The sequence below is a fragment of the Camelus ferus genome, chromosome 21, assembly GCF_009834535.1.
Source record: "Camelus ferus isolate YT-003-E chromosome 21, BCGSAC_Cfer_1.0, whole genome shotgun sequence".
NCBI lineage: Eukaryota > Metazoa > Chordata > Mammalia > Artiodactyla > Camelidae > Camelus > Camelus ferus.
In genome coordinates, this window is record NC_045716.1 from 23729921 (window position 1) to 23802009 (window position 72089).

At 45.3% G+C, this 72089-nt stretch overlaps 1 protein-coding gene and 2 long non-coding RNA genes across 3 annotated transcripts; 2 read left to right on the top strand and 1 right to left on the bottom strand.

The window, feature by feature from the left end:
- Window positions 1-5674: 5674 nt before the first annotated feature.
- On the top strand, window positions 5675-10235 carry LOC116658739. The gene is made up of 2 exons (XR_004314026.1): window positions 5675-5860; window positions 8853-10235. It is a non-coding gene; the product is annotated as an uncharacterized LOC116658739 (long non-coding RNA).
- Window positions 10236-10679: 444 nt separating this feature from the next.
- Window positions 10680-56135, bottom strand: LOC116658741. Its single transcript, XR_004314028.1, has 3 exons — window positions 55942-56135; window positions 50344-50422; window positions 10680-11580 (listed from the first exon to the last, which is right to left on the bottom strand). It is a non-coding gene; the product is annotated as an uncharacterized LOC116658741 (long non-coding RNA).
- On the top strand, window positions 24911-39868 carry FLG (filaggrin). Its single transcript, XM_032464240.1, has 3 exons — window positions 24911-25090; window positions 27666-27825; window positions 28416-39868. Exons 2-3 carry the CDS (start codon window positions 27688-27690, stop codon window positions 39177-39179), a joined length of 10902 nt encoding a protein of 3633 aa, XP_032320131.1. The 5' UTR covers window positions 24911-25090; window positions 27666-27687; the 3' UTR covers window positions 39180-39868.
- Window positions 56136-72089: the final 15954 nt, after the last annotated feature.

Consider the following 72089-nt stretch of genomic DNA (forward strand, 5'->3'; position numbering starts at 1 on the left):
CACAACATGGGGTTGCAGGGAGTTTTCCAAGGAAGAGTGAAGGATACAGGGACATTTCTTGGCAACAGAACTAAGGAAAATGAGAAGCATAATGTAGAGGAATTAGCAGTGAGAGAAAAGCAAGTAACAGGAAACAAGTAGCTGTAACTATTGTACCAGATTGCGGGTTGAAGGAGTGTACGCATGGGGGACATGACGGGGAGGACAGGGTGAAGAAGGAAATGAGAGGGAGAAACAGGCTCAGCCCACTCACAGTTATTATCTGTGATGACTCTCAGTGGAGGTGGAGGCCCTGTCACCATGAGGAGTCATCGGGCCCAGCAGGAGGAGCTCATCTGATTGCACCCTCAATTAATCCTTTTCTTCTGCCCACTTTGGGGAGCCATCTGGGTGACCTGGTTTGCTCCTCTTTGAGATGCTTACCAACTTCTAACAACGATCATGAGGCATTATAACATGATTGGGGCCCAACTTCCAAAGGGTGATGATGGAATTCAGGATAGATATGAAAGAAGGCAAAAGGGAACCCGACAGGCTGAATTACCAGAGACAGGATAAAGAACAAGCTCACTCTAGAAATGCACACCCTTCCAACCAGCAGTCCCACTCCTAGTCGAATACCTCAAAGGAAGATGTACACGTATGATAATAAGATCTAACATTTATGTAAAACGTACTATATGGCAAACACTTCCACACATTGCCCCCTCAGTTACTCCATGAGAGAGAGAATGCCACACTCCCACTTTACTGATAAGGAGAGAGGCACAGCCATGCAGTAAGTTCCAATCATCACAAGAGCTAACATTTGAACCCCAGCGGTGTGACTCTGTAAAGTTTTTCTTCTTAACACAAGACACCACTTATAGTTGTGAAGTCTGTCCACTGTCCAGAGGTGCCCACAGGGAGCAAGTCCAAGAAATACAATCCACATCCACTTAAGAACCCACCCACCCCCAGCACAAAGCTACGTCCACCTGAGTACTTGTTTCTTCCCCCAGGCGCCCTTCACTTGCCAAGCTCTGTGTCCAGAGGACAGGCCCACGCAAAGAGGAAGCCTCCCTACCTCACACAGAGGCGCCAGAGCTAGCTGTGCCCCTGCCTGTTCCACAGCACAGCACGGACTACTCTGTGTGGGAGGACACTTGGAAGGGTATTTGATTAAGCAGTTTGTAATGATGAATGTGGAAACGGATAAATAAACTGCACTACACACTTCTACTGGAATGTTATGGAGCATTTAAAAGGAATGGACTATTTATTATGTGTATATTGATTTTTTAAACATAGCAATGAGTGAATCAAGCTGTAAATCAAGTGCAGTACACTACGTAGATTTTAAAGCCCAAAAATCATTACATTTTATACACAGACACACTCACCAAATTTGTGTCAGTGGTTGCTTTCGCGGAGAGGACGAGATCAGAACTTGAGGGAAGACCACAGCAGACTTAAATGTACCTGTAAGGTTTTATTCCTTTTATTAAGACTTGAAGCAAAAATGACAAAATACTTATTACTATCAATTCTGGATGACAGGCATGCAATTACTCAAAGTAAAAACAGTGTTTATTTTTTAAGATTAAGTTTAGTAGGAACCTGGGAATAGAAGACTTAGAAGGCTATGCTGTGTGATCAGAAAGCGGAACTTCAGGAGTTCTGGATTCAGAGGTGGAGCAGTTCCAGACGATGACAAGGCTCAGGGTGCAGCCACTGAATGGCTGACTAAAGGGGAGGTGGAGGTGGAAATCAATGGACTATAAGAATGAAGGATCCAGATGCATCACCAAGATGCTGGTTGAGTTTTCCAGAATGATGGCAAAAGCCAGGGTGGAAAGAGACAGGAGCCAAGGTCCTCATTAAATATGGTTATAGGGTAAGGAGATCGGTTGAGGGAACAATGAGGTTGGAAAGAGGGTGGAGTGTGCATGCATCAGTGGAAGAATGGTCGTTGAAAGGAGCCAGGGTGGTGAGCAAAGGCAAGCTGAGCCCATCTCCAGCCACAACCCCACGAGGGAGAATGAGTTCCCTGCACTGGAACTGCTGAAAAGTCGTGTCACTCAGGAAAAGTCTGCTTTCAGTTAAGGTGAGGAGATAGTCACCTCAAAAATCCTACCAAACTCTAACTTTCTAATCCAATAACCCAGAACTATGGGTTCAATCAGAGAGGAGTGGTAGATGTTGCCAACAAACAAAAGAAGGAGAACTGAGGACTCCTTACACTGGAAGTCAAGCTGCCAGACACACCAAGGGGAAGGAAATGATGAAAGAGATTATCGCAAAGCAAAGCCAGCCAGGCAGCAAAATAAGCAGTCTTGGGAAATCAAGTTGGCACCGAATGTGTGAAATGACCTGAGGGAGCACATAGAGGCATCTGAGATCATTGTCAAGAGAGAATTCCAGTTCAGGATTTGGTGTTGGCTCTGGAAACAGCTCTGGGAATGTGTTGAGGGATGAATGGAGAGAGGGGCCCACATATGAAGAGATTTGAGGTTGACAGTCCAGATGGACCCACACGGACAAGGTAAAACCATATCCTAAGACTCAAATCTTTAGAGATAGAATAGAGAAGTGACGAGATCAGAATGGTAAAGAGAAAGAGAGGCCAGTATCCAGGAAGGGAACAGGAGCAACTGGAACTTTCAGACGTTTTGGGCTAAGAGACACTCAGCCCCCTCACTCATGCCAAGACATGCCAAACCCCATCTTCTCCTCCACGGCACTGAAGGGCCTCCCTACAAGGCCTGCAGTCACGTTGCCGACACCAAGAGAGGCACGTGTACCCTCAGTTCTAGGATGTCCACACTTAGAGAGGAATTATGTGTACATTCTACCCAAAATAATCTCATCTGGACCTGGTATCTCCCTCTAGGTAGACTAGATGCGGGGTGAAAACAGGGTGGGGGTGAACATGAGATTAGCCTAAATGGAATGGAGAGGGTGTGTTTGGAAGAGGTGGTGGGAAGAGGTAGATCAAGACCAGGATTACTCATTTTTGTCCACTACAGGCTTTCCAAGCTCCCCTCTCCTCTAAACTACTAGTTCTCAGACATTAACTACCTGAAAATGCAGCCTTCTGTCCTTCACTGCTATTTCACAAGTGCCATCATCAAGGAATTTTTACACAGGGTACCACAATCTCCTCACGCAAGGTGTGGGCAGAAAGGGAAGGGGATTCAGCACATGTCCAGCGTTCTCAGGGCCAGAGGCTGAGAGAACTGACGCAGGCTCAGGAAGGCAACTCGAGGGACCAAGAACAGTGAGCAAAGGGCACAATTTCTAACAGGAAGACACAGAGCCTCCAAGCAAGTGGACAGATCTCTACAGCTGTAAACAAACGTGGCAAGGAGACAGTTCTGGAGGGTAACTAAGGATCCAGGTGAGACATGTAATCAAAGCCTAGGAGTGGAGAACAAGCGTAAGCCTGGTCTCACACTGGTCCAACACAGGTAGCGGGAGTGCAGACCCGTGACTGAGGGATAACCGGGCACCACATATCAACTGGCAACAAAAGGAATCTGGGGGAGAGTTCAGGAACCTAGACACCAAGATTGGGTGACTAAGTTTGAGAATCTGACTCAGTTCGAAGGGTAAGCTGTAGACGGAGATCATCAGTGGACTTGTTTGGGAGAAGTAGGGAAAGGAGACGAAACAGAGGAAATGAAAGCCTAAAACGCTTATGGACAGATTATTAGTCCCTTAGGTGTAGGGGCCATGCCTCAATTCTCTCCTCCGCAGCACTCAGCAGATACATATTTAGTGATTACATAACAAAGAAAGATCAAACAGAGTTTGGTATTGCCCAATGAAAGTAAATATGCCAAGACAACTTGAGTCATCACTTAAGCAAGCAAAGTATTGTGGCATCTTTACAAGAAGCCTCCATCACCCTGGCAAACACAGAGGGTAATGTGATCTGGTGAAGGGAGATGCGGCTAGAAATGAGGAGGGGAAAGTACACCAACTTTGCAGCAAACTCCCGTCGACCTTAGACAAGTCATTTCACCTCTCGGAGCCTCAATTATCTCATCTATAAAAGGGTAACTGCAACTGCTCCAAATTTTTCATAGTATCTAAAACACTCTTCACCCAGATCTCTGCTTGGCTAACTGCATTTCTTTTGAATCTTTGCTCAAATCCTGCCTCCCTGATGAGCCCTATCCTAGCCACCCTATTCAATACAGTAATCTGCTCGATCCAACAACCCCACCCACCCCTACACTCTCTGGCTTATATTTTTCTTTTTCATAACACTTCTAACACCCTATAAAATTCACCTATTATCTTTATTGCTGCCTGCTAGAATGTAGGCTCCATGACAGCACGAGTCTTTGTTCTAGTTCACTGATGTATACCAAGTCTCTGATAGCATCTGGAGCAGAGTAGGCATCCAACAAATATTTGAAGGATAAATATATGAATGAATCAAATAACGGCCACAGTCTTGTGGAAGAAAAAAACTACAGTAACAAATCAATCGTATTCTCCCTGCAGCCAAGGACTCCTGCCTACACCCTCAAGAATTGCTAAAATGCAGTGATACCCTAAACTCTCATGAAATCTGGGGACCCAAATGGGCAAACACATCCCAGGTGTTCTGGGGCCACCTGCTGGCAACTCTACTTAGTAGCTATCTCAGCATTTAAAACGACAGGAATTTCCAGCGGAGAACCGAGTTACAAGGAACCTCTCCCCTCAGCCAGTGAGGGCACTCAGGCTACACACAAGAAACAGAAACCTAGACCACAAATCAGGAGCTTCCAAAAGTTCCCGGAAGGGAGAGTTAAAACCTCCTCTGAAGGACCACATGTCCCAGCGTTTCCCAGAACCTACTTCCACTACATTAAGAACAGTAAGTGGCACGTACCGAGCCCTCATCTCTCAGGCACAGTTCCAAGCACCTTCTCGTTTTATTTAATCCGGGCATCAATCCCTTGGTGAACCTACCACCATTACCATTTTAGAGATGAATAGTTGCCTTTTAAAGTGAATGTTTTAAGTGAAGCTGCGACCCCATTTAAATTAAAATACTGATAGGAAAACTCAAGCCAGGGTGTGCGCCCGGTGCCGGGGAGCCCCAGCGCACCTGCGGGGCAGGTGTGAGGGCCCAGCAGCCCTCCCCTCAACTCAGTCGGGCGCCACCTCAGTCCTGGGCTCTGGATCCCACAGGCCGCCCCGCTTCACTCTGGTCACCTCAGAAGGAGGATGCGCCCCAGCAGCCCGCGTGAGCTGTGCGCCAGGGACTCTTTCCAGGCCTCCGACGCCCCCAACAGCCTTTCTCGGCTGAGCCGGCTGCGCCCCGCCCCTCTTCCCGGAAGTGCAGCGTCTCTTCCCGGAAGTGGCTCTCTCCACTTCCCTGGGCGCCAGGGGACGCTGTGCGCACCGGCGCCTCAAGGGCACATGCCCGAGGCAGCGCCGGTCGCTGTTTCCAAACGCACCACCCCCAACCCGCACTTCTCCGGGGGGGTGAGGGGCCACGCAGGAGGCCGAAGGGCTGCCCGCCCCGCACGCCCCCACCTCCGGCGCGGCGGCCACTGCTCCGAGGGGCCTCCGCGTTCCGGGAGGACGCGGCGCGTAGTCCGGGCCTTACCTCCCCGACGGGCCTCGGGGCCCCTGATGGAGGGGCCTTGGCGCCGCAGGGCTCAGGCCTGGGCCTCTCACGGCGCCGGGGTCTGGGAGCTCTCGAGGCCGCCCCTCGGGGAGGCGGAGGCACGGTGCTTGGGGGGCGAGGGCCCCGGATGGGATCAAAGCCCGGGCCTCCAGGACGCCGGACAAGTTCGCCCCCTACTGGTCAGGCGGAGGCTCGGGCTTCTTTGTCCTCAGCTACAGCCCTGGTGACTGTTTCCCAGGAGGATGCGAGGTGGGTTGAGGTGCTATAAGCGCTTTTTTGAAATGCTTATTTATTCTTTGGTGTTTTAGAGAAAAAGTTACAGTACAATCCCTTTTCTCGATTATTATTTTCTATAAGGCTCTTTATAAGTGAGTAGTTAGCATTGGTTTAAATAAATAATATACAGATGTTGCAAAAAAATCTCGGTAGTGCTACTCTAATGATTAAAGTCAGGGAAAACTATCACCCTCTCAAGGGTAAGCAAAGGAATTCGTATGTATGATGGCAAATATTATTTGTTAACTTGAGGGTGTTTGGGGATGAGATTAATATTTAAATCAGTGATCTTTCCCTCCATAATGTGAGTAGGTCTCATCCAATCTGCTGAAGGTCTGAATAGAGAAAAAGACCACGACCCTGAGCAAGAGGGATTTCCCCAGTGAAATGCCTTCAGGCTTTGTCTGTACCATGGGATCTCCTTGGTCTCCAAGTGCAGACTTTGGACTTGATGGCCTCCATAATCACTGTGGTGTTCCTTATAATTAAAGGATTAATTAACTTGCTAGTTGGTTCTGTTTCTCTGAAAAACCCTGACTACTAGAGTGGGTCATCTCAAATGGTCCTCCCAGCTTCCACACTGGCTAAGGATGTGAGAGGACAGCAGGGGAGATAAAGCTTGACTCTTGATACCTGATGCTCCAAGATTCTAAGGGGTGGGGGTGGGGGTGGGGTCACTCCATGCCCTATTCACTAGCACATTCACCCCAGCTTCACTGCTTCTGTCCTTCCTCCTGCGCCTCGCACCAGGGCCCTGGTGGACCAGGTCTTGGAGCACTCCCACTGCTCACTCTTCCTGGAGGAGAACTCTGTAGTGCAGTGTAGATGGAGTCTGCACCCAGGTCAGGATATCTAGTGTCCTGGCACCTTTCCCTCATGACTTTGCAACTTGCTTATCAGAGTCCTTCCCCCTTCCTGGAATTCTACAGTATCTATAGGATAAGAGGGCCTGACTTGGATGGAGTCTAAGGCCTCTGCAGAATGTGAGTGGCTTCTCCTATCCCCCTGTGCCTCTTTCCTGTGTTTGCCCCTGAAATGGTTGGTACATATCATAAGAATTGGCTCAGGTCTGCCCAGCTTCTACTGGGAACTGCAGAGGTCCCCCACGCCATGACAGGGACCTACATCTGGGCAGGAAGGCCTGCTCTAGCCCAGAGCTGCCATTGGGTGGGTAGAGCATTTTACCTCTAGAATTTTATTTACCATAGAATACAATGTATGGGACCAAAAAAGGAAACTGATTGTAGAAATGTGAAGAATAGGAAAATTAGACCAAATGTGAATATTTGGCCCAGGGACAAGGATAAATTTCTAGACAAACCTGACTTAGAAAGTAGGACTGTCTTCCCAGGATGAACCCCTCAGACTGATACCAGATTGACTAACTTCGCTTCCAAACCCAGGCAGTGCTTTTACACACATGAGACACATGTGAGCAATGTATGCAAGGCTTTGCTCTCTGATAGCACTGGCTTTAACTCCTCCAAAATGCCACCAGTGCCAGATGTCTAAACACACTAACATTTCCCCTATTTAGCTCCTGAGTCAACAAAAGTGGAAGCTGGAAGAGAGGGGAGTAACTAGCCCAAGGGCACATGGTTTATCCTTGGAGGACTCTGCACTAGAACCCAGGTTTGAGTGGCTGGCTAGTGCTCAGCCCCAGCTCCAAGGTGCTCCAGGGCTAGGAAGACAAATGGATTTCAAAGCAAGAATCCAAAGCCCAGGAGGAGCTGAAGATAAGACTCCATCATATCACCCATCCCTCTACCTCCTCACCGGGTAACACATAAGCCACCCCAACAAAAGAGAATCCTCTGTCCACCAGAAAAGGGCTTAAATCACCCCTCCATCCCCCTGAGCCTCCACCCCAGGGTCTGACACTTTTCACAGATGAAACGTTATTCTCTGCTCTGCCTTCAGATGTCAGCACTGAAGTGTCCAGCTTGCACCAGCAGGCCCAGGTGTATTTCCCTCCCTGTGCCTTTAATGTCTGTCTCCCTGTGAGCACAGGACCACATAGCAGAGCAAGGGGTCCCCAGCTGCAAACTTCCACCTCTCCTCACCCTCCTAGTTCTAGCCATTGACAAACCTAGATATACAGGGTTGGGGTGGGGGGAGCAGGGGGCGAGAGAGAGAGATGGATGATACATGAGCAAAAGAGTAATAATAATACTGTTATCAGTTGTTATTTATCAGCCCAGTGGAAGGGACCAGGTTTCCACAGAGCAGGGCCTATATCACTATGGTGTTCCATGCAGTCTGTGCCAGGGCTGTCGCTACACTGAGGCTGGCAGGAGGAGCCACTGACCTCCCCCATCTCCTGGCCACAGTGGACAGCCAGAGCTCTGAGACTCAGTCAGCCAGCCAGCCTGTGACAACCAAGCCAGCCTTGGCTCAAACTGGGGCTCCAGGCCCAAGGAAAACATCCCTTCAGTTCCATCTCTACTGAGGGGCAGACCTTGGCATCTGTGAAACACAGCCACCCAGACATAACATACCCCAGAAGGGGCCGAGCCTAGGAGCTGTGTCTCAAAACTCCTCCAGAGCCTTCCCCGAGACTCCTTTTGTGCTTCTCTGGCCCGTCTCTCCCTATGTCTTCCTCAGAAGAGAAGGGGCTGGGGGGAGACAGAGACCAGAAGTGAGAGAATGAGTCTGAATACAGATGACCAGATCTGAAGGTACCTGAGATGCCTCACTTTTTGGAAGTGAGTAGTCCAAAGTGTGCTATAGGTCCTCTGTGAGCTCTCAGGACTTGCCATCCTGAATCTCCCCTGGGGCCGATCCAGCTCTGCGTTCTGTGCCCACAGGCCAGAGACACCAGCAGCTAAGACCCTCCCGCAGGCGTCCTGTGCTGTAATTCACAGCGTGCATCACAGCTTGTTGTTTTTGTATGTGATTATTTGATTATTAAATTACTCAAAAACCACAAAAGTCAGGAACTAAATTGAATCTTGTTATTCCCTAGACACATGCCCAGGATTCAGCACAGAGCAAGCTCATGTAATATCTATTGAATAAACACACAGGAAGGAATGAGAACCCATTAGTTCTGAGTGCCACATTTTATGAGAGGAGCTGACAAACTATAGCATAACCAGAGATGGCAGCCAGGACCTTGAGTGTTCTGGAGACCTCGTCACCAGACAAAAGGTTAAAAGAACAGAAGAGATAGACACAGAGAAGAGGAGATGGAAGAGGCAGCTTGGACAATTGTTTTGTGAAATCACACGGAGGAATAATATGATGAGCTTTGATTTACATTGTTCCAGAAGGCAGAATGGGAGCCAGGGAGCAGAGCTCCCAGGTGGATCGTAGCTCCAAGCAGATGGCCATTCCCCACGGCTGGAACCACCCAGGTAGGGGGCAGGCTGCCTCCTGGGGAGGGCCTCCCCCACCAGAGGGGATGGCCACTCAGAGGACGGACACCACCAGGGGGAGGGGCACAGGATGGGCCTGCACCAACTGCTCAGACTACCTGGAAGATTCCAGATTCATCTCTCCCATGATGCAGGAGGAGAACAAGTTTTCATGTGACATGAGTCCTGTGAGGACCTGAGCAAAACTATGAAAAGGGAAAATCCGACTTCAGCGTCCCTCACTTACCTTTTCAGAACCTTATCATCTCTGCTTGTAAAACTCCTAACACTAGCATTCTTGTCTTGGATGTGAGTAAAGGAAGAAAAGAACTTACTTAAGAGGTTACTGCCTTAATATATGCCAATCCACACCATGAAAGATGGGGCCTCATGAGACCAACGAGCAGACCTAATGGTGGGCCTGCAGCTCAGTAGCGTCTGAATGGGAACGTCCTCTGACCGACCAGCTGACGAGGGCTCCGGCACAGCACTAGTCAGGGGCACGGGGGCTGGACTGGGGGGCAGAGTCCTGGGTCTGAGTCCTGGGTCTGAGTCCTGGCTCCGCCTGACACTGACTGCGCCGGTTACGCTGCTGGTTAGTTTCTTAGCTTCTCTGAGCCTCATTTCCCTCACCTGTAAAACAGGGTTACTTCCCCCCTTGTCGAACACAAACATGCAAGGAGCAGAGAGAGGCTGTCTGAGGGGGACACAGAAGGAGAAACACCAGCTCTGACCCAGGCAGAGGGCTGCGCTGAGCTCTCCGCCACGCCTGGTCCCTGCCGGGAGCCCGGTGCTCCCTCCTGGCTCCGGGGGCCCCCCGGTTCTCTCCCACCATCCCAGGCATGCCCAAAGGCTTCCGAACTCACTCCCTCCCACAACCTCTTCCAGCAGCCCAGAGGATTTCCTCCACCTCTGCCCTTTCCATCCCCAGAGGCATCTGCCTGCTTCAGAGGGAGACAGTTCCCATAAAGGAAAAACCAGCTTAGCCAATTCAGGCCACTAAACCCTTGGGTTTCTTTTTGGCAAATAAAGGGCTTCGTTATTCTACTGCATAGAACTGACTCAGAGCAAATTAAAACTGATTTCCACCTCAACCTGATGACCTCGCTCCTCACTGATGATATGACAACACACACACACACACACACAAAATCAGCTAAACTGCAGAACTGGGGATTTACCTGAGATTCAAGACATATTTTCTGACAAAAAACAAACTAGTAAGAAAATGGCATCTCCTGGCTGTTCTCTCTGTGTGCTGCTTTTTTGTTTTGTTTTGTTTTGCTTGGTGGGGGGCAGGGAACTGGACATTTCCAGTACAGATTAAATCACAGGTAGTCAAACTTTTTCTATAAATGGTGAGGTAATAAATATTTTAGGCATTTGTGGCCAAGGATATTACATAGGTGCTTATATATGACAAGAGAGAAAACAAATTGCCACAATTTTTTATTGATAAAACTCAAAATATAAACATAATAATTTAATACAGTTTTTGCAATACAGGTCTAACAATGAGGAAAATGTAATTCCTTTTTAAGGAGTAACATTTCATTTAATTGAGGTTCAAAATTACTGCTCCCTTATCATCAAAATCCATTGCAAATGTCCATCTGCTGATGCTGCTGTGTAATGAGATTCTTCCATCATTAGAAATGCCTTTTCACACAGACAGATATTACCAAATAGTGACATCAATCCATAATTATGATTTTAATTAAGGAAATTCATCACTTGGAAGTTACTAATAGGCTTCTACTAGATTTATGTCTTGGTATTTTCCTTAAAACAGAGCATTACATTAAAGAGTAATTCCTTCCAACTGAAGGTTTAGGAGAAAGCTCTTCAACTGCATGGATTTTGAAAAATGGAAATTTCCGCTACACTTGCATTGAGGTCCAAAAAAAACACTGCTGGAACTGTAATTTGAGCTCAGAATATACATCTGCTACAAATTTGTGTGTCAGTGAAGACCCCACTTCTTATTTTAACCTTGTATAGCACAGGAAGCCTGTAGAACAGTTTGACATGACTTGTGATTCAAACAGTGTTAGCTGTCTTTGAAATAATTTAACCACAGTATAAGTTTCACTTCTAAGCGCTGTTTTCCTTGTAACTTTAGGTTGAATTCATTAGGATTCAATTACCAAGTCTGCCACAAAAGCTGATTTCCAAGGCCATCTGTGTTCAAAACCAGTGGACGAGGATGATTCTTCTCATTCAATAAAAATTTCAATCTCAGCCTTGAACTCAAAACTTCACAGTGAAACATGGCCACTGTTCAGCCTTCGAACTGTTGTGTGCAGGCAAGTGAGGACAGCAGCTTCTATTTCTGACCTGAAAATCACAGAAGTGAGGATAGTTAAGTTCATGAGAGCAAATGAAGTTCACCATTGACACCACTGGTTCAATAACATGATCCAAACGTTTCCTTCAAAGTATCTGCTGGTGACTAACACAATGATGAATCATAGACTTTAATGACACATTTTCATGAGCTTGAAAAATTTTCCAACTCAGCCCTTTTTTTCTCCAAATGTATTTTTACCATTAATTGTAACACAGCTTGCAGATTCCACCTCTGGGAATTAGTACTTCCTCTGCTTTGAAAATATCCGTGCAGGCAGTTGTTCCACACAGACTGTTCACGGAGGCTAATTCTTTAGTGTCTTCAAACTCAGCATTTACTCCTCAATAAACAGCAACTAAGCAGTATCAGAAACATTCTGTCAACTCCTCAAGAACCAAAGAAAATCACTCAGAATTACTTGCCTTGTTTTTAGCTGAATATTGATGTTGTATCCTCTCTTTTTCCCAAAAGCCTAGTCTTGTTAAACAAATTTATTTTCTCTGGACATAGTTCTTCATCTGCTGCAATCAAATATGATTTAATTAACTCACCATTGGTAACCAGTTTTCCTTGCTTAGCTAACAAATGGGCCATTCAGAAACTTACCTTGGTTGTGGTCTCATTTTCATTTTTTGTAAAGAAATTCTGCTTCCTGCCTCCAACCATGCCTTCCTTCCCCACCCCATTCAAATGTCCAGCAGTGCCAGGTGCAGATGCTCACCCCACTCATGAACTTGATTGCCTTACAGTGTCCACAGTCTGGGACACGTGCAGCAGACCCTCAGATCAGTGGGGATGTTAGAGGTTGTCTGGTCCATTTTCCCTGACTCCAAGCAGCCCTGACTGCTTAAATTAAGTTTTCGCGTCAAAGATAGTTTACTGGGACGCAGTGATGCTCCTTTGTTATGTGTTGTCCGTGGTTGCTGTTGTGCGGCAGCAGCTTCACATCTTCACACTGGTGCTGGGTCAGCTACATGTGCAGTTATAACTTGACCGTGTTTCCAGTGCCAGGCTTACCATTCTGTTGTAACATTATATTTTATTTGTTATTACCAGTGCACACCTATCAGGTCAAAGCAAAAGAAGAAAACTAGACTTCAAATGTTACACTTTTGGGCACAGAGAAGTAGAGGGCTTTTCGTTGGTGTTGTTATGGAAATAGAGGGCAAAGCATTATATTTATTATGCAGTCACACTACAGCTGTGCTAAAGCAATGTAATGCATATCGATGTTATCAGACTAAGCACCCATCACAACGTTCCCAACTTACAGGGAGCAATGGGCAGAAAAATTAGTATTTAATATGAACTATTTCATCACAACAGAATTTCTTTACAGAAAAATGAAAATGAGACCACAACCAAGGTAAGTTTCTAAGCGGCTTAATATTACAAATATCAGTTCATCCCAAATTAATCTAGTAAATAAATCTATAAGTTTAATACGACAACAAATATGTCAAAAAATTTTGTTGAATGTTTGGAGATAGGTGATAACCTTAATCTAAAATTTTTATGGAAGAATAAAGATCTATGAACAGGTAAGTCAACATTTCAAAAGAAGACCAAAGAGGAGGAATGTGCCCCAGTAGGTATTAAGACATATTACACAGTCATAATAATAAAAAAAAGTGTGATATTATTGTAACAACAAAGAAATCAGTGAAACATAATGGAGAGCTTAGAAATTTAACCATGTTTACATGGGAATTTAGTATACAATAAAGTAGGTACCACATATGAATGGAAAAAGGAAAGATTGCTTAATAGATGGAGTTGCAAACCTAGTTCACACTGTAGATTAAAATAAAATTGGATCTTTACCTAAAGCTACACCAAAGGTAAACAGCAAATGCAACAAAGATCTAAATGTGAAATTTAAACAACAAAGTAAATAGAAGAAAATATAGGAAAATATCTTCGTAATCTCAGGGCAGGAAGACATTGTAGACAGAACTTAACATGTATACAACATAAAACAAAAATAGTGATTACTTTTATTACATCATAATTAAAGATTTCTGTTCACTGAAAGTTACCATGAATAAAGTTAACAGACAAGTAACAGATTGGGAGAAATTATCTGCAATGTCCACATCTAACAATGGACTAATACAAGAATATACACGGAACTCCTTCAAGTCAAAAAAATTAACATAAAAATGGGAAATGTGTTTGAACAGGTAATCAAAATACTTTAGAAACATACACAGAGATACTCAAACTTACTAATCAAGGAAACACAAATGGAAAAAACAGTGAACTAGACTAGATAATGCTAGGTGTTGGCTGGGATGCACTGTGGGTTTAGGAAGCGCTTCTGGTAGGAAAATACAGTAGTGCAGCTGTTTCAAAGAGCACCCTCAGTATTTAGTCAAATCAAGCATACACATACCCTAAAACCAGGCAACTCTACCTCTGTGTTTGGAGCCTGCAAAGCACACTTCTCAGAGATCCATAATGGATATAAGAGGATGTTCATAATGGCACTGTTTTTCATGCTGGGGAACTGGAAGCAAACTGAGTGTCCATTACTGGGGAAGGACACAGTATACTGAGTAGGGGCACAACATGGCTCAGTCACAAGTAGCGGATGGATATACACAGAGCAGGATGGATGCTAAGTGAAAAAGGTAAGAAACAGAATGAGATCTACCACATACAGCTCTACACAAAAGAAAAGCACACAAAATAACAATGGATATTTTAAAGAACTTATACAAATTAAGAAATACATGGTAAACTCCTTAGAACAATTATCTGGTAGGGGAGGGACAGAGGAATGGGAGTAAAAGTTAATCAATCAATCAGTAATTCCAAAAAATATCTGTACAGACCAATAGTGATAATACGCCATGAAGTGAAGAACATGATTGACTCAAATCTCTACAACTGGAACTTAAAAAAAAAAAATAGACCTTGGTGTCCTGGGTGTTGATGCTCTCAAGTCAGCAAAAAGTCTGGGCTCAAAGTATATGAAATGTAATTGTATAAGATCACAACACTGTGAGAAGGTGAGAATGTCTTGGGAAGGGTAAACTGCAGGAGAGAATGAAGACCTAAGGACAAATGGATTCTGGAACTCTGACTTCAGAAGATAAAAGGAAAGTTAGTTAGACAAGGGAAAATCAAATCCTTTTCTAAATAGGAGCCATGCTTAGGCTGCCGGGTAGCTTCCAATGTTGAACAGGGCAGGGCCACAGACACACACTCCTCTTTCTGTAGAGGCTCCTACAGACAGCCCTCTAACATCCTCAGGCAGGTCCCTACCCTTGCTCACAAAAGAATGTAGCCTTAAAAAAAAAATTACAATTTGACGAATATTGGTTCAGTCCTCTCAGTCTGGAGGGAAAGGGAAGCCATGAAAGCATTTGTAGGGAGGGCCTGGTTCTCCTCCTCCTCCCCTTTCTCTATTATCACTCTTTCTGTAACATGCCCTGGTTATTTTGCTATTTTTTCACATTTATTATAAATGTAGAACACAGTAAAAAGCAAACAGCAATTGTATCAGTTAGCTCTACTCCCATCTGAAGTAACAGAAAAACTCAACTCAAACTTTATTAAATGAAAAAAGGAATTTATTGGTTCATGTGATGGAAAAGTCCTGCATGGGTCTTGCAGACAGTACTCCCTCCAAGGCGTGGAGGGTATCATCAGGGTTGAGGGAGTCTCTCAATTTCTACCTTTGCTTTTCTCTCTGCGGACTCCAGTTTTGGAGTCATACTGTTGTGAACTGCTGCAGCAGCTCAGCCTATATGCTTCCAGGCTCAACTCTCAAGGTGTCAGGGGTCAGGGTGGGGGGACACTGAATGCTGTCTCTTTACTGGTGGTCCCCCCAGTGTCCTGAGATTCACTCTGCCTTAGTCAGCCCAGGTTACATGCTCATCCACTGCTGCCCAGTAAAACTCAGACACATTCTTCACCTCGGAGTCAAAGCAAGATCCTCCGCCCCGCTCCAACCACATGCAGTAAGAATGGAAAATGGATGAATTCCCACATGAAAATCAGGGGCTGTTGCAGAAGGTAGGATGTATACAAGGGAGGTAAAAAATAAATGTACCCGGAGTAATTTCACCAAGTTTTTTGGTATTTACATTTATCATTCACTATTTCCCTGAAGCTACTCTTTTCCTAAAATAGATGAAAACCTTCTCCTCAGTCTCCCAGAGTTAGTAAAGGAACCCAACAGATCACCCAGCATCCTGAAGGACTTTCAATAATTTCACAAGAGAAAGATCCAGGAAAGATTTGATACGTGAATTAATCAAGATGGTAGAGTAGGAGCACACGGCGCTCCCCTACCCCCAAGAACACGTCAAAAATACATCTACATGTGGAACGATTCTCACAGAAAACTAACTGGAAACCGGCAGGAGGACTCCAGTACAGCCACGGCTGTAAGACAGATACACGCATAATCCAGTAGGAAGGGAAGAAAAGCAATCAGTGGGAGGGGACTCAGGAGAAAAAGGAGAACACAGAGGAGGACACCGCCCTGGGGAGTGAGCAGTGAGAACCACAGACTGGATGTCCTAGTCCTGGGGTCTGAGATGAGCTCCCTTGGTTGGCTGGAGGACCCCTCGGACTAACAGGAGGGATGTGGGAAGCCTGGACTCTGCTCAGGTGCACATGTGCTGGCTAGTCCCCAAGGCAGGGCGGAGAGAGGGCTGCTCTAGCAGTGACTCGGCTTCCTGTGACCTCCTTGGCTCATGCCCCAGCACAAGCCAAGCAAAAGCTCTAGCCTCACTCACTGATAACAGCACAGCATGCCACTGAGTCTCTGGTGGTCACAACCAGAGAGAAGACTTGACTGTGGGACACAGAGGAAATTGAGTCTTGGTGTGGAGGCTGGCTGGGGCAGCAGCAGCCACTGTTGGCTCTTACTCAAGCAGCACATCAGCGGCAGCCAGATCTCTGACAGCAGCATCTCACCTCCTAATACATGCCAAGGGTTCCCGCAGGCCTTGCCATTTCTGCAGTGTAGCTCCACGACAGGGTGGGGACGGCAGAGGCTGGGGGGAGTGACTGGCTGTGAGGGACAAAGGGGACTTGCACCCAAGGCTGCGTCTGAGCAGAGAAAGGAAAATAACCACGGACAACTGCACAGGCAGCACACCAGAGACAGCTCAGACCCCTGTCTGGGATCGACATGAGCTGAGAGCCTGCACAGGGTCCCCTTGCTTCAGCACTCCCCCATCTTGGGTCAAAGTTCCCAGTGCAGTGAGAGGGGAAAATACATACTAAAAGGGAACAGGGGCCAGCTTAGGCCTGACCTTCAGGGCTTCTGTTCCAGTAACTTGGGATCAGACCCAACAGAGATAGGGGAGTGACAGCCACTGAGCAGAGGGGAAGTCCTGTCTCACAACTGGCTCCAGCTCTCGCCCCTCCATCTCCAGCCCCACCCCCTACGAAAGTGAAAGCTGCTGGCACACCCTGAGGAAAGATTTGTCCATGTCAAATCCAGCTCTCCCACCAAAGGCCCTGGGAACACGAGTCTGCATAGGAACACTCCCACATGAGTGTTCAAAACCACAATAGGCAACAGTTGCACCCAAATTCACAGAGGCAGAGAAAGTCATGGGAAATGAAAAGGCAGAGGAACTGCTCTCAGTTGAAAGAGCAAGAAAAAAATCACGAAGAAAATAATGAAATAGAAATAAGTAATTTACCAGATGATGAATTCAAAGCTTTGGTTATAAAATGTTAACTAAATTACAGAAAAGAATAGACTTACATAGTATAATTTTAACAAGGAACTAGAAATATAAGAAAGACCCAATCAGAAATGAAGAATTCAATAGCTGAAATTAAAAACAAACAAACAAACAAAAAAAAAAACCACTAGAAGGAATGAATAGCAGACTAATTGATACAGAAGAATGATCAGGACAGTAGAATAATGAAAATTACACAATCAGAATAACAAAAAGAAAAGAAAACATTTAAAAATAAAAGTAATCCATGAGATCCCTGCAGTAGCATTAAGCATACCAACATTTGCATTATAGAGGTCCCAGAGGAGAAAAGAGAAAGAAGGGGATCGAAAATGTATTTGAGGAAATTATGGCTCAAAAATTCCTAAACCTGAAGAAGAAAATAGGTATCAGGTACAGGAAGCACAAAGGGTCCCAAACAAGAGAAAGTAAAAAACAATCCTATTTAAAATCACATCAAAAAGAACAAAATGCCTAGGAATACACCCAACCAAGGAAGTAAAAGAACTACACTCTGAAAACCATGTAACACTGATGAAGGAAACTGAAGGTGACAAAAACAAATGGAAAGATATCCCTCTTTCTTTGATATCTTGGATTGAAAGAATCAATACTGTTAAAATGGCCATACTACCCAAAGCAATCTACAGATTTGATGGAATCCCCATCAAAATGCCCATGACATTGTTCACAGAACTAGAACAAATAATCCTAAAATTCATATGGAAACACAGAAAAAAAAAAAACTAAATGGCCAAAACAATCATGAGAAGAAAAAAGAACATAGCTAGATGTATCACCCTCCCAGGCTTCAGACTATACTGCAAATCTACAGTAATCAAAACAGCATGGTACTGTCACAAAAACAGACACATAGATCAACGGAAAGAATAAAGAGTCCAGACGTAAACCTATGCACCTTGAGTCAATTAATCTATGACACAGGAAGCAAGACTACACAGTGGAGAAAACAGTCTATTCAATAAGTGGTGCTGGAACAACTGGACAGCTACATGTTAAAGAATGAGATTAGGACATTCTCTAACACCATATACAAAAGTAAACTCAAATTGGATAAAAGACCTCAATATAAGACCTGAAACCATAAAATTCCTGGAAGAGAATATTGGCAGAACACTCTTTGACATAAACCGTCGCAATATTTTTTGGATCTGTCTCCTAAGGCAAAAGAAATAAAAGCAAAAATAAACAAATGGGACCTAATTAAACTCAAAAGCTTTTGCACAGCAAAGGAAACTGTAGACAAAATGAAAAGACAACCTAGGAATGGGAGAAAATGTCTGCAAATATGACCAATAGGGGGTTAATATCCAAAAAATATAAACAGCACATATACTTAATATCAAAAAAAAAAACAACCTCAACAAAAAATGGGTAGAAGACCTGAATAGACATTTTTCCAAAGTAGACATACATATATCTAACCGTCATGTGGAAAAGATGCTCAACATCATTAATTATTAAAGAAATGCAAATCTAAACAACACCTCACACCTATCAGAATGGCTATTATCAAAAAGTCTACAGATAAAAAATGGTGAGGATGTGGAGAAAAGGGAATCCTTGTACACTGTTTGTGGGGATGTAAATTGTTGAAGCCACAATGGAAAAAAGTATGGAGGTTCCTCAAAAACTGAAAATAGACCTACCATATGATCCAGCAATTCCACTTCTGGGTATATATCCAAAAATAATAAAAAACACTAATTCAAAAACATACATGTACCACAATATTCACAGCAACACTATTTACAATAGCCAAGATATGGAAGCAACCCAAATGACCATCAACAAATGAACGGATAAAGATGTGGTATACACAATGAAATAGTAATCAGCTATATATATATAAACATATATATAAAATAACACAGATCACATTGTTTACACCTCTGTTTTTAGATTATGAAACCTGTGAGGACAGGGAGCATGACTTCTTCCTTGATGGTCTGTCACAGGCATGATGACCGGTGAGTAGTCGGCTGGTAACAAATGTTTGTTGAATGAATGAATGATCCCCGAATTCTGTGACCTGTTCTTCATCTGAACTTCCCTCTGGCACCTGCAGAAATTTTCCCTCCAGAATACACACTAATCTATCTGTCTGTCTATAATATCCCTACATATTAGGGAGCAGGTAGGAAGGAGAGTAGGAGTTTATTCCAAGTTCTAGCCCCTCTGATCTTCCACATTCTCCTGTAATCACGGGCCTTCTCTAGACCCTTTGGGAACAGGTGACAGTGGTGAAGTCTGGCCATAATGACTATCGTGTCTCTGTCCTAGCTTGCTCCTGGATTCTTTTTTTCCAGTTTCCTAATGCTGCAGCATCTGTCACCGAAACTCATTGTTTCTATGGGATGTGGAATGGTGACAGGTCTGTCATTTAGTGCTGATACGAGTCATTGCTGATGGGGCCACTCTGAGGATTCATGATCTCTCTGTTCATAACCATTCAAAAATTAAGTCAGGAAGACGTTTTCCTTAACTACAGTGAGGTAACCAGTTGCACTTCTATCATTCCTTCTGTAATTTTTTTCTTACTTTTGTCCCTTTTAGAGAAAACTTCCATATAACACAGTTACTGCATACATGCAACTCCCTTTCCACCCTAGAGAGCCTCTGGCCAGCTCTGTAGTTGTACGTGAGGGGTTTTTTAACCACCAGGGTTTTAGAAAAATAACATCTTACCGACGTAAGTCCTCCTGGAAAAGATTCCTCCACTATCCAAAAGACTTGTCTTTAATCGTCGTTTCCTCTGACTGTCTCTCTCACCCATATTCTCATTGTGTGTGTGTGTGTGTGTGTGGCCTGCATTTTGAGTAGCTGGAATGACGTGCTAAACATACATAAGCATACATCCCATACCACACTTCTGCCACAAGATTCCTTCAATTCTGTTCTCAATTTCCAACTTGTCCATATGTTGGGCATGTTTATATATCTGAGAGGCAATCCAGATTGGCATAAAATGGCTTGTGTACATCTAGAAAACGCTCTTTCTCACTCTCATTCTGCCCACATATCCCTCCCCTCCTTTCAATCTCTCTCTCACATACAACACACACACACACACACACACACACACACACACACACACACACACACACACAAGACTAATGTAAGAACCTGAAGTCACTGGAGGCAACTTGAAATTGTTCCTCGGGATCAACGTTACTTCCTTCACCACTGCCCTGGTAAGCACAAGCTAGGAGCAGAGGCGCTCCTGCCGGACGCTGCTCCCCTACTAGGCAGCGAAGCAGGCACATGAGCTACAACTTTGCCAAAGAATCCAAGAGAATATTCAGCCTGGAGAAATCCCACCTCCAAAACAGCACCTCCCAGGAGATGACTACAGCTCCTGTGGGAATCATTTAACCACAAATTCCAACTCCCCTTCACTCCTACAGCCTCAGTCACACATCGCAAAGGGCTGGTCCCTGAATCGTGACAACCTGACCCACTTCAGCAGCCCAGAGGCCATATGGCAACACAGTGCCTTCCCAGCCCATTGGATAGGAAAAGGGAGGGACAACCACAAACGTATGATTGCGGCTGAAATCCTGTAATTTCTGATTTGTCAATAACTCCTGACATTTGGGGAGTTTTCTTCACCCCTTAACAAATCCTGGTAGCCACAAAATACAACTGTGGACACCTAAAATGCCTCTGAAGCCATTTCACTGTCTTGTAAAGATGAGGCAAAAAATAAATTCTCTCTGAGGACAGAGAAGGTGCCCCACATCTCAGAGTTCACTATTCCATGGTCAGTAATTTTAAAGGTTTAGGGGGAAAGAGTTCTAGGATTTAAAGGTAAAAAGCAAATATGCAAGAAGGATCAGGTGTGTTGGCAGAGAGTAAGGTATGGTAATATACCCTAAATATATATGCTAGACAGACAGACAGACAGACAGACAGACAGAGGGAATAGTGAAATCTACCATAAAGTACAATGTACAGTCCTGTTATCCCTGCAGTTATTAAACTGCACTGATCAAATAGCTATCTAAGCTGGATCAAAGAAATCTACTTGAATCATAGACTCATAGCTCTCAGGTGGAAAGAGGGATTTATCAGACATCCACCCAATGTTCCCTCCTTAACAACCCTCTGACATATCCCTGTCTCACGCTCACCTCCCAGTAACAAATGTAACTTGGTGCAATGGGAAGAGTATTTGGAGTGAAAAGTCCTGGGTTGGAGGCCTGGGTCCTGCACTGTTGATTTATCAGCCATGCAGCTTTGGATCTTCTAGTTGTCAAATGCAATATGAGGAAGCTAGACTAATTGACTGCCAAGAGCTCATCCAACTCAAAATTCTCTAGGCAGTGACAGGGAGCTCACCATCTCCAAAGATAAATCTTTTCATTTTTGGACAACTCTGACTATTAAAATGTTCTTCCTATACAAAGTCAAAATAGGCTTCCCTACAGTCCCTACCCGTTTATCTGAGTTTCTATACAACCCAAGCACAGTAACAATTTCACATCGTGGAAAACAGACTCACCTCCCATCCACTTGTTTCTCATCCTGTTCCCTTTACCACCCATCTAGCCAGTCATCCTATTTACTTGACTCGAAACACGCAAGTTGTCCACATCCCTACTGAGAAGCAGTCATCGGAACTGAATACAAAGCTACAGAAACAATCCGACAAATGCCCAGCGGAGAACACCACCACTTACTTTGTTCTAGTTAATGTGCTTCTTCTCATGCAAGCTGAAATAGCATTCCCTCTACAGCTACTACATCGCACCGCCACGGTCACGATGCCCTTCCTTTCACTCAGGTCTTCTACCCTGTCCTTGTGAAGTTTAATGTCCTTGTGAGGTCAGAATTTACTTTCATTTTAATAATATTCATTTTTATTAGATTTGACTTATTGGTGTGACATGCTAAAATCTCCTTGGATCCTCAGTCTATCCTAAAAATATTTGCCATCTGCCCACATTTTCGTCCAAGTTACTGATAAAAAAAATGTAAGGATCATAACATGGTCAACAGCTCTGGAGCCGACTACTAGGACTGCCCTCTACATGGATAGGAATCTGCAAGAATTGTCAATTAAACAGAAGATCCAAGGCTGCCCATCCGTGCCACTCTCTGGACTCCACCTTCCTCAGCTAACTCACACTGCATGATCTAGTCTATCGGCTGCCCCTGCAATGGTTTCCACAGTTAAGCTCACCCCGGACACAGGGTACTTTGAGAGAAACCACTGTTTAAAACACCAAAAATATAAATAGGCTGAGAAAAGGAGAAAAGTTCACACCCAGAGCAACATTGTCAGTGGAAATAATGAGGGAGTTGGAATCAGGATAACCTGGGGTGAATCCGACTTCTGTAACTTACTCACTGGGTAATCTTGGGCACCTTGTCACTATCAGTTCCCTGATCTCAAAATTAAGGATAATAGCAATGACCTCATGGGGTTGTTCTGAGGGTTAGAAGAAATACATGCAAAATCTTAACACATTCTTGGCACTTAATGGGCATGCAATAGATTATTACTATTTGATAGTCTGATAAGAGAGAGACAATAACAGTAACTCCTGGCACAAAAAGACAATTAAACCCAAGAAGAAAATAGGAGAAAATGCAGACCTGGGTTCTGTGGATGTTAGTCATCCACAAAAGAAAGAAGTGGTGGCCTCAAGAGGTTAGAAATGAGGGCATTAAACAAAGTTTTAAAATTTCAAGCACATTTCTATCTCACCAGCTCTAAGCAAGACTGCCCCCCCCAACACACACCCCACCCTTGCACTTCTTATTTGATCATGTCTCAGGAACTGTTAAAGGGCCCAAGAACACAAAAGATGATTCAGGCCCAACCAATACCAGGGTGAGAAGAAACACAAAATTGGGAAGTTGGGGGCTGCTGCAGACACATAAATAAATAATTAAAATAAAAGGTCACCAGTGCTATGGGAGAGATCAATAGAGTCTGTGAGGGAACTGTGATCGATCTGGAAATGTAAGGTAAGGCTTCATGAAGGAGGTGATGATTCTGGAGGGTCCCAAAGGATGAAGAGAAGCTAAGGTGGAGGGACTCTCCAGGTAGTAGGACAGCAAGCAGAGATTTTGAACAGTTGGTGGACCATTAAAAGACCGTCCACGGAATGTTGACCAATTGAGAGTGATTTTTCCCATAAAATACAGGTGGCAAGAGAAGCAGCTAAAAAAGATACAGATTCATTCCGATTGCGAAGGGGCTTATATGTCAAGTAAAGAAATCTGGAATTCCACAGGTAAGGAGGAGCCAGCAGAAGGAATGGTAAGATCAGAGTAAAAGATGAATGAGGCAGGCTGATAGTGGAGGGGCCAGTCATGACACTTTTCACTAACATCCAACTGAAAGATGGTGAGGACCAGAATGAAAAGTGCAGCCCTAAATAGAGAATAGGCCAGAATATTAAGAATACAAGTCTAAAAGGAGGATCATTTTCTTGATTCGTATGGGTACAATACTTCTTCCTCCCAAGAGCCTTCTCTCAACATACTCTAAAAATCCTTGTGGGCACTTTTTAAATAGAGTCAAGCATTTTCACATGTTTTTGAGTATTATTTGTCATATTATGAAACAAATACATTACACGTGTATTCTGCTGTTTTAAGAGTCAATCTGTTTTCCAGTGTACTTTTTTCAAGTAAATTTTCTTATTAAAACTCATATACTCCCAAGGGGAAGAAAAAATAACACAAGTCTAGGTAGAAGTGATATGTCATGACATGAGCATGAGGGCAAAAGAGGGAGGAACAGAACATGAACTGTACCATTTTAGACACACAGTGGATGGAGGCACGGCTAGCCAACACGGGGACTTCTGCAGGATAATATGCTTTGATATGAGGCAGGAGAATGAGTTCAGTGTTGAACAGCATGACCTGGGGTCACTGGGGGAGATTCCAGTGGAAACGTAATCTGCGCAACATACGGTCTGGAAATCAAGAGAGTAGCCAAGGATAGGAGTCTCCTGTATATTTACGAGGATCAATGAGAAAACCCATAGTTTAACCCACTGGAAGAGTAAGTGCTCCAGTGTAATAATCTTGAAAACAAGATTAGTGATCCTTGCCTTACAGATTCAAGCCAGCAATCACTGCTTTTAATCAGGAGCCCAATTGCTTGCTCTCTTTCAAAAAAATCAAAATTAAATTTGTTTATCTTCTCTGCATTCATTATAACTTCCAGAGGATCAACATTCACTTCTTGGCAAGTTCTCTCAGGATTCAGCGATAAAATTATCAGGTAAAAAGGGACATGCAGGTAGGTGCTTGTGATGTCTTCCTACCATAAACTGAATTTGAGTTTCCGTAAGTATACATTCTACACCTCTAGCGACAAGGATAAGGATGTATGCTTATAACTGATATTTATCAAGCACCTACCAAGTCAAAGTGGGGGTTACAACAACAACAACAAAAAAAAACACAGAAGGTATGGACCTTGCACACAAAGAGCCAATGCTAGCCAAAGGGAATCTTCCATAAAATCCCCAATATATGGGAATGATGTAAACTTAATTTTGGAACTTGGTAAAACAAGTACAGATGAGTACGTGAGCGATTTGGGAAGTAAACACCTCACTAGAGAAATAGAGGTGGAGATATGGGTGGGTCTGGGTTTGGTTAGGAGTGAATCAGACCATCCTGCAGAGTATGGCTCCTCCCTGGATGGACCTGCTATAAAAAGGGCATTATTCCAGCCTTCAGCACCCAGCAAGCTCCTTCAGGCTACGTTCTACTTGCTCTTCTGGTGAAGGACGTAAGTGAGAGGGGATACATCTAACCTGTTCAGCAAGGTGGAGTTCTGGATGTATTGTACTCTGAGGCAAAAAGTTGGATGTTTGGGGTTCTTAATTTTTAGCAGCAATGTTACTAAAAGTTAACTTTGATACTGAAGGAAAATGAGGGCATAAATTTGCTTTCTACAAGGCTACTCTCTTAATATTGCTGGATTATCTATTCATTCATTCATTGAACAAATATATATTAACTACCTTCTATTTGTCAAGTGCTGCTGTTGGCTGATTATGCAGCAGTGAATAACATAAACTCCCTACCCTCAGGAGCTTATATTTTATAGAGGGGGACATTCCCTAAGCAATAAATAAATAAGAATTTCAAATAGTGATATGAACAATGAAGAAAATAAGAGTGATAAAGTAAAGATATAGGAGGAGAGGACTTTAGATCGGATGGCCAGGAAAGCCCTCTTTCAGCAACTATCTTTTTAGCAGAGATCATAATGACAGAAGAAACTAGCCAAGGCAAATGAGAGGATTCTAAAGAAGGAGTAAACTCGCTTTAAAGGACAGAAAGAAGCTAGTGTGCAGTGAGCATGTTTAACTAGAGGAACAGTGGAATATGGTGGTATCAGAGAGCTAGACGGGGTAGACCGTGTAAAGAGGGGCATAGTAGACTTTGTACATTATTTTAAGTACCTGAGAAGCCGCTGGAGAGTATTTAACAGGAGGAGTAGAAAGATTGTTCTGGGTTGCTAAGTGAAAAATAGGCAACAGTACGAGCAGGGAGATGGACTTCAGTTTAGAAGAGAGATGATGGAATAACATAAGTAGTGAAAAGTAACTCTTTGCTCAAGTCAGAATCTAGAAGTCATGCATGATTCCAGTCTTTCCTTTACACCACACAGATTCACCATCAAGTCCAGTCAACTCTGCCCATAAGACATGCCAATCCACCTGTCCCCCTGTCTACCACTACCACTTGGTCAATGCTATCCTTCACTCTCACCTTTGACTATTATATGGAAATAGCACAATTCATTTATTCATTTTTATTGATAGATGTTCGAGTTGTTTCCATTTAGGGGGCTACGATAAATAATGGGCCTATGAATATTTTGTACATAATCTTTGGTTACAAGTGTGTATATATTTCTATTGTGAATATTCCTAGGAGTAAATTGATGGTCTTAGGTACTGTCAAAAATTTTTCTCTTTGCTTGTGTTTGTTTTTTTTTGGGGGGGGGGGTAACTAGGTTTACTTATTCAAACAAATTTTGAAAGTACTTCTGCCAGTTTATGTGCCTTCTAGGAGTGTATGAAAGATCCAGTTTCTCCAAATCCTCACCAATATTTGCTACTAGGAAGGTTATATTTCCATTTTGTCTTTTTAGTCACTTGGTGACAGTGCTATGGTCTCACAATGTAATTTTAATTTGTATTTCCCTAATGAATAATAAGATTGAGAACATTTCATGTTTCTTAGCCATTTAGATATCCTTTTTTGCAAAGCTCCTCTGCTATCTATCCATTTTTCTGTTATGGTTTCTATATTTTTGTATTAATTTATGGGAGTTACTTTTATATTCAAGATAGAGAAATTTACTGGTTAAATGTGTTGCATATATCCTCCCACTAAGTGGCTTTTCCTTCTCTCCTTAACAAAGTCTTTGAATGAACAGTGCAGTCCATTTTATCAACCTTTACATGCCCAACCATGACAAACATTAATCAATACCTATTACCTGTTACCAAACAATGCAAGGTTTACAGATGCTTTAGCTCTTGACTACTACAGACATCTTTGACATTATTGTCTTCTATAGGATTTTAGTTTCTGGTTTTATGTTTTAATAAAGTAATGTGATTATTATTTTATAATATAATTTATATAACATTTTTGTAAAACAAATGCTCATTTGGATTTACCAACATACTTAATAATTTATTTCCTTCCCCAATAAGCTAAATAATCTTTCAATGCTATTCCTTATGTGGAAAAGTGAAAGCCAATCCAAAAAATTTTTTATAATATTGAAAATCAGTTAAACTCATGCTATTCAATTAAAATGCTGTGAACTTCATGAATTCTCGAAGGGGGAAAAAAAGTAAATTGCGTGAATGTTTATTGAGTGTTTGACGATTTGGCAAATTGCCTTATTGAAAACTGTCTCTCAATACACTGACCATTTAGCATATTAGCTTTTATAGAATTGATTTTCAGCAAATTTGTATGAGCAAATTTTCTGGCAGCTGACCAGTGGGCCTTTCTAAAATCCTGCTATGGACAATGGCCAGACCTACAAGAGGACTGATCTTATCTAGAGCATCCTGAGGTCTGTGAGGCTATCTAAATCCTGCTGTGAATGTGTTCAAGAGAAAAAAAAAGACTGGCAGTTTTACTAATTCAGTGAAACTCTGTATTGACTTTCATATGCAGATGGTAGAAGTTTTTTCTGACTTTTTCCATTTTTGAAGCTGGATAACTTAGGGGAGATACAGGTTTAAAAATGTGGAAATACATTACAATAATTGTTGTGACCTAGAAAAGGAACAGAAACACAAGATAAGTGCATTTTAACTTCTTCTTTCTAGGTTCACATATACTTCCCAAAAGATGTCTACTCTTCTGGAAAACATCACTGCCATCATCGACCTATTCCACCAATATTCAAACACAGATAAAGAGACTAACACACTGAGCAAAAAAGAGCTGAAGGAACTTCTGGAAGTGGAGTTTCAGCCAATCCTGCAGGTAAAAGATATCTGCCAGGACTGTAGGGCATAGCCTTTCTGTTCTGCATCAATATTCTGATAAAGAATTGCTGGGATCGCTTTGTGAATTATTGCTTTTGCAATAGGATAACAATTAATCTGAATTCAAAACAGATGTAATTTGCTTCCCTCCCTTTATGTACTATACACCTACACAGGTGACTGTGCACGCACACACACCCATTTCTCTGAGGAAAACTATTACATGTATTTAGTGACAAAGAAGTTCTTTATAATATTCTTCCTAACATCAGTAATGATTAGGTATATTTAAAACAAAATTCAATTATAAATTTTATAAAATATTCATGTTTCAGACAGGAAAAAGTGGCACTTGCCCCATTAAATCTTTTTGTTTGACCATATGTTTTTAAGATTTATTTCTTTTAGTACAGTACCTATAGTATCCTCCTGGATCAAAATAAGCTAAACAACATGAAAGAAAAAAACAAGAGATTTGGTTCCACTTTTTATACCAAGATCCATGTTCCCTAAACTTAATTTGAATTATTAAATTGACAGTGTGAGTCACTCAAATGTACTGTCCCCTTCTGTCTTCCCTCTGTACAGAATCCGGATGACCTAGATATTGCTGATGTCTTTATGAATAACCTTGATATAGATCACAACATGGAAATAGATTTTTCAGAATTTTTTCTGATGGTATTCAAGTTGGCTGAAGCATATTATGAGTCTACCAGAAGACAAAATTTCCAAGCATCAGGGAAAAAGCAGAAAAAGTACAGATATAACAAGAATGAAGATAATGAAAATGAAGATGTAGAAGATGAACAAGAAGAGAGAGAAGAGAAAAGAAAGAGAAAATCCAGTAATACAGCAAGTGATAAAAAAGGGGACACAGTGAGATCAAAGAGCCAAAGAGGGAAAAATAGGCATAGGTCAATATTGGGAACAAGACAAGACAAAGATGATGACTCTAATTCTATAGATGAAGACGAAAGCAGAGAAAAACATTCTGGGTCAAGTGGGAAAAATAAAAAGAGGTCAAGATCTACAGAGGTAAAAACAAGACAGAACAAGTCAAAAATCAGGGGGAATGAAGAAGAACAACTAGCACTGGTTTATGATGATACAAAACAAGAAGGTGCAAAATGGAGACGATCAGGATATAACAACTCATACAATGGAGGTAAAACATATGTATTTTCCCAAATTAATAATCAATTAGATGAAACTGAAGAAACAGCAATCTCAAGAGAAAACAATGATTCCAGACAGAAAAACATAGATAACAAACACACTCACTCAAAAACAGAACAAGAAAAAGGATTCTCAGAATACAGAAGGGAGAAAGAAAAAAATGCTACTATTAGTCAGGACAGTAATAATGAAGAACAATCAAAAGATTCAGGCAGAATATCCACATCAACTCAACCAAGAACTGGGTTCAGGTCAAGCAATCAACATTGGTTGGACCATGTCTGGTCAAAGGACAACTCTGGGAAGTCAGACTCTCAGCAACGGTACAGGGCCACCCCTACAGAAAGGGATTCTGTCCATGGAGAGACTGGAAGCAGCGCTGGCCAGAGACAGGGGCACCGCCATGAGCAGCAAAGAGACAGCTCCAGACACTCAGGGACTGGACACAGACAAACCTCAACTGCGTCTAGTAGCAGTAGACCCACGGAATCCAGTGTTAGCCAGGCGAGTGACAGCGACGGCTCCTATGAAGATGCAGGGAGACAAACTGTGACCACCCATGGAAGATCTGGGTCCAGTTCAAGGCACCAACATGGGGCTTCCCATGGCCAAGCAGGAGACAGCTCTAGGCACTCAGCATCTCATCAAGGGCAAAGAGGTGCACACAGAGAGAGGGACTCTGTCCACGGAGAGTTTGGAAGCAGCGCTGGCCAGAGACAGGGGCACCGCCATGAGCAGCAAAGAGACAGCTCCAGACACTCAGGGACTGGATATGGACAAAGCTCAACTGTGTCCAGTCACAGTAGACCCAGGGAATCCAGTGTTAGCCAGGCAAGCGACAGCGACGGCTCCTATGAAGATGCAGGGAGACAAACTGTGACCACCCATGGAAGATCTCAGTCCAGCTCAGTGAGCCAATACGGGGCTGCACATGACCAGGCAAGAGACAGTTCGAGACACTCAGACTCTCATCAAGGGCACAGAGCCACATACAGAGAGAGGGACTCTGTCCATGGAGAGTCAGGATTCAGCGCTGGCCAACAACACAGGAGCCGCCATCAGCAGGAAAGAGACAACTCCAGGCACTCAAGGACCGGATATGGGCAAACCTCGGCTCTCTCTGGTACTGCTAGACACAGGGATTCCAGTACCGGTCACTCCAGTGACCGCCAAAGGTATTCAGAAGATTCACGAAGGCAATCTGAGACCGCCCACGGAAGACCTGGGTCCAGTTCGAGACACCAACATGGGGCTTCCGATGGCCAGGCAGGAGACAGCTCTAGGCACTCAGCGTCTCATCAAGGGCAAAGAGGTGCACACAGAGAGAGTGACTCTGTCCACGGAGACTCTGGAAGCAGCGCTGGCCAGAGACAGGGGCACCGCCATGAGCAGCAAAGAGACAGCTCCAGACACTCAGGGACTGGACACGGACAAACCTCAACTGCGTCTAGTAGCGGTAGACCCACGGAATCCAGTGTTAGCCAGGAGAGCGACAGCGACGGCTCCTATGAAGATGCAGGGAGACAAACTGTGACCACCCATGGAAGATCTCGGTCCAGCTCAGTGAGCCAATATGGGGCTTCCCATGGCCAGGGAGGAGACAGCTCTAGGCACTCAGCGTCTCATCAAGGGCAAAGAGGTGCACACAGAGAGAGGGACTCTGTCCACGGAGAGTCTGGAAGCAGCGCTGGCCAACAATACAGGAGCCGCCATCAGCAGGAAAGAGACAACTCCAGGCACTCAAGGACCGGATATGGGCAAAGCTCGGCTCTCTCTGGTACTGCTAGACACAGGGATTCCAGTACCAGTCACTCCAGTGACCGCCAAAGGTATTCAGAAGATTCACGAAGGCAATCTGAGACTGCCCACAGAAGATCTGGGTCCAGTTCGAGACACCAACATGGGGCTTCCCATGGCCAGGCAGGAGACAGCTCTAGGCACTCAGCGTCTCATCAAGGGCAAAGAGATGCACACAGAGAGAGTGACTCTGTCCACGGAGAGTCTGGAAGCAGCGCTGGCCAGAGACAGGGGCACCGCCATGAGCAGCAAGGAGACAGCTCCAGACACTCAGGGACTGGACACAGACAAACCACAACTGCGTCTACTAGCGGTAGACACAGGGAATCCAGTGTTAGCCAGGCGAGTGACAGCGACGGCTCCTATGAAGATGCAGGGAGACAAACTGTGACCACCCATGGAAGATCTGGGTCCAGTTCAAGGCACCAACATGGGGCTTCCCATGGCCAAGCAGGAGACAGCTCTAGGCACTCAGCATCTCATCAAGGGCAAAGAGGTGCACACAGAGAGAGTGACTCTGTCCACGGAGAGTCTGGAAGCAGCGCTGGCCAGAGACAGGGGCACCGCCATGAGCAGCAAGGAGACAGCTCCAGACACTCAGGGACTGGACACAGACAAACCACAACTGCGTCTACTAGCAGTAGACACAGGGAATCCAGTGTTAGCCAGGCGAGTGACAGCGACGGCTCCTATGAAGATGCAGGGAGACAAACTGTGACCACCCATGGAAGATCTGGGTCCAGTTCAAGGCACCAACATGGGGCTTCCCATGGCCAAGCAGGAGACAGCTCTAGGCACTCAGCATCTCATCAAGGGCAAAGAGGTGCACACAGAGAGAGGGACTCTGTCCACGGAGAGTTTGGAAGCAGCGCTGGCCAGAGACAGGGGCACCGCCATGAGCAGCAAAGAGACAGCTCCAGACACTCAGGGACTGGATATGGACAAAGCTCAACTGTGTCCAGTCGCAGTAGACCCAGGGAATCCAGTGTTCGCCAGTCGAGCGACAGCGAGGGGCACTCTGAAGATGCAAGGAGACAAACTGTGACCACCCATGGAAGATCTCAGTCCAGCTCAGTGAGCCAATACGGGGCTGCACATGACCAGACAAGAGACAGTTCGAGACACTCAGACTCTCATGAAGGGCACAGAGGCACATACAGAGAGAGGGACTCTGTCCACGGAGAGTCTGGAAGCAGCGCTGGCCAGAGACAGGGGCACCACCATGAGCAGCAAAGAGACAGCTCCAGACACTTGGGGACTGCATATGGACAAAGTTCAACTGTGTCCAGTCGCAGTAGACCCAGGGAATCCAGTGTTAGCCAGGCGAGTGACAGCGACGGCTCCTATGAAGATGCAGGGAGACAAACTCTGACCACCCATGCAAGATCTGGGTCCAGTTCAGGGCACCAACATGGGCTTTCCCATGGCCAGGAAGGAGACAGCTCTAGGCACTCAGCGTCTCATCAAGGGCAAAGAGTTGCACACAGAGAGAGTGACTCTGTCCACGGAGAGTCTGGAAGCAGCGCTGGCCAGAGACGGAGGCACCTCCATGAGCAGCAAAGAGACAGCTCCAGACACTCAGGGACTGGACACAGACAAACCTCAACTGCGTCTGGTAGCAGTAGACACAGGGAATCCAGTGTTAGCCAGGCGAGCGACAGCGACGGCTCCTATGAAGATGCAGGGAGAATAACTCTGACCACCCATGCAAGATCTGGGTCCAGTTCAAGGCACCAACATGGGGCTTCCCATGGTCAGGCAGGAGTCAGCTCTACCCACTCAGAATCTCAGCAACGGTATAGGCCCGCCCCTACAGAGAGGGATTCTGTCCAGGGAGAGTCTGGAAGCAGTGCTGGCCAGAGACAGGGGCACAGCCATGAGCAGCAAAGAGACAGCTCCAGACACTCAGGGACTGGACACAGACAAACCTCAACTGCGTCTGGTAGCAGTAGACACAGGGAATCCAGTGTTAGCCAGGCGAGCGACAGCGACGGCTCCTATGAAGATGCAGGGAGACAAACTGTGACCACCCATGGAAGATCTGGGTCCAGTTCAAGGCACCAACATGGGGCTTCCCATGGCCAAGCAGGAGACAGCTCTAGGCACTCAGCATCTCATCAAGGGCAAAGAGGTGCACACAGAGAGAGGGACTCTGTCCACGGAGAGTTTGGAAGCAGCGCTGGCCAGAGACAGGGGCACCGCCATGAGCAGCAAAGAGACAGCTCCAGACACTCAGGGACTGGATATGGACAAAGCTCAACTGTGTCCAGTCACAGTAGACCCAGGGAATCCAGTGTTAGCCAGGCAAGCGACAGCGACGGCTCCTATGAAGATGCAGGGAGACAAACTGTGACCACCCATGGAAGATCTCAGTCCAGCTCAGTGAGCCAATACGGGGCTGCACATGACCAGGCAAGAGACAGTTCGAGACACTCAGACTCTCATCAAGGGCACAGAGCCACATACAGAGAGAGGGACTCTGTCCATGGAGAGTCAGGATTCAGCGCTGGCCAACAACACAGGAGCCGCCATCAGCAGGAAAGAGACAACTCCAGGCACTCAAGGACCGGATATGGGCAAACCTCGGCTCTCTCTGGTACTGCTAGACACAGGGATTCCAGTACCGGTCACTCCAGTGACCGCCAAAGGTATTCAGAAGATTCACGAAGGCAATCTGAGACCGCCCACGGAAGACCTGGGTCCAGTTCGAGACACCAACATGGGGCTTCCGATGGCCAGGCAGGAGACAGCTCTAGGCACTCAGCGTCTCATCAAGGGCAAAGAGGTGCACACAGAGAGAGTGACTCTGTCCACGGAGACTCTGGAAGCAGCGCTGGCCAGAGACAGGGGCACCGCCATGAGCAGCAAAGAGACAGCTCCAGACACTCAGGGACTGGACACGGACAAACCTCAACTGCGTCTAGTAGCGGTAGACCCACGGAATCCAGTGTTAGCCAGGCGAGCGACAGCGACGGCTCCTATGAAGATGCAGGGAGACAAACTGTGACCACCCATGGAAGATCTCGGTCCAGCTCAGTGAGCCAATATGGGGCTTCCCATGGCCAGGGAGGAGACAGCTCTAGGCACTCAGCGTCTCATCAAGGGCAAAGAGGTGCACACAGAGAGAGGGACTCTGTCCACGGAGAGTCTGGAAGCAGCGCTGGCCAACAATACAGGAGCCGCCATCAGCAGGAAAGAGACAACTCCAGGCACTCAAGGACCGGATATGGGCAAAGCTCGGCTCTCTCTGGTACTGCTAGACACAGGGATTCCAGTACCAGTCACTCCAGTGACCGCCAAAGGTATTCAGAAGATTCACGAAGGCAATCTGAGACTGCCCACAGAAGATCTGGGTCCAGTTCGAGACACCAACATGGGGCTTCCCATGGCCAGGCAGGAGACAGCTCTAGGCACTCAGCGTCTCATCAAGGGCAAAGAGATGCACACAGAGAGAGTGACTCTGTCCACGGAGAGTCTGGAAGCAGCGCTGGCCAGAGACAGGGGCACCGCCATGAGCAGCAAGGAGACAGCTCCAGACACTCAGGGACTGGACACAGACAAACCACAACTGCGTCTACTAGCGGTAGACACAGGGAATCCAGTGTTAGCCAGGCGAGTGACAGCGACGGCTCCTATGAAGATGCAGGGAGACAAACTGTGACCACCCATGGAAGATCTGGGTCCAGTTCAAGGCACCAACATGGGGCTTCCCATGGCCAAGCAGGAGACAGCTCTAGGCACTCAGCATCTCATCAAGGGCAAAGAGGTGCACACAGAGAGAGGGACTCTGTCCACGGAGAGTTTGGAAGCAGCGCTGGCCAGAGACAGGGGCACCGCCATGAGCAGCAAAGAGACAGCTCCAGACACTCAGGGACTGGATATGGACAAAGCTCAACTGTGTCCAGTCGCAGTAGACCCAGGGAATCCAGTGTTCGCCAGTCGAGCGACAGCGAGGGGCACTCTGAAGATGCAAGGAGACAAACTGTGACCACCCATGGAAGATCTCAGTCCAGCTCAGTGAGCCAATACGGGGCTGCACATGACCAGACAAGAGACAGTTCGAGACACTCAGACTCTCATGAAGGGCACAGAGGCACATACAGAGAGAGGGACTCTGTCCACGGAGAGTCTGGAAGCAGCGCTGGCCAGAGACAGGGGCACCACCATGAGCAGCAAAGAGACAGCTCCAGACACTTGGGGACTGCATATGGACAAAGTTCAACTGTGTCCAGTCGCAGTAGACCCAGGGAATCCAGTGTTAGCCAGGCGAGTGACAGCGACGGCTCCTATGAAGATGCAGGGAGACAAACTCTGACCACCCATGCAAGATCTGGGTCCAGTTCAGGGCACCAACATGGGCTTTCCCATGGCCAGGAAGGAGACAGCTCTAGGCACTCAGCGTCTCATCAAGGGCAAAGAGTTGCACACAGAGAGAGTGACTCTGTCCACGGAGAGTCTGGAAGCAGCGCTGGCCAGAGACGGAGGCACCTCCATGAGCAGCAAAGAGACAGCTCCAGACACTCAGGGACTGGACACAGACAAACCTCAACTGCGTCTGGTAGCAGTAGACACAGGGAATCCAGTGTTAGCCAGGCGAGCGACAGCGACGGCTCCTATGAAGATGCAGGGAGAATAACTCTGACCACCCATGCAAGATCTGGGTCCAGTTCAAGGCACCAACATGGGGCTTCCCATGGTCAGGCAGGAGTCAGCTCTACCCACTCAGAATCTCAGCAACGGTATAGGCCCGCCCCTACAGAGAGGGATTCTGTCCAGGGAGAGTCTGGAAGCAGTGCTGGCCAGAGACAGGGGCACAGCCATGAGCAGCAAAGAGACAGCTCCAGACACTCAGGGACTGGACACAGACAAACCTCAACTGCGTCTGGTAGCAGTAGACACAGGGAATCCAGTGTTAGCCAGGCGAGCGACAGCGACGGCTCCTATGAAGATGCAGGGAGACAAACTGTGACCACCCATGGAAGATCTGGGTCCAGTTCAAGGCACCAACATGGGGCTTCCCATGGCCAAGCAGGAGACAGCTCTAGGCACTCAGCATCTCATCAAGGGCAAAGAGGTGCACACAGAGAGAGGGACTCTGTCCACGGAGAGTTTGGAAGCAGCGCTGGCCAGAGACAGGGGCACCGCCATGAGCAGCAAAGAGACAGCTCCAGACACTCAGGGACTGGATATGGACAAAGCTCAACTGTGTCCAGTCACAGTAGACCCAGGGAATCCAGTGTTAGCCAGGCAAGTGACAGCGACGGCTCCTATGAAGATGCAGGGAGACAAACTGTGACCACCCATGGAAGATCTCAGTCCAGCTCAGTGAGCCAATACGGGGCTGCACATGACCAGGCAAGAGACAGTTCGAGACACTCAGACTCTCATCAAGGGCACAGAGCCACATACAGAGAGAGGGACTCTGTCCATGGAGAGTCAGGATTCAGCGCTGGCCAACAACACAGGAGCCGCCATCAGCAGGAAAGAGACAACTCCAGGCACTCAAGGACCGGATATGGGCAAACCTCGGCTCTCTCTGGTACTGCTAGACACAGGGATTCCAGTACCGGTCACTCCAGTGACCGCCAAAGGTATTCAGAAGATTCACGAAGGCAATCTGAGACCGCCCACGGAAGACCTGGGTCCAGTTCGAGACACCAACATGGGGCTTCCGATGGCCAGGCAGGAGACAGCTCTAGGCACTCAGCGTCTCATCAAGGGCAAAGAGGTGCACACAGAGAGAGTGACTCTGTCCACGGAGACTCTGGAAGCAGCGCTGGCCAGAGACAGGGGCACCGCCATGAGCAGCAAAGAGACAGCTCCAGACACTCAGGGACTGGACACGGACAAACCTCAACTGCGTCTAGTAGCGGTAGACCCACGGAATCCAGTGTTAGCCAGGCGAGCGACAGCGACGGCTCCTATGAAGATGCAGGGAGACAAACTGTGACCACCCATGGAAGATCTCGGTCCAGCTCAGTGAGCCAATATGGGGCTTCCCATGGCCAGGGAGGAGACAGCTCTAGGCACTCAGCGTCTCATCAAGGGCAAAGAGGTGCACACAGAGAGAGGGACTCTGTCCACGGAGAGTCTGGAAGCAGCGCTGGCCAACAATACAGGAGCCGCCATCAGCAGGAAAGAGACAACTCCAGGCACTCAAGGACCGGATATGGGCAAAGCTCGGCTCTCTCTGGTACTGCTAGACACAGGGATTCCAGTACCAGTCACTCCAGTGACCGCCAAAGGTATTCAGAAGATTCACGAAGGCAATCTGAGACTGCCCACAGAAGATCTGGGTCCAGTTCGAGACACCAACATGGGGCTTCCCATGGCCAGGCAGGAGACAGCTCTAGGCACTCAGCGTCTCATCAAGGGCAAAGAGATGCACACAGAGAGAGTGACTCTGTCCACGGAGAGTCTGGAAGCAGCGCTGGCCAGAGACAGGGGCACCGCCATGAGCAGCAAGGAGACAGCTCCAGACACTCAGGGACTGGACACAGACAAACCACAACTGCGTCTACTAGCGGTAGACACAGGGAATCCAGTGTTAGCCAGGCGAGTGACAGCGACGGCTCCTATGAAGATGCAGGGAGACAAACTGTGACCACCCATGCAAGATCTGGGTCCAGTTCAAGGCACCAACATGGGGCTTCCCATGGCCAAGCAGGAGACAGCTCTAGGCACTCAGCATCTCATCAAGGGCAAAGAGGTGCACACAGAGAGAGTGACTCTGTCCACGGAGAGTCTGGAAGCAGCGCTGGCCAGAGACAGGGGCACCGCCATGAGCAGCAAGGAGACAGCTCCAGACACTCAGGGACTGGACACAGACAAACCACAACTGCGTCTACTAGCGGTAGACACAGGGAATCCAGTGTTAGCCAGGCGAGTGACAGCGACGGCTCCTATGAAGATGCAGGGAGACAAACTGTGACCACCCATGGAAGATCTGGGTCCAGTTCAAGGCACCAACATGGGGCTTCCCATGGCCAAGCAGGAGACAGCTCTAGGCACTCAGCATCTCATCAAGGGCAAAGAGGTGCACACAGAGAGAGGGACTCTGTCCACGGAGAGTCTGGAAGCAGCGCTGGCCAGAGACAGGGGCACCGCCATGAGCAGCAAAGAGACAGCTCCAGACACTCAGGGACTGGATATGGACAAAGCTCAACTGTGTCCAGTCGCAGTAGACCCAGGGAATCCAGTGTTCGCCAGTCGAGCGACAGCGAGGGGCACTCTGAAGATGCAAGGAGACAAACTGTGACCACCCATGGAAGATCTCAGTCCAGCTCAGTGAGCCAATACGGGGCTGCACATGACCAGACAAGAGACAGTTCGAGACACTCAGACTCTCATGAAGGGCACAGAGGCACATACAGAGAGAGGGACTCTGTCCACGGAGAGTCTGGAAGCAGCGCTGGCCAGAGACAGGGGCACCACCATGAGCAGCAAAGAGACAGCTCCAGACACTTGGGGACTGCATATGGACAAAGTTCAACTGTGTCCAGTCGCAGTAGACCCAGGGAATCCAGTGTTAGCCAGGCGAGTGACAGCGACGGCTCCTATGAAGATGCAGGGAGACAAACTCTGACCACCCATGCAAGATCTGGGTCCAGTTCAGGGCACCAACATGGGCTTTCCCATGGCCAGGAAGGAGACAGCTCTAGGCACTCAGCGTCTCATCAAGGGCAAAGAGTTGCACACAGAGAGAGTGACTCTGTCCACGGAGAGTCTGGAAGCAGCGCTGGCCAGAGACGGAGGCACCTCCATGAGCAGCAAAGAGACAGCTCCAGACACTCAGGGACTGGACACAGACAAACCTCAACTGCGTCTGGTAGCAGTAGACACAGGGAATCCAGTGTTAGCCAGGCGAGCGACAGCGACGGCTCCTATGAAGATGCAGGGAGAATAACTCTGACCACCCATGCAAGATCTGGGTCCAGTTCAAGGCACCAACATGGGGCTTCCCATGGTCAGGCAGGAGTCAGCTCTACCCACTCAGAATCTCAGCAACGGTATAGGCCCGCCCCTACAGAGAGGGATTCTGTCCAGGGAGAGTCTGGAAGCAGTGCTGGCCAGAGACAGGGGCACAGCCATGAGCAGCAAAGAGACAGCTCCAGACACTCAGGGACTGGATATGGACAAAGCTCAACTGTGTTCAGTAGCCATAGACACAGATTGTCCAGAGTTGGTCATGTTAGTGACAGTGCTGGTTATTCTCAAACTGCTGGTAGACAGTTAGGGACCGCTTCCAGAAAGTCTAGGTCCAGCTCAAGGAAACAAATGCATGATACAGTTCAAGATTGGCGACATGGCAGCTATGGAAGTTCAGATTATGACTATGGACAGTCAAGGTTTGGACAGTCTCAGTATGGCATGTAGGATTCAGGGACAGATCTCAATCCTGAGAAGAATTTATTAGCTCCAATATAACAAGCAGTAATACACACCCAGGAACATATGGCCATCCAAGTGATCTTTTGAAACAGATGGGATTTCATCCATTCCAAAGATCCTTTTATTGTAAGTTAGAAATTAATTTTTTGAGTAATTAACCTAAAGAATATGAGAATGACAAAGACACAACTTGAGTCAAGAATAATTTCATTATGCTTTCAGGGAGGTTATCTTCTCTTATCTTTTTAAAAAATTTAGTTATACTATTTCTTTCCATTGGTGATAGGTACTTTTTTTTTCTCTAGGAAGCTTTGAACTTTACAGTTACGAAGTGGTGAATGGAAGAAAGCAATTCCAATCAGTGCTAAATTTAGAAATCCATGAGTATTTGGGGAGATTGAAGCTCAAGTATGAACTTTTCTTTTGAACGGTAAATTTTAGAACTCTGAATGTTGTTACATTAATATTTGCCAAATATTTCAAAGTAACCAAAGGTGTAAAATCACCATTCTGTAAGCCAAATCTGCTATATTAATATCAGGTCTCAGTACACCTGCCTGTATTATCTTTGTATTGAAACTCTGTATTTTTGCATTCATTAATCACCTTAGGTATATAAAATCAAAAAACCTGTACTGCATGAAAATTGAAAATAAACTATTGATGATACATCATTGTTTGTCTCTTCCATACTTATTTCTCATAGGCCCCAAAAGACTTACTTCCCCATGATAAGAATGACATCCTTTTCCTCTATTCTTGGAAAAATACGTGACCAAATAACAGATATATATCATTCCAAAGAAATAGGTAGTCCAAAGAAAAAAAGTTAATCAAATCTTATGTTATTCTCCAACATAGTCATTATTCCATGTAGTCACCATCAAGATGAAAAAAGGCTAGCTCAATCATAGATATCATCATAATTATTAGCAAAACATCAACCCAAGTGGGTATTAGGCAAGTCAAACAAAGATCAGGAAACTGAATATTGACCATAGGCCCTTCTCACAAAGACGCATGGAGATATTTTCCAATGGAAACTAATGAGAGCAGAGAAACTGTTGAAATTTCTTGACAACGTAAAAGCAATTTTTAAAATGCCCTCCTGTCCTGGAAAGAAAACACATATATTTTATGATTTTGAGAGAAGATATAATAAATCTGGTAAAAATGTGAACAAGCTTGTACCATTACAAGGAATATCCCACTATAATAATCATACCCAAGTTTTCTTCTCCACAATATCAGATCAGAAAGTTTACTAGACAGTATCTAGGCCAATGTTTGCATTTTGCAGATGAGTCTATCACAGAAATAATCCATACCAATAAAAATTAGATTTCAAGTCCCCTAACTCTGAGTTTAGTAGTTTTACAAAAGTACTTCAAATCCTGACTTTCTATATGGACAAGTTTCTAAAAACATACAGTCCACCAAAACTGAATCAAGAAGAAATAGGTAATTTGAAGAGACCAATCATCAGAAATGAAATAGAATCAGTAACAACAACAACAACAAGAACAACAAAAAACCTCCCTGCAAACAAAAGTCCAGGACCTGATGGCTTCACTGGGAATTCTACTAAACATACAAAGAACTAATACCAACCCTTCTCACACTCTTCCAAAAGATTGCAGAGGAGGGAATACCCCCAAACTCATTCTATGGAGCCACAGTCATCCTGATACCAAAAGCGGACAAAGACACTACCAAAAAACAAAATTACAAGCCAAAATCTTTGACAGATATACACACAAAAATTTTCAACAAAATATTAGCAAATATAATCCAACAATGCATTAAAAAAACATACACTATGATCAAGTTGGATTCATTCCAGAGCCACAAGGATGGTTTGACATATGCAAATCAATCAATGTGATACACCACCACACTCAGAAAAGAAAGAACCACATGATCATCTCAATAGGTGCAGAAAAAGCATTTGATAAAATTCAACATAATTTATGATAAAAACTCTTACCAAAGTGGGTATAGAGGGAACATATCTCAACATAATAAAAGCTATTTATGGCAAACCCACAGCCAACATAATACTCAATGATGAAAAGTTGAAAACCTTTTCACCAGAGGAAAACAAGGATGCCCATCCTCACCACTTCTATTCAACATAGTATTGGAAGTCCTAGCCATAGCAATCAGGCAAGAAAAAGAAATAAAAGGGGTCCAAATTGGAAGAGAAGAGGTAAAATTGTCACTATACGTAGATGACATGATACTAGATATAGAAAACCCTAAAGACTCCATGCAAAAACAACTAGAGCTGATAAATTCAGTAAGGTAGCAGGATACAAGATTAACATATAGAAATCTGTTGCTGAAATTTCTGTTAACATACACTAGTGTTTCTTTACACTAACAATGATACATCAGAAAAGGAAAGTAAAAAAAAAAAAATCCCTTTTAAAATCACATTGAAAAAAAAATACTTAGGAATAAACCCAATCAAGGAGGTGAAAGACTTATACACGGAGAATTAAAAACCACTGATTAAGGAAATTAAACATGATTTAAAGAAATGGAAAGATATCCCATGTGCTTGGATTGGAAAAATTATTATTGTTAAAATGGCCATACTACCCAAAGCAATCTACAGATTTAATGCGATCCCTATCAAATCACCCAGGACATTTTTCACAGAGCTAGAACAAATAATCCTAAAATTTATATGGAATCACAAAAGACCCAGAATTGCCAAAGCAATACTGAAGAAAAAGAATGAGGCTGGAAGAATAACCCTCTCAGACTTCTGACAATACTACAGAACTACAGTAATCAAAACAGCATGGTATTGGCGCAAAAACAGATATATGGATCAATGGAACAGAATAGAGAGCCCAGAAATAAACCCACACATTTACGGTCAATTAATCTTTGACAAAGGAGGCAGGAATATACAATGGAGAAAAGACAGTCTCTTCAGCAAGTGGTGTTGGGAAAGCTGGACAGCCATATGTAAATCAATTAAGTTAGAACACTCCCTCACACCATACACAAAAATAAACTCAAAATGGTTTAAAGACTTGAACATAAGACAAGACACCATAAATCTAGAAGAGAACATAGGAAAAACATCCTCTTATATAAATTGTACCAATGTTCTCCTAGGGCAGTCTACTGAGGCAATAGAAATAAAAGCAAAAATATATAAACAAATGGGACCTAAATAAACTTATAGCTTTTGCACAGCAAAGGAACCCATAAATAAAGTGAAAAGACAATCTACAGAATGGGAGAAAATATTTGCAAATAATGCAACTGACAAGGGGGTTAATTTCCAGAATATACAAACAGCTCATACAACTCAATACCAAAAAAGCAAACAATCCAATCCAAAACTGGGCAGAAGACCTAAGTAGACATTTCTTCAAAGAAGACATACAGATGACCAATAGACACATGAAAAGATGCTTAACATCACTATTATCAGAGACACGCAAATCAAAACTACAATGAGGTATCACCTCACACTGGCCAGAATGGCCAGCATTAAAAAGTTCACAAAGAGTAAATGCTGGAAAGAGTGTGAAAAAAAGGGAACCCTCCTACACTGTTGGTGGGAATGTGGTTTGCTACAGCCATTATGGAGAACAATATGAAGATTCCTAAAAAAAAAAAAAAATGAAAATAGACCTACCCTATGACCCAGCAATCCCACTCCTGGACATATATCCAGAGGGAACTCTAATTCAAAAAGATACATGCACCTCGATGTTCACAGTAGCACTATTGACAATAGCCAAAGCATGGACGCAACCTAAACATCCATCAATGGATGACTGGATAAAGAAGTTGTGATATGTAGACACCATGGTACACTACTTAGCTATAAAAAAAAGAATTAAATAATGTCATTTGCAGCAACATGGATGGACCTGGAGACTGTCATACTAAGTAAAGTAAATCAGAAAGAGAAATAAAAATACCATATGGTATCACTTATATGTAGAATCTTAAAAAAAAGAAACAAATGAACTTATTTACAAACAGAAACAGGCTCACAGACATAGAAAACAAACTTATGGTTACCAGGGGAAAGAGGGTGGGGAAGGATAAATAGGGAGTTCAGGATTTGCAGATTCTAAACAACAAGGGCCTACTGAATAGCACAGGGAACTATATTCAACACCTTGTAATGGCTTATAATCAAAAAGAATGTGAAATATACATATGTATAAGTGAATCACTATGTTGTACATCAGAAATGAATACAACATTGTAAACAAACTATACTTCAACAAACAATAAATAAAATGTTAAATATTTTTTAAAATCCTTTCATTGATTTTTACTTAAATAAAATAAGCTAAACAAATCATTTGTTAATTTAAACAACCTTCAGTGGACAGTGATTGAATGAAAAGCAACAAACAAGCTCATTTTTCTAACTAGCCTCAAACAATCTCATGTCTATGTGCTCCATAAGCCACATGAAGGGGGCACTATTTCTTATGGGTATCCTGCTTCCTTGCTTGAAGTGCAGTCCCCAAATACCACTACAAAAATCCAAACAATGCAAAATATGCTGGTCTCATTATGACACAAATATGGACAAAATGTTTCTTTCCATTTCTGTGACACAATTTGCCACCTTGCCTCCAGTCTCACAACCAGCTAATTGAGCTCCCACCTGTGGCCCTTCCCTAGAGAGTCAGGACTAACTAACAGGCTGAAGAACTAAAAATTGTAATGAGGGAAACACTGGTGACCCAGCCTAACTGAAGTGGAGGTACTGATGGAAGGACACTGATGGACATTACAACTGATGGACATAACCAGGTATGTATACCCTACAGCTAAATGCTCAATGTTTTTCTAAAGAACCCATAAACAACTGAAATTGCTTTCTTTCATATTCCTGTTCACCAGAGGATAGAACTACCAGACACTCCTCTTTGCTAGCCAACAGAAAATCATTTATTTACCCAAAAAAGTGCAAACAAGATTCACTGGGAACATCCCAGACTACAGTATTTCTCTGTCCTCTCTACTTCCCTTACAGAATGTTATCTTTGACTCTGTTCTGTAACTCAGTCAACCACCTCCCTCACATGTGAATCAACAATTTTCATGCAAAATAACTAAATGTGTCTAAGTTTTTCTTTGACTGGGACAATCTTACAGGGCAGACTCCATCTTCCCTTATCTGCACAAAAACTTTCTCCAAAGCATATCAATCCAAGGGAGAGAGGAAATGAGAGTTGGAACCAGTTTAGTGGCCAGAGGATATCTGATCAACAAGGTCAAAAGAATTTGGTCACTGATTGAATCTGGAGGTAAAGAATAGGAAGGAATCTAGGGTTATTTCGAGGATCCTTACTTGGGCAAGTGCATGAAGGATGAGGTCATTCAATGAGGCAAGGAACAAAATGAGAGACAGAAAATGGTAACATCAGTTTTGCATATCATGAGCTTGAGAGTCCCAAGAAAGACTCAGGTGGAGCTTTCTTGTGAGCAAATGGATATAAACGTCTCTATTTCATACAAGAGATGAGACTCAAGTCATCTGTATAGAGGTAGATTATTGAACTGGGTGAACGTCCACGTTCTGGAGCCAAATGCTATCCAAGCAAGAGTCTGGACTTTATCATTAATCTGCTATGTACCTCAGGCAACTTACTCAAGATCTCTATCCCTCATGTAGAGATTACAGATAATGACAGTACCTACTTTAACACTGTTGTGAAGATTGTGATGATACATGAAATGCTACCAAGCGTACAACAAGCATTCAGTATATGTTTGCCATTACAGATGGAGCTACAGGCTTGACTGAATGAGGGGGCAGAGAGTGAGAACCAAGGCTAGAATATTGAGAAAACTCGCCATTAAAAGCTCAGCCCACAGTCACATAACAAGTAGGTGGTGGAAACAAGATTTGAAACATAATTTTGTCTCCCAAGTCCAAGCTCTTTTCACTGAAAAGGGAAGAGTTCTGTTAAAGGTTCAATAGTTCAAGTAAAACGAGGAATGAAATTTTCCCATTGTTTTGGTAACTTGACACCTCTGATTTAAAAACAGCTATTTCTGTGGAAAGATAATGATGTAAACTTTGTTGGAAAACCTAGGAGGGAACAGGTTTTAAGGAGTTGGACATGACAAAAGAAGTTCAGAGTAGTGAACCAGCCTCACTTCTCCTATAAGAAAATCAAAAATTAATTTCTAACCAAATCCCTTAGGTTTCTCCCACCCTTAAGTGCCTTGGCGTGTAGGGGTTCTGGGGTGAGGGTTGAGAAAATGGTCAGTAGAAGATAATTTTTGAGAATTAAGCAGGGACTAGATGATGTAGCATCTTGGAAGCCACAGTAAAGACACTGGATATTTTTGTGTTGTAAGAAAAATGCATAACATGAAACTTACCATCTTATTCATTTCTAAGTATACAGTTCAATAGTGTTAAGTATACTCCACTGTTGTGCAACCAATCTCCAGAAATGTCTCATCTTGCAAAACTGAAACTCTCTACCTATTAGACAACAACTCCCTATTTCTCCCTCCCCTAGCCCCTGGTAACCACCATTCTACCTTCTGTTTCTATGAATTTGACTACTTTAGATAACTCATGTAACTATATTTGTCTTTTTGTGACTGGCTTATTTCATTTCAAATAATGTCCTCAAGATTCATTCATGCTGCAGTATGCATCAGAATTTCCTCCATCTTTAAGACTGACAATCTTGCACTGTAAGTATAGTACTACATTGTTTGTCTGTTCTTCTGTTGATGGACATATGGGTTACTTGCACCTTTTGGTACTTTGAGTAACACTGCTATGAATATAGGTGTGCAAATGTCTCTTTGAGATCCTGCTTTCAATTCTTTTGGATACATACCAGAAATGGGATTGCCGGATAATATGGTAATTTTTTTACTTTTAATATTTTGAGGAACTATCATACTTTTCCACAGGAGCTGCAGAATTTGACATTCCCACCAACAATGCACAGGGGTTCCAATTTCTCCACATCCTCACCAACATTTGTTATTTTCTGTTCTTTTTGATAGTAGCTATCCTAATGGGTATGAGGTGGTATCTCATTGTGGTTTTGATTTACATTTCTCTAATGATTAGGTAGTTGAGCATCTGATCATTATACATCGTCTTTGGAGACGTGACTATTCAAGTCCCTTGCCCTTTTTTTAATCAGGTTATTTTTTGTTCTTATTGTTGAGTTATAGGACTTCTTTATATACTTAGGACATTAACTCTTTATAAAGTAAGTGATTTGCAAATATTTTCTCCCATACCATTGGTTGTCTTTTCATTCTGTTGTGTCTTTTGATGCACAGAAGTTTTTAAGTTTAACCTAGTCCATTTGTCTATTTTTGTTTTGGGCACTTGTGCAACAGGTTGAATTCTATTCTGATTTGACAAGGAAGCCTTTGAAGGATTTTGAGCTTGAGATAATCATATGATTTTCTTGTTTGAAAAAAATCATTCTAAGTGCTTGATAGAGGATAGATTTTAGCTGGGATTAAAGGCAAGAGTAGAAACAGAATAACAGGAAAATGACCTATGTTTGCAATTAGTGTAAAAAATTATAGTAGCTGGGGACAGGACTGAGGTGACAGAGGGAGCAAAATTTTACAATTGGTATATATTTAAAAGAATCAAAAGAACTAGCTGATGCATTCATTGTGGAGGGTAAGAGAGAGGATGGATTCAAGAATAACTCTCAGATCTTTGAGCTTGTGATTTCTTCCTGCTTACAAACAGAGAATAACAAGTTGCAAAGGGAAGAAATGGAGGCCCATCATTGGGTTCCCCATCACTTAAATGCATATCTGCCTTTACCAACTGTTCTGGTCACTAGAACTAGTAATAAATTACTCTAAAATCCAGCAGCTTAAAACAACCTTATTCCACTTATAATTTTGTAGGTAAGGTATTTGGAAGGGCTTAGCTGGTGGCTCCCACCTAACGTCTCTTACGCGCTTATAGTCAGATGTCACTTGGGGTTTCAATCATCTGAAGGCTCAACTAGGTCAAACGTAAGAGATGGCTCACTCGTATGACTGGAAGCTGATGCTGGCTGTCAGCTGGGAGCTGGGCTGGGCCACTGCCTGGAGCACTGATATGTGGCCTCTGCAGCCTGGCAGTCCTAAGGTGAGACACCTGACATGACTCCCGGCCTTCCCCAAGAAAACCGAGTGGAAGCTTCATGGTCTTTTCTGAACTAGCCGCAAAAATGACATAGAATCACTTTCTTCGTATTCCACCCATTACAAGCAAGTCACTGAGATCAACTCAAATTCAAACAGAAGAACCCCCACCTTTCAAAGAGAGAAATGCCAAACAATTTAAGGACATATTTTAAAACTACTACAGTTACCTTGTCCACTTTCTCTGGTATGAAAACTTTAAAGTTTAAGGGTGTAAGGGAATCTCTCAGTTACAACATAGATATGGGAGGCAGAAGAGAGGCCAGCTGCCTGGAGGTAAAGGAATATGTGGTGTCTTGGAATTCAGTGGGATAATCTATATGGGCTCAAACAGGAGCTCAAGGACAGAATTCGGAGGGACACTACCAAAGGCTTGAGTAGCATCCACTTAAAGTCAGTCCTTCAAGATTCATCCAGGGCTAGGAATTTTCCCCTTTACTGCTAGTAACTTGCTATAACTGAACTTTATTCAAACTACTTAATAACAATATTATTTATTCTACCACATGAAATAAAAGGAAGGGAAACTGACTCAATATGCATCACTTTTCTCACAATAAAGCAAAGTAAAATATCATTATGCACCCTTATAAACTATAGAACTGATGAGCAAAGACAGCAACAAAAACTTACCTAAAGGTACGGACTGAGTGGTACAGTTGCAATTTAACTCAGATGGTCTGCCTCAAACCCCATGTTCCTTCTCCTACAGGCTACTGACTAGCACCACTTCTGACACACAATGGATCCAAATTAAGCAACAGTCTCCTTCCCTGTCTTCCTCTGAAAACCAGTGCGCGGCTCTACTTTTAGAGCCAAAAAGAGAAAGCAAATCTTCATACTCACTCAGCAAGGTCTCTTTCCTTCCTTGGCAGTAAGGTTTTAACAGGACATCAGTTGAACCTGAAATTCTCTAAGTTTATCAAAATCCAAGCTGATATTCTTTTGATTTCAAGGCACATTTCGTTCCAGAAAAATACACCATATAAAATTAAAATGTATAAAAGACATTAATCATTACCTAATGATGTAATTTCAGGGTCTAAACAAGGAGTTCTGTCTGGCAATCATACCACCAAAGTGACCATTTACTCCTAAGATGTAAATATTTACGGGACCAAAGGACATGAGGAGGAAATGAATAAATTACAACGCATATCCTATGCTGTCACCAAAGTGACTCAGATTTTGGCAATAAGATCGTGGCTTTAATTTAACAAATGATTTATCTACATAGCACCAGATTAAAAAGAACAAAATGGTCTCTTGGCTTTTGTGGGGCCATACTGCCAGCAGTTTTGATTCCTCTTCCCTTCCAAGGACTTGTTCCACTCTTCTCTCCTAACCTGTCACATGAGGAACAGCTGGGACAATACATATCTATGGATGTCTGGGCTCTAGCCACGTGCCAAACACATCTCCACACATCTTCCAACAGAAAGCTGAGGATAAGAATTAGACTGATCAGAATCCAGATAATATGGTTGTTGTCCTGGCTCTCAATGAATATCATTCTTTCATTAGAAAGACTAAAGGAAATGATTAATCATTTAATTGTCAGATTCTATACTAGATTTTGGAGATAACAAAGACAAGAAAGACAGATCTGTTTTTCAGGAATTCACTGCCCATGGAGGAAAGATATGACAGTGTGAAAAGTAGAATAAAAAAGATATTACTAATGTGCAGCAGTGGTTGAAAGTAGAGAGTGCTGGCTAACTATACTTAGTGGTAAGGAAGAGCTGGTTCAGATGAGCCTTTTGAGTTTAGGAGAAACGTGCATTGAATCTCTACAACTGGACATATGCCAGGTTGACCAGGGAAGGAGAGTATTCCAGGGGAGTTAACTATCCTTGCAAAATCCCAAAGATAAAAAAATAAAGACGTGCTAAAGGAACTGACAGTAGCTCAGCACAGCTAAGATATAAGATGAATGTGAGGGACATGGCGTAATGTGGTTCTGGAAACCTCGGAACCAGACCAAAAGGCTCCTTGGAAGCCCTCCTAAGGTGTTTTGGTCTCTGTGGTCTGATAGCAAGAACCAACAAAGGGTTTTAAGCAGAGAACACATGATTATATTTGCACTTTAAAAGGTCATTTTTGGGGCAAGACACGAAGGGGATGACATCAGTGGCAAGAAGACCAGATCCGAGACCACTGCGGCATCTAGGCAATATCCTGCAGGACCTCACGGTATCTGGTACCTTAAAAGAAGTTGTACATGTATGATAATATCTAACGTTTATGTAAAACGTACTATATGGCAAACACTTCCATACATTGCCCTCTCAGTTACTCCATGAGAGAGAGAATGCCACACTCCCACTTTACTGATAAGGAGAGAGGCACCGTGATGCAGTAATTAGCTATGGCCACAAAAGCTAGAATTTGAACCCCAGCGGTGTGACTCTGTAAAGTTTTTCTTCTTAACACAAGACACCACTTATAGCTGTGAAGTCTGTCCACTGTCCAGAGGTGCCCACAGGGAGCAAGTCCAAGAAATCCAATCCGCGTCCACTTAAGAACCCACCCACCCCCAGCACAAAGCTATGTCCACCTGAGTACTTGTTTCTTCCCCCAGGCGCCCTTCACTTGCCAAGCTCTGTGTCCAGAGGACAGGCCCACGCAAAGAGGAAGCCTCCCTACCTCACACAGAGGCGCCAGAGCTAGCTGTGCCCCTGCCTGTTCCACAGCACAGCACGGACTACTCTGTGTGGGAGGACACTTGGAAGGGTATTTGATTAAGCAGTTTGTAATGATGAATGTGGAAACGGATAAATAAACTGCACTACACACTTCTACTGGAATGTTATGGAGCATTTAAAAGGAATGGACTATTTATTATGTGTATATTGATTTTTTAAACATAGCAATGAGTGAATCAAGCTGTAAATCAAGTGCAGTACACTACGTAGATTTTAAAGCCCAAAAATCATTACATTTTATACACAGACACACTCACCAAATTTGTGTCAGTGGTTGCTTTCGCGGAGAGGACGAGATCAGAACTTGAGGGAAGACCACAGCAGACTTAAATGTACCTGTAAGGTTTTATTCCTTTTATTAAGACTTGAAGCAAAAATGACAAAATACTTATTACTATCAATTCTGGATGACAGGCATGCAATTACTCAAAGTAAAAACAGTGTTTATTTTTTAAGATTAAGTTTAGTAGGAAACTGGGAATAGAAGACTTAGAAGGCTATGCTGTGTGATCAGAAAGCGGAACTTCAGGAGTTCTGGATTCAGAGGTGGAGCAGTTCCAGACGATGACAAGGCTCAGGGTGCAGCCACTGAATGGCTGGCTAAAGGGGAGGTGGAGGTGGAAATCAATGGACTATAAGAATGAAGGATCCAGATGCATCACCAAGATGCTGGTTGAGTTTTCCAGAATGATGGCAAAAGCCAGGGTGGAAAGAGACAGGAGCCAAGGTCCTCATTAAATATGGTTATAGGGCAAGGAGATCGGTTGAGGGAACAATGAGGTTGGAAAGAGGGTGGAGTGTGCATGCATCAGTGGAAGAATGGTCGTTGAAAGGAGCCAGGGTGGTGAGCAAAGGCAAGCTGAGCCCATCTCCAGCCACAACCCCACGAGGGAGAATGAGTTCCCTGCACTGGAACTGCTGAAAAGTCGTGTCACTCAGGAAAAGTCTGCTTTCAGTTAAGGTGAGGAGATAGTCACCTCAAAAATCCTACCAAACTCTAACTTTCTAATCCAATAACCCAGAACTATGGGTTCAATCAGAGAGGAGTGGTAGATGTCGCCAACAAACAAAAGAAGGAGAACTGAGGACTCCTTACACTGGAAGTCAAGCTGCCAGACACACCAAGGGGAAGGGAATGATGAAAGAGATTATCGCAAAGCAAAGCCAGCCAGGCAGCAAAATAAGCAGTCTTGGGAAATCAAGTTGGCACCGAATGTGTGAAATGACCTGAGGGAGCACATAGAGGCATCTGAGATCATTGTCAAGAGAGAATTCCAGTTCAGGATTTGGTGTTGGCTCTGGAAACAGCTCTGGGAATGTGTTGAGGGATGAATGGAGAGAGGGGCCCACATATGAAGAGATTTGAGGTTGACAGTCCAGATGGACCCACACGGACAAGGTAAAACCATATCCTAAGACTCAAATCTTTAGAGATAGAATAGAGAAGTGACGAGATCAGAATGGTAAAGAGAAAGAGAGGCCAGTATCCAGGAAGGGAACAGGAGCAACTGGAACTTTCAGACGTTTTGGGCTAAGAGACACTCAGCCCCCTCACTCATGCCAAGACATGCCAAACCCCATTTTCTCCTCCACGGCACTGAGGGGCCTCCGTACAAGGCCTGCAGTCACATTGCTGACACCAAGAGAGGCACGTGTTCCCTCAGATCTAGGATGTCCACACTTAGAGAGGACTGTTTGTTGATACTGGAAATCTTCGTTTAAAGAGACTCCTTTACTTCTGGGCAGAGGATTTGGGCTACAAAGCAGACTGGTGACCCTGATCAAGGTCTCATTCAGAAAATACAGCAATGCCTTTCTGAGAAAAAAAAAAAAAAACCACCACCCTCACGCCCGCTCTCGGACAAGGGAAGAACGCAGACCCACTCACTGCATCCTGCTCTTTATTCGTCTCCAACTCCCCCCATCCCTGTTTACACAATCTCTATTCAGCGTAGATGCAGAGCAGAAAAAAATAAAGGTTCTGGGCAATCGCACCTTCTTTCAAACTGGAATGACTCATATCTGCGCTTGCCTTTCGCATTTACAGGAGAAGAATGCTGATGTCTTCAACCTCAGGTCCCACAGTTTGGGATGAGGGGCCCTGGGAACATGCCTGTGTGAAGCCCACAGGGGACGGGGAAGACCTCATTAACACTGCACACAGTTGGCCACAGCCATTTCTGTAGCTCTAAAATGTTTCACTTCCAACCATCTCAAGATTCAGCAAAATAAAATCACTCTACAGGATAAAATAACTGCTTATCAAATCTATTAACTTCTTAATAACTCTAAGTTACTTGTTACGGGAAACCAGTTTGGTAAGAGCACCAAACCCTCCTGGCCCACCTCAATACCACCACCACTCTTGAAATGAAGAGTCCGGCTGTGTTTACTGAGCTGGGGAGAGAGTCACTGGAGGAAGGAGAAGGTGGGGGGACAGAGCAGGACTGCAGTGAGGCACTAACACCCAGTCTTCAGACTTGGCTGCCTTCTCCTACAAAGCAAAACCAGGGCAGGTGCAGAGTTCTTTCAGCCATCTGTACACCCCTGCATATACACAGCTAACTGGAAACACTTTCTTCATTGTGCCGGGGAATGATGTGCACACTGTGCCCAAAATAACCCTGTCTGGACCTACTACCTCCCTCTGTGGCCACTGTCATCTCCTGCAGGTCTCACTCCTCACTCAAAAAATTCCAACACCCCTTCCTACCACACCTGTGGTCACATCTTGATGAAGCCAGGCTGCCTGTCTTGAGCAGCAGCCCCAAAGAGTAAGAGAACAGAGGCTGTCTCAATGGCCCATTGAAATCCCCAGAACTAATAATTATAGTTAACTCTTGTTGAACATTAATATGTGGCAGCACTGCTCTAAGAATTAATCACTATAACTCTGTGAGAGAAGTACTATTCTTATCCATATTTCACAGAAGAGAAAACTGAGCCACAGAGAGGCTTAGTAGCTTTCCCAGAGACACACAGCTAGTAATTGGCAGAACAAGGATTTGAGCCCAGGCGATCTTATTCCAGAGCCCATATTCTTAACCCTGGTGTGGTTCTGCCCCTTGGAAGAAACCAAACAGCTAACATGGTTACATGGAGAAATATGTAATTTACATTTTGTGGCCCTGCCTCTCAATGAGTTTTCACTCCTTTCCTCTCAATGTTTACATTTCATGCTTTAGATGTGATGCTTTCAGTCTTTACATCTAAAATGGAACAGGGTACGCAGTGCTATCTTGTCATAATGGAGTGAAAAACAGGTTTCAGTGGGAGTACCATCCCCAAGTAAAATTCAGGGGCAGCCCGGTCCTGTGCTCATGTCTTCATCAAGATTGACTCCAAGTATCCAACTCTGCAGACCAGATAGATGGCATGAGCACTAACAGATTCAAGCATTCAGAGGGCAGAGCAGGTTTGGAGAACCTTAGTTTAGTTTATTCCCCCAGTCAATACGTATTTTCAGAGCTTGGAGTATCTGATACTGTGCTGGATTCTGGGGACACGATAGAAAAGTAGACAGAGTCCTTATCCTCTGGCAGCATTCATTCCAGAATACGCTAGAGGAGACTGAGAATAAACAAGCAAACAACACGTAAGAAACAAGATGCCATGACAAAATAACCCAGGGAGTCTCTTTTATATGGGGCATTCAGAAATGTAGCAGATTTGAGATCCTCAGAGATATGCAGGACATACAGTTCCCAATGCCATGCCCTCTTTATGCCTTTCTGCTAACTATTGGGAATTTCCCAATTAAAGAACAGCTCTGGATGTTGTAATGCAAACTTCTTGACCTGGTGCTCAAGGCCCTGCTCCAGCCCTGCCCTACCTATATACCTCTTCCCATCACCACTTCCAAACACACCTTTTCCATTCCATTTAAGCTAATCTCTCATTGTGCCGTCTCATGTTCACTCCAACTCTGTTCTCTCCCTCCACCTGTTTATTCTACCCATCCTTCAAGATGAGGTTTCCTCATTTTTGTCCACTACAGGCTTTCCAAGCTCCCCTCTCCTCTAAACTACTAGTTCTCAGACATTAACTACCTGAAAATGCAGCCTTCTGTCCTTCACTGCTATTTCACAAGTGCCATCATCAAGGAATTTTTACACAGGGTACCACAATCTCCTCACGCAAGTGTGGGCAGAAAGGGAAGGGGATTCAGCACATGTCCAGCGTTCTCAGGGCCAGAGGCTGAGAGAACTGACGCAGGCTCAGGAAGGCAACTCGAGGGACCAAGAACAGTGAGCAAAGGGCACAATTTCTAACAGGAAGACACAGAGCCTCCAAGCAAGTGGACAGATCTCTACAGCTGTAAACAAACGTGGCAAGGAGACAGTTCTGGAGGGTAACTAAGGATCCAGGTGAGACATGTAATCAAAGCCTAGGAGTGGAGAACAAGCGTAAGCCTGGTCTCACACTGGTCCAACACAGGTAGCGGGAGTGCAGACCCGTGACTGAGGGATAACCGGGCACCACGTATCAACTGGCAACAAAAGGAATCTGGGGGAGAGTTCAGGAACCTAGACACCAAGATTGGGTGACTAAGTTTGAGAATCTGACTCAGTTCGAAGGGTAAGCTGTAGACGGAGATCATCAGTGGACTTGTTTGGGAGAAGTAGGGAAAGGAGACGAAACAGAGGAAATGAAAGCCTAAAACGCTTATGGACAGATTATTAGTCCCTTAGGTGTAGGGGCCATGCCTCAATTCTCTCCTCCGCAGCACTCAGCAGATACATATTTAGTGATTACATAACAAAGAAAGATCAAACAGAGTTTGGTATTGCCCAATGAAAGTAAATATGCCAAGACAACTTGAGTCATCACTTAAGCAAGCAAAGTATTGTGGCATCTTTACAAGAAGCCTCCATCACCCTGGCAAACACAGAGGGTAATGTGATCTGGTGAAGGGAGATGCGGCTAGAAATGAGGAGGGGAAAGTACACCAACTTTGCAGCAAACTCCCGTCGACCTTAGACAAGTCATTTCACCTCTCGGAGCCTCAATTATCTCATCTATAAAAGGGTAACTGCAACTGCTCCAAATTTTTCATAGTATCTAAAACACTCTTCACCCAGATCTCTGCTTGGCTAACTGCATTTCTTTTGAATCTTTGCTCAAATCCTGCCTCCCTGATGAGCCCTATCCTAGCCACCCTATTCAATACAGTAATCTGCTCGATCCAACAACCCCACCCACCCCTACACTCTCTGGCTTATATTTTTCTTTTTCATAACACTTCTAACACCCTATAAAATTCACCTATTATCTTTATTGCTGCCTGCTAGAATGTAGGCTCCATGACAGCACGAGTCTTTGTTCTAGTTCACTGATGTATACCAAGTCTCTGATAGCATCTGGAGCAGAGTAGGCATCCAACAAATATTTGAAGGATAAATATATGAATGAATCAAATAACGGCCACAATCTTGTGGAAGAAAAAAACTACAGTAACAAATCAATCGTATTCTCCCTGCAGCCAAGGTCTCCTGCCTACACCCTCAAGAATTGCTAAAATGCAGTGATACCCTAAACTCTCATGAAATCTGGGGACCCAAATGGGCAAACACATCCCAGGTGTTCTGGGGCCACCTGCTGGCAACTCTACTTAGTAGCTATCTCAGCATTTAAAACGACAGGAATTTCCAGCGGAGAACCGAGTTACAAGGAACCTCTCCCCTCAGCCAGTGAGGGCACTCAGGCTACACACAAGAAACAGAAACCTAGACCACAAATCAGGAGCTTCCAAAAGTTCCCGGAAGGGAGAGTTAAAACCTCCTCTGAAGGACCACATGTCCCAGCGTTTCCCAGAACCTACTTCCACTACATTAAGAACAGTAAGTGGCACGTACCGAGCCCTCATCTCTCAGGCACAGTTCCAAGCACCTTCTCGTTTTATTTAATCCGGGCATCAATCCCTTGGTGAACCTACCACCATTACCATTTTAGAGATGAATAGTTGCCTTTTAAAGTGAATGTTTTAAGTGAAGCTGCGACCCCATTTAAATTAAAATACTGATAGGAAAACTCAAGCCAGGGTGTGCGCCCGGTGCCGGGGAGCCCCAGCGCACCTGCGGGGCAGGTGTGAGGGCCCAGCAGCCCTCCCCTCAACTCAGTCGGGCGCCACCTCAGTCCTGGGCTCTGGATCCCACAGGCCGCCCCGCTTCACTCTGGTCACCTCAGAAGGAGGATGCGCCCCAGCAGCCCGCGTGAGCTGTGCGCCAGGGACTCTTTCCAGGCCTCCGACGCCCCCAACAGCCTTTCTCGGCTGAGCCGGCTGCGCCCCGCCCCTCTTCCCGGAAGTGCAGCGTCTCTTCCCGGAAGTGGCTCTCTCCACTTCCCTGGGCGCCAGGGGACGCTGTGCGCACCGGCGCCTCAAGGGCACATGCCCGAGGCAGCGCCGGTCGCTGTTTCCAAACGCACCACCCCCAACCCGCACTTCTCCGGGGGGGTGAGGGGCCACGCAGGAGGCCGAAGGGCTGCCCGCCCCGCACGCCCCCACCTCCGGCGCGGCGGCCACTGCTCCGAGGGGCCTCCGCGTTCCGGGAGGACGCGGCGCGTAGTCCGGGCCTTACCTCCCCGACGGGCCTCGGGGCCCCTGATGGAGGGGCCTTGGCGCCGCAGGGCTCAGGCCTGGGCCTCTCACGGCGCCGGGGTCTGGGAGCTCTCGGGCCGCCCCTCGGGGAGGCGGAGGCACGGTGCTTGGGGGGCGAGGGCCCCGGATGGGATCAAAGCCCGGGCCTCCAGGACGCCGGACAAGTGCGCCCCATGCTGGTCAGGCGGAGGCTCGGGCTTCTTTGTCTTCAACTACAGCCCTGGTGACTGTTTCCCAGGAGGAGGATGTGAAGTGGGTTTACGTGCTACAAGCGCTTTTTTGATACGCTTGAGTTACTTATTCTTAAGTGCATTAGGAAAAAAATTACTAGTACAACAACCCCTTCTACCTGGAGTATTATTTTGTTATGAGGCTAACTCTTTAAAAATAAGTAGTTGACTTTGATTGAAATAAATAATACACAGATGTAAAAAAACCACGGTGGTGGTACTCAAATGACTAAACTCCAATAAAACTATCAGCCTCACAAGGATAATGAAGGGAATATGTGGTATGATGGTTAATATGTGTCAGCATGCAGGGTGTTTTTGGATGAGGTTAACATTTAAATCAGTGCATTTTGAGTAAAGCAGATTACCCACCATAATGTGGTGGGGCTCATCCAATCAGCTGGAGGTCTGAAAAGAATAAAAAGACCCACCACCGTGAGCAAGAGGGAATACACCACCGGAATGCTTCTCCCCTCCATCTCCCTGAGCCTCCACCCCAGGGTCTGAGACTTTCCACAGATGAAATGTTATTCTCTGCTCTGCCTTCAGATGTCAGCACTGAAGTGTCCAGCTTGCACCAGCAGGCCCAGGTACATTTCCTTCCCTGTGCCTTTAATGTCTGTCTCCCATGAGCACAGGACCACATAGCAGAGCAAGGGGTCCCCAGCTGCAAACTTCCACCTCTCCTCCCCTTTTAGTTCTAGCCATTGACAACCTATAGATATAGATATAGATACATAAATATAGATAAACACATCTTTTTTTTTCTTTGTAACCACTTGGTCCTCATAGCTCAGTAGCCATCAGGAGACACGAGCATGTTCAGGCTTTCACTGCAGCTATTTGTGATGTGTAAGTTCCCTGATTGCAGGAATCCTGGCTTTCTATTCCTTTCAGAATCACACACTATGACCTTACATGTAGGAAATGCTCAATGAATGCTTGATGAGAAGCCCCATTGGTGACAAATTTGAGAGTTTTGTATGACTTCTACATGTGGGATTTTATGTCCATGTTGGACTGTTGCCTCTCTACCCTAAGGAGTTACTGCCCTGGAAAACGGCTTAGGTCTCCCCACTGGCAACCCTGGTTCTGTTTGAAGACCATATGGGTGGTACAAGCATGACACAGGACCCTCTGATATTGGGGTCAAGGGTCATGGTACCCAGGCCTCCATGGCCTGAACTCCTTGAGTCTCTCCAGTTGCCCTTCTTATCTCTTCTCCTCCTCTTCCCTCCTCCCCTTCCCTCCACCTCTCCCCTAGCTCCCTCTCCCACTGTTCTGTCTCCTAATTTCTCTCTTCTTCCCTCCTTCACCTGTTATAGTCTCCTCTTACTTCACCTTCCCCTCTTCTCTTCACCTTTCCCCTTATGTTTCCTCTTCTTCTTTTCCATCTTCCAAGTATTTCATAAACAAAACCAAGGCTCCATTCCTAAGTTTCAGGACCCTGGCTGAAGAAATTACAAAGACCAGCTCAAAGGCAGTTCAAAGGCAGTTCAAAGGCAGCTCAAAGGCAGTGGCATTTGGAGTCATGTGTCCAAAAGGACTCTGCACCAGTGAGGACTCCTGTGGAAGCCCTTTGACTCCCTGTACCCCTGTCTAGCCTTCTTCCCATGTGTTCAATCACTCACTTGCCCCCAGATGCTGGCTCCATTCCCTTTTCACTAACCCTGCAGAATAGGGCCAATCCCACCGTGTTCCATGGGAGACCATCTTGTTCCTTGCAGGCCAGTTCACTTCCTGAGGCCCCCAATTCCTGTAAATGGTGGTCAGTACACCATCAGGCCCCAGACCCACTTTAGGAGCCAACAATAAGAGCCTACTCCATACACGGGGGTCACTGGCAACACAGCAGCTTCCTCCCCAGTCAGAGAGAAGCCAACGCCCACCCCAAAGTTGGCTCATGTGTGGGCAACACAGTCTTGCCAGTTCTGTGGCTGCTGATCTTAGCTCAACACATCTTCACTGAGCCTCTGCTCTGAACAAGGTGCTTAACTAAGTGCTATCCTTATCAGAATTGGAAAGCAACTAAACACGCATCCTGTCTAGTCTGGGGATCCATTAAGCTGGCGATAGCTGTGCCAGGTGCTGTGCCACCTTGTCAGTACCTAGGGGCTCTTCCCTGTCCACCTCCTGCATAGCTCAGGCCCTGATCTGAGAAATCCACTTATCTCGGGCACCTGTGCGAAGGAATCTCTTCAGGACTCAATGAGCAACTATAAGATTTCTTTACAAATGCTTATAATTGTAGGGGCTGAATACTAGCAGAAAAGGAGGACCACAGTGGTAAGATCCAGAGCAAAACATGTCAGAAATGCCAAATTCCAGAGCAACTCGATGAGCTGGTGCAGCTGACTGATGTGGATGAATGGATGATGCCCCCCTGACTCCTGATGCGCTGTCAAGACCATGCCCAGGGCATCTTAGAACCAAGATCCACAGAGTTGGAAGGAACCAATACCATCTTTTCTCCTTCCCACTCTCAGCTGTTTCATCCATAAGAAAGCTAAGAAACACAGAGGTAAAATGTCCCATAAGTGATCAGTCAAAGAGCTGGGATGTGAGCACAGTTTTTCTTTCTCTCATTAGAAGGCCTATTTCCATAACAAGAAACTACAAATACAAATTGCAACAGTGAACCTGGGGCAGCTTTCAGCTGGGGTTAGGTCAAGCAGAAAGCTGCAAGGGAGCATGTTGGGTAGCAGCCACCCCTGGGGAATAATCTGAGGTGAGTTGTCCCACTAAGTAGGCTGATGTCTAAGGAGCCGCTCGTGGGTTCCCCCAGGGTCTTGAGGCTCCAGGAGTCTGATTCACACTAACCACACTCAGCGTCCCCGGCTGGTGAGCCAAACACCAATATTCACATATAACAGACACGGGGCCTCACCTCAGGCCAGGGCACTGGGACGTGCCTGTCATGAGTAAAGCTCATAAGGAGCCTACACCGTGTATCACCAGCTTACAGAAAACAAAGTCAGGGCAGAATATTTTTCACCTTGAGAGATATTTTAACTAAAGAACCAGAATGTCCTTTCCCAGAACACTGCCAAGAGAAACAAAAAATCTAGATTCAAACCTCTGCCACTCTCCTTTTTCTAAAACACCATGGTGACCTCTTTATTGCCATTGTCACTCCAACAACCCCTGCACCATGTTAACCTCTTACGTGACAATTCCCAAGCCCACAGAATAGCCTACACTGATTTCATTTCAGGATGGCTGTTTCTGGCGCTTCCTAAGAGGCACCCTAAACTCACCCACCTGCCCCCAAAGCTTAGCTGGGTAAATCACTCTAGGAAGGCTTTATAGAGCAGGCAGCTACTGTGTGACTTCAGGTTAGCCTCAAAGGGGACTGACGTGGGACTTGTATTCTCTTCCAGGCTTTCTGTGTCTATTAGTTTTGCCCTCAAACTTGAACTCTGTGGACCTGATATCCCCCTTGCCGTCTAATAACTAGGTTACACTCCAAATCCAGCTTTTTAATGCCAAAGGCAGGCAGGAACATTGGGGGTGGGCCCCTTGCTCCCTGGCCCACCATATGGGTTGAGATTTAACTTCTTTCAACTCTTGAGGCCATTCTGCCTTCTCCTCCCAGTGGGCCTCATCCTCTGCAAAGTCAGAACACTGCCACCAGCTCCAGCTATGACCCCTGAGGGGGCTGAGGGGAGGAGGCTGTCTGAGGGGACCTTGCTCTTGAGGTCTGGCCCTTTCATAATGTGTTGTGGCTACTGCTGACCTGGGTGAGCTACCAGGCCCCAGGGTACCCTGGTGAGATGAAACTCCTCTTTAGATTTTGCATGATGAGCACAATTAGTGCACAGTAATAACAACAATAATGATAAACAGAGCAAAAGGGTAACAATAATACTGTTATCAGTTAACCTCTTGTTATTTATCAGCCCAGGTGAGGGGACCAGGTTTCAGGGCCCGTATCACTAACGTGTGCCATGCAGTCTGTGCCGGGGCTGTCGCTACACTGAGGCTGGCAGGAGGAGCCACTGACCTCCCCCATCTCCTGGCCACAGTGGACAGCCAGAGCTCTGAGACTCAGTCAGCCAGCCAGCCTGTGACAACCAAGCCAGCCTTGGCTCAAACTGGGGCTCCAGGCCCAAGGAAAACATCCCTTCAGTTCCATCTCTACTGAGGGGCAGACCTTGGCATCTGTGAAACACAGCCACCCAGACATAACATACCCCAGAAGGGGCCGAGCCTAGGAGCTGTGTCTCAAAACTCCTCCAGAGCCTTCCCCGAGACTCGTTTTGTGCTTCTCTGGCCCGTCTCTCCCTATGTCTTCCTCAGAAGAGAAGGGGCTGGGGGGAGACAGAGACCAGAAGTGAGAGAATGAGTCTGAATACAGATGACCAGATCTGAAGGTACCTGAGATGCCTCACTTTTTGGAAGTGAGTAGTCCAAAGTGTGCTATAGGTCCTCTGTGAGCTCTCAGGACTTGCCATCCTGAATCTCCCCTGGGGCCGATCCAGCTCTGCGTTCTGTGCCCACAGGCCAGAGACACCAGCAGCTAAGACCCTCCCGCAGGCGTCCTGTGCTGTAATTCACAGCGTGCATCACAGCTTGTTGTTTTTGTATGTGATTATTTGATTATTAAATTACTCAAAAACCACAAAAGTCAGGAACTAAATTGAATCTTGTTATTCCCTAGACACATGCCCAGGATTCAGCACAGAGCAAGCTCATGTAATATCTATTGAATAAACACACAGGAAGGAATGAGAACCCATTAGTTCTGAGTGCCACATTTTATGAGAGGAGCTGACAAACTATAGCATAACCAGAGATGGCAGCCAGGACCTTGAGTGTTCTGGAGACCTCGTCACCAGACAAAAGGTTAAAAGAACAGAAGAGATAGACACAGAGAAGAGGAGATGGAAGAGGCAGCTTGGACAATTGTTTTGTGAAATCACACGGAGGAATAATATGATGAGCTTTGATTTACATTGTTCCAGAAGGCAGAATGGGAGCCAGGGAGCAGAGCTCCCAGGTGGATCGTAGCTCCAAGCAGATGGCCATTCCCCACGGCTGGAACCACCCAGGTAGGGGGCAGGCTGCCTCCTGGGGAGGGCCTCCCCCACCAGAGGGGATGGCCACTCAGAGGACGGACACCACCAGGGGGAGGGGCACAGGATGGGCCTGCACCAACTGCTCAGACTACCTGGAAGATTCCAGATTCATCTCTCCCATGATGCAGGAGGAGAACAAGTTTTCATGTGACATGAGTCCTGTGAGGACCTGAGCAAAACTATGAAAAGGGAAAATCCGACTTCAGCGTCCCTCACTTACCTTTTCAGAACCTTATCATCTCTGCTTGTAAAACTCCTAACACTAGCATTCTTGTCTTGGATGTGAGTAAAGGAAGAAAAGAACTTACTTAAGAGGTTACTGCCTTAATATATGCCAATCCACACCATGAAAGATGGGGCCTCATGAGACCAACGAGCAGACCTAATGGTGGGCCTGCAGCTCAGTAGCGTCTGAATGGGAACGTCCTCTGACCGACCAGCTGACGAGGGCTCCGGCACAGCACTAGTCAGGGGCACGGGGGCTGGACTGGGGGGCAGAGTCCTGGGTCTGAGTCCTGGGTCTGAGTCCTGGCTCCGCCTGACACTGACTGCGCCGGTTACGCTGCTGGTTAGTTTCTTAGCTTCTCTGAGCCTCATTTCCCTCACCTGTAAAACAGGGTTACTTCCCCCCTTGTCGAACACAAACATGCAAGGAGCAGAGAGAGGCTGTCTGAGGGGGACACAGAAGGAGAAACAACAGCTCTGACCCAGGCAGAGGGCTGCGCTGAGCTCTCCGCCACGCCTGGTCCCTGCCGGGAGCCCGGTGCTCCCTCCTGGCTCCGGGGCTCCCCGGTTCTCTCCCACCATCCCAGGCATGCCCAAAGGCCTCTGAACTCACTCCCTCCCACAACCTCTTCCAGCACCCCAGAGGATTTCCTCCACCTCTGCCCTTCCATCCCCAGAGGCATCTGCCTGCTTCAGAGGGAGACAGTTCCCATAAAGGAAAAACCAGCTTAGCCAATTCAGGCCACTAAACCCTTGGGTTTCTTTTTGGCAAATAAAGGGCTTCGTTATTCTACTGCAGAGAACTGACTCAGAGCAAATTAAAACTGATCTCCACCTCAACCTGATGACCTCACTCCTCACTGATGAGATGACAACACACACACACACACACACACACACACACAAAATCAGCTAAACTGCAAGACTAAGGATTTTTTTTAATTGAAGTATAGTTGACTTACAATATCATATTGCTTTCCCTTGTACAACGTAATGATTCGATATTTTTATAGATTCTACTCCACATATATAAAGCTATTATAAATTATTGGCTATATTCCCTGTGCTGTTCATTACGTCCTTGTAACTTATCTATTTTCTACCTAGTAGTTTGTACCTCTCAATCCCCTTCACCTATTCCACCCCTCGGCCCCCGCCACTCTGGTAACCACTAACTTGTTCTCTGTGTCTCTGGGTCTGTTTCCATCTTGTTACATTCATTAGACTAAGGATTTAAGATTTCACCAAGATTCAAAAAAAATGGAATCTTTGGTCATTGACTGTCTGTCTGTCTACTTATTTGTTTGGGCCCTGGACATTTCCAGTATAGATTAAGTCAGGGGTGGACAAACATTTTCTGTAAAAGCCAGATAATAAATATTTTAGGCATTTGTGACCTAAGTATATTACATAGTTACTTATATATAACATGAGAGAAAACAAATTTCCACAATTTTTTGAGAAAATTCAAAATATAATAATAATGGAATGCAATTTTTTTTGTAGTACAGGTCTAACAGTGAGAAAAATTGGAATTCTTTTTTTAAGGAGTAACATTTCATTTAATTGAGGCTCAAAGTGATTTTTCCCTATCACCAGAATGAGTTGCAAATGTTCATCTGCTGTTGCTGATGTGTAATGAGATTACATATTTCATATTTTAAAATGTCTTCTCATATGGATAGATATTGCCAAATACTTAATCATCCAAACATGAATTTAATTAAGCATATTCATCACTTGGAAGGTATTAATTGAATACTACTAAATTCATCTCTTGATATTTTCCTTAAAAAATAGCATTACATTAAAGAGTGATTCCTTCCAATTGAAGGTTAAGAAGAAAGCTTTTCAATTGCACAGGTAAATGGATTTTGAAAAATGGAAATTTCCTTTACATTTGCATTGAGGTTCAAAAAAAAACACTGCTGAAACTGTAGTTTGAGCTCCGAATATACATTTACTACAAACTTGTGTGGCAATGAAGACCCCACTTCTTATTTTAACCTTGTATAGCACAGGAAGCCTGTAGAACAGTTTGACATGACTTGTGATTCAAACAGTGTTAGCTGTCTTTGAAATAATTTAACCACAGTATAAGTTTCACCTCTAAGCGCTGTTTTCCTTGTAACTTTAGGTTGAATTCATTAGGATTCAGTTACCAAGTCTGCCACAAAAGCTGATTTCCAAGGCCATCTGTGTTCAAAACCAGTGGACGAGGATGATTCTTCTCATTCAATAAAAATTTCAATCTCAGCCTTGAACTCAAAACTTCACAGTGAAACATGGCCACTGTTCAGCCATCGAACTGTTGTGTGCAGGCAAGTGAGGACAGCAGCTTCTATTTCTGACCCGAAAATCACAGAAGTGAGGATAGTTAAGTTCATGAGAGCAAATGAAGTTCACCATTGACACCACTGGTTCAATAACATGATCCAAACGTTTCCTTCAAAGTATCTGCTGGTGACTAACACAATGATGAATCATAGGTTTTAATGATACATTTTCATGAGCTTGAAAAATTTTCCAACTCAGCCCTTTTCTTCCCCAAATATATTTTTACCCATCAGTTATAACACAGCTTGCAGATTCCACCTCAGGGAATTAGTACTTCCTCTGCTTTGAAAATATCCGTGCAGGTAGTTTTTCCACACAGACCGTTCTAATTCTTTAGTCTCTTCAAACTCAGCATTTACTCCTCAAATAAACAACAGTTGAGCAGTATCACAAACATCCTGTCAACTCCTTAAGAATCAAAGAAAATCGCTCAAAATTATTTGCCTTCTTTTTAACTGACTATTGGTGTTGTTCTCAATGTCCTAACTCGTTGCCAAAAGGCTAAACATCCTAAGCCAGTTTTATTTCTCTGGACATACTTCTTCATCTGCTGCAATCAAATATGATTTAATTAACTCGCCATTGGTAACCAGTTTTTCTTGCTTGGCTAACAAACGGGCCACTCAGAAACTCACTTTGGCTGCAGTTTCATTTTCATTTTTTGTAAAGAAACTCTGCTGTGATGAAATATTTCATTTTAAATCCTGATTTTTACCCTGATGCTCCCTGTTAAGTTGGGAACATTGTGATGGGTGCTTAGTCTGATAACATTGACACATATTATGTTGTTTTAGCACAGCTATGGTGTCACTGCATGATAAATGTGGTGCTTTGCCCTCTGTTTCCATAGCAACAGCAAAAATACCCTCTACTTCTCTGTGCCTTAAAAGTGTGATATTTAAAGTCTACTTTCTTCTTTTACTTTGACATGACAGGTGTGCACTGGTAATGAAAAATAAAATATGATGTTACAGTAGAATGGTAAGCCTGGCACTGGAAACAGCGTCACGTTATAACTGCACATTGTAGCTGACCCAGCACCGGTATGAAGATGTGAAGCTGCTACCGCACAACAGCAACCACGGACAAGTAATGAGCATCACTGCGTCCCAGTAAACTATCTGTGACACGAAAACTTAATTTAAGCAGTCAGGGCTGCTTGGAGTCAGGGAAAATGGACTAGACAACCTCTAACGCCCCCACTGATCTGAGGGTCTGCTGCATGTGTCCCAGACTGTGGACACTGTAAGGCAATCAAGTTCATGAGCAGGGTGAGCACCTGCCCCCGGCACTGCTGGGCATCTGAATGGGGTGGGGAAGGAAGGCAGAGGTAGACGAGGCAGGAAGCAGGAGCTGCTCTCAAGACATTGCAATCAAATTGTGAGGATGAGACTGACACACACGGACACTAAGAGGATGAGGCAATTTTAACATATGCTCTTGACATTGATTAAGGTCTCCTGAATATAGTCGGTGCCTGATAAATATTTGAAGAACTCGGTGAGTAAATGATATGCAACACAGCCAGCTCTAACCCGAGTAGGAGCTCACTATGGTGGCAAGGTTAAGCCCATAGGTTTTGGGGTCTGATGTCTGGGTTCGAATTTTGCTCTCGCTATTGACTACCTCTACGACCTCAGACAGAGTATTTGACATCTTTTAACTTTACTTCTGTCTATAAAATGAGAGTGATAACATTATATATCTCATAACCTTGTGAGCATCAGTCAAGATAGTGGATGTAAACGACTTAGTGTAGAGCCTGAAAAGCTCAATAAGTAATAGCTACCATCGTTTATATTGTATAATCAAAATTTGCTAAGAGAATGGAACTTCAATGTTCTCACTAAAGAAAAAGAAAAAAGAAAAAAAAGATATGTGAGGTAAAGGATGTGTTAATTAAATAGGTGGAGGAATCTTTTCATAGTGAATATGTACATCAAGTCATCACAATGAACACTTTAAATATCTTACAGTTTTGTCAGTTATACCGCAGTAAAGCTGAAAACAAACAAAACCAAAGCCAAATAATAACAGCTAAAATATATATCAACTTTCATCAGAACAGAGTTGCCATCTAAAAAGCTCAATACGTAATAGCTTAAAGTGTTAGAGAAGGGAAGATTACTGAGAACCCTGAGGAATTGGGGCAGCTGCATGGAGGAGGTGGATGTTAAAGGAAGGTGGGCAGAGAGGAGGAGAGGGGTGATGGCAGGCACGGGATCGAGGACACAGCTGGGAAGCTGGGCTTGTCAGGCAGCCTTTGGGAGCCTCCGGTTTCCTGGTGAGTCAGTTTTCAGGCCAATGCTCAAAGGAGGAGGAATAAGGACAGCGTTGGTTCATGTTGACCTGATAGACAACTCGAAGCACAGCATGGGGAGCAATAAGATCCCTTTGAAATGCCTTGCTTGGACTTACGGCCCATCCACGTTCAAAGGCCCAGCGCTGGGGGGGCCAGAGCCACGGAGGCCAGCAAGAGGCTCTCAGGGTCTCAGGCTCTGAGTGACTCTGCATGTGAGTGTCATAGTCATCACCATGGGCGACGGTGGCCAGTGTTTGTTGAGCATCTGTGAGCCAGGCACTATGCCAGAGAACAAGGAGGGAGAAGACATTTTATGATATCAAAGAGATTATAACGTACTTTATGCAGTACAACGGAGCATGTCACAACTCTAGTACCACTTTCTGGTGACAGGAAGCAGAGGCCTCGGGGGACCAGGATTCTGACCCTGGCACACAATGAGGGTGTCATTGTGTACACCGACATTTCCACATTATAAGCAAATCAAATCTTATGCTATGGTTTTCAAACCCCTTCCTCAAAGCAAAGCTTAGGATGTGTTAAAGATAAAAGCAGTTCATTGGAAGGGTAGAAGCTGCAGAGTCCTTCCCACCAGGCCTCCTCACTTCAGCCCCTGACAGGTTCCCAGGAACACGGCTTGGAAACCATGGGTTTGAGGTCAGTAGCACTGGCCCGTTCCAGCTTGAGGATTCTCCACGGGGGTAGAAAGTGCCCTGAACCGAAGTGCAGGGCAAAGATATGACGTGTCCCCAAAGCTCAGTTCAGGGAGAGATCAAAGAAGGGCTCACAGGGTGTCTCTCGGGGGAGGATGTTGAAGGGCCGGTGGATTCAGAGACATTGGGAGGAAAACAAAACACACATCAGAGGACTCAGCACCTGAGAGGAGGCGTGGAGAGGGGCCCAGGGCCCAGCAAAGGGGAGATGGAGTCAGAAATAAGAGCTAGGTCGGATTATGAAGACCCAGACAGAGGAAGGCGTCCTGCTGCCGGGCCCCGGGGTCAGCTGCCCAGCAAGGTCTGTGACACAGAGGACACGGTTGCTGTTGAGGCATCTGCACTGTGTCCCTGCTGGCTGAGGGTGACCATCAGCAAACCTCCCTGACACCTGCCACATCCCCTGCCACATACCTGAGCTCTGTTGTCACAAGGCCCTGTACGGGAGGGGTGGGGTCCAGGGGACAGGGACTTGACACCCAAAGCAGTTGTGCCCCGATTTCCCAAACACTGGCCCGTGTAGGGTCCACGGGGAAGCAGAAGTCTTGCCACAGGAAAATCTGTGAGGCTTAGCAATGCATTGTGTCAGGTAGATCCCCTAATTCAGCGGGAGCTAAAAGCTTCTAAACTGTCATCAAGTCTCCTTAATCCTAAAATGCTCTTAATCCTCTGAAACACTCCTGCTTCTTACATGCACAAGGGTGGCAACAGCTATTATCCTCATTCACTGGGAAATAAAGGCCAAGGGAGAATCAGTCATGAAGCCTAAGACAACAAGAAAGGTGAGATGGGAACTCTGGGGAGACATTCAACAAAGAAAGGAACGGACAGAGGCGAGGATAGAAGACCGGAAATGAAGAGAAACACCCACCGCCTCAGGCTCAGTCCCCCGGAAAGCCTCGTCTGCCACCCTCTCGATAGGATGTGCCCTGGCTGTGCTGTCACGGCGCCTGCAAATGTCCTAACGCAGCATCCCTCATATTGTGGGGACCAAAAGGGTCCACCAAGGCAGGGATCCCGTCCATCTTGTTCACAGTGTGTCCCCAGTGCCTAGAGTTTACTGAGTAAACTGGATGGCCTGGGACGGGGCGGGAAACACCAGTAGCTGACGCACAGGGGAAGCGAGACTCAGAGCACGCGACTACATAGAAATAACCAGGCTGCGGAGAACCGCCTAGGCCTCTGGTTGGGGCCAGACAGAAGATGTCACCTCCTTCAGGCCACTATCATGTCACCTCAGAGCAGCCCTCCCCAGCCACCCGATTACAAGTCACAAACTGTCCCTACCCCGACTCCGCCGTCCCAGCTCGCCCTGTCCCTTCCCCTGTTCATTTCTGTCCACAGTCCTTGGCGCTAACCGACATACCGCACGTGTTATTTATGTGCTTGTTGTGTCTCCCCACCCTAGAATGTACAAGCTGTATGAGGATTTCACTGCTGTAACCCCCATTTCTAGAGCAGTGCCTGACGCACAGTAGGTTACCCATAAACATTTGTTCAATGACAGAACCACGGAACCGGTGATCCACTCTCCCACCCACGGTTTACGGGAGTCCCCAGACACTTCAAATGTGAACACTTCATCCAGGGTTTCCTCCCTGAGCACCACAGAATGTAGATCTCTCGTTCCCCACTCTCTTTCCCACCCTTCATCCCTCCTCTTTGCTCTCAACAACACTTACGCTCTCTCGCCGTGCTGGTGTGTGGAGGCATCTAAAATGGCCAAGCGCAAACCAGCCCCGTGTGCATTTGCCCGGGAGCCTGCCTCTGACAGAGGCACCGGGGTGGTATGAAGGGAAGCTGTGGAAACCTCCACTGCCACTCAGCTCAGGAAGGCCTCCAGAGCTTCCAGAAATCTGTAAACGGATTCTTACTCTTCACCTAGCATCGTTTCTTGAAGCAAGGAGTCCCCACAAATTATGACCTGTTGTACAAAGTAGAACTCCTTCGTCCTTGTCTTACCATTCTCAAGCCTTAAAGGGATGGGGACATCCTTACTCTATTTTGGGTGTTTGTGGACATGACTATATTCATATAATATAGACCTTTCTTGATCTTGCAGTCTTCCACTTGACCCCTTCCCTGCTGTCATCCTCTCTAAATGAAGAGACTTAATTTTGCCATTCAATCATGTCAACAAGCATTTACAGAGCAGCCACCACGTGCCAGGCACTGTTCTAGGCACCAGGGCTACATGGTGCTTGCTATCTAGTAAGGGAGAAAGATAATAAATGGGCAAATATGTACTAAACCAGGTGGTGGGGACAAGTGCTAAGGAGAAAAATAAATCAGAGTAAGGGAATAGAGTTAGAAGATGATGCCTAGCAGGGTGGAAAGAGGGGGCTTCTACCGGGTGGCCAGGAAGCCTTCTTTGACAAGGTGACATTTGAGCAGAGACCTGAATAAAATGAAGACTCAAACCACGTGACTATCTGTGGCAACAGCATCCCAAGCAGTGGGAACAGCAAGTACGGAATCTCTGAAGTAGGAGGGTCTTTATCATCACCTCCTAGTTACCTTTTCTAAAATTTTCAAATTATTTCTTGCTTAAGGTATGGAGACCAGAATTACACTTCATTATTTCAGAGGCTGGTACGTTAAAGACTCAATAATGATGATGATGATGAAAAAATAATCATAGCATTTATTGAGTGCTTCCTGTGTGCCAGTCACTGCCAGGCTCACCCAGTTCATAAGCACCAGAGCCAGCATCACACCCTGGCCATCTGGCTCTGGAACCAGGGAGGCTGAGCATAGTCCTGGTCTATTTGTAGCTCACATTTCAGTGGCACCCATCATTTGGGTCTCCTTTTTAATTTATTCATCCCAAGGACGTACTCTGTGCCACAAGGAGGGACACAGAGTGGAATACACAGAGCCCTTGGAAACCCCGCAGTGCAGCAGGAAGGAAAGGCACAGACAGCCGGGGTGCCGCACGGAGGCTGAGCGCTGCAGAGGCGGTGACCCGGTGCAGGAAGAGGAGGCTTCCAAACACGTGTGCACCGAGGCGCGCGTGTCCTCAAGAAGCAGTGCAGGAATTCCTGGGCCGCCCTCCTGGGTCAGGTGGACCGCTCAGAGCCCACTGCTCCCTATGGATTATTCGGGTTGGTATTAGTAATCATAATAACTATAATAAGAGCTACTGGCGTCAAGTTGATCACACCGCCAAGTATCATGATAAACCTCTCACATACAGAAAAAAATATTGAAAGCAGCTAACATTTCTCGAGTGTCCACTTTGTCTTCACGGTAACTCTGTGCTGTGACAGGGACAAGAGATCCTGCAAAGACCAGCATCTGTATGTTCACGGTCTAAAGGTGGACGTCTACTGAGTGATAAGAGAAAAGGTGAATACTGGGTCTATTGAGATAAGTCTAGAATAAAAATACTGGCCTGCCATTATGGACAAGGCTTCACGCAGTCTGGGAAGAGCAAGGCAGAGGGACATTGATGATGACCAGGATTCAATAACAAAATCAAGCAAAAGCTGGCTTTCCAAAGAGAGGACTCCATGTGAGGCGGAAGCTGCTGATGGCGGGGAAGCTCCCTTCCCCTAGTGTCTGGGACTGGGCCACTGGGTGGGGAGGCACAGCGAGGTGTCGCGAACGAAATAATGCAACAGGTGGAGGACTGAGCGACATCGGAACCAGCACTTGCGGATCATGGAGTCGCAGGGCCTGCCTCGGTCCTCCCTTCTCAGCCTCAGAGTGAATTCTTCAGGTCTGATGGTGCCAATCAGCTGACAGTCTGCAGACCAAGGAATGGAATCAAGTCCTTCTGACCCCAGGTCCAAATTCTCTCCCCAACACTGTAGTTCATGAGCTTCACACTTAAAGTATTTTTTCACTAAGTGCGTTCTTTTGCATTTGCTTGCAAATGAAATTCATGCCACTTTCCTGCCCACTTTCTGGACTAAAGAGATGGTCACTCAAAATCATAATCATCACTGAAAGAATGATGGAAGCAATCTGCCCTTGCTCCCCTCCGTCCTCCCCCGCCCCCGTTCACGCCCCTTCCATGGTGGACACTGCTCACCTCCCCTTCCACAAGATGCACTGCTCTCTAGGAAGCATGAGCCTTGCTGATGATGCCAGGTGGCTCTGGGAGCATTTTGTGCCGGGCCAGGTTACGGCAATGGTGAGAATGTAGCTTAAAACAGATTCTATAAAATAGCTTACTTTCCACAGTCCACACCCTCAAGACTCAAGTTAATGGCACAGATCTTACAAGTCTCACAAAGTTCCTCCACTGCTTCTCAAATAGGGTAGTTTAGGGCAGCTTCTCACCACGTGGGTGGCTAATATATTAAATAATCATGGTAGTAATTAAGCCTTGCCCATAAAGTACTTGAGCTCCTGACACAGTTTGTAAATGGAGACGTAAAGACACGCAGCAGGGTGCCCAAGCTGGTCAGGACCTCTGACGCCCGGCGAGTGTCCAGAAGGTGATGATAATGGCTGGGCCACCTCAGAAGGGAAGGGAGCACCCACCGACCACACCCTCCCCTGTGCCGGGTGCT

Excerpts from the sequence above, each read along its gene's own strand:
- FLG (XM_032464240.1), top strand. The coding sequence starts at position 27,688 with ATGTCTACTCTTCTGGAAAACATCACTGCCATCATCGACCTATTCCAC. Across the intron at positions 27,826-28,415 it reads AGTTTCAGCCAATCCTGCAG|AATCCGGATGACCTAGATAT; the intron begins GTAAAAGATATC and ends CCCTCTGTACAG.